At 48.8% G+C, this 71729-nt stretch overlaps 2 protein-coding genes across 2 annotated transcripts; one reads left to right on the top strand and one right to left on the bottom strand.

The window, feature by feature from the left end:
* The first annotated feature begins 21177 nt into the window (after positions 1 to 21177).
* On the top strand, positions 21178 to 23924 carry LOC103646313 (BTB/POZ domain-containing protein At1g67900). The gene is made up of 4 exons (XM_008671041.2): positions 21178 to 21641; positions 21740 to 21809; positions 21934 to 23109; positions 23204 to 23924. Exons 1-4 carry the CDS (start codon positions 21583 to 21585, stop codon positions 23747 to 23749), a joined length of 1851 nt encoding a protein of 616 aa, XP_008669263.1. The 5' UTR covers positions 21178 to 21582; the 3' UTR covers positions 23750 to 23924.
* A 12834-nt stretch (positions 23925 to 36758) lies between these two features.
* LOC100280364 (uncharacterized) lies at positions 36759 to 42636 on the bottom strand. Its single transcript, NM_001153290.1, has 8 exons — positions 42519 to 42636; positions 40895 to 41033; positions 38786 to 38972; positions 38184 to 38680; positions 38034 to 38042; positions 37613 to 37807; positions 37167 to 37394; positions 36759 to 37051 (listed from the first exon to the last, which is right to left on the bottom strand). The coding sequence occupies exons 1-8, from the start codon at positions 42524 to 42526 to the stop codon at positions 36998 to 37000; spliced, it is 1317 nt and encodes a 438-aa protein (NP_001146762.1). The 5' UTR covers positions 42527 to 42636; the 3' UTR covers positions 36759 to 36997.
* Between the last annotated feature and the right edge of the window lie 29093 nt (positions 42637 to 71729).

Raw genomic sequence — 71729 nt, 5'->3', positions numbered from 1 at the left:
TGGGGTCGGGCGGAGCGGAGTTCGCCGTGGCGCCTTTGTCGAGGCCTGACTGCCTGTCAGACTTACTCTGTCGAGTGGCGCTGCAGTCGGAGTGGCGCAGGCGGCGCTGTCCTTCTGTCAGACTGGCCAGTGGAGCGGTGGAGTGACGGCGGTCACCTCGGCTCTGCCGGAGGCGCGTGTCAGGATAGAGGTGTCAGGCCTCCTGTGCGTTAAATGCCCCTGCAATTTGGTCAGTCGGTGTGGTGATTTAGTCAAGGTTGCTTCTGAGCGAAGCCAAGGCCTTGGGCGAGCCGGTGATGTGTCCGCCATAAAAAGGGGGCCTCGGGCGAGACGGAAGTCTCTCGAGGTCGGCTGCCTTCGGCCGAGGCTAGGCTCGGGTGAAGCGTGATCGAGTCACTCGTGTGGACTGATCCCTGACTTAATCATGCCCATCAGGCCTTTGCAGCTTTATGCTGATGGGGGTTACCAGCTGAGAATTAGGCGTCTTGAGGGTATCCCTAATTATGGTCCCCGACAAGCCTCAACATCAGTAGTGGGTAGTTGCGGCTGTGGGGGGATCCTATGGTGTAATGTACATCTGTGTAATGCACAATGCACGCCTTTCTTTTTGAGTCCAGTCTGTGAACTCCACTGCGACGGATGTTCAGACTGTGGGGGAGTGTTAGTGTATATGGTTAGGCCCATGTGCCAGGCCCATGTAAGACTATATTGCTACCCTCTAGGGTTAGCCCATCTATCCAATTAACAGTTTCCAATATAAAGCACTAGCAAGTACTACCCAAAAAGTTCAGTGGTAAACAAGGTATAAAGATAGACAAACTAGGGTAACCTATTGGGTCCCATCAAAATTAACCTATGCAAATCATTATGATTAATCAGAACATGGCTGGGTAAAAAGAAGTGATCAAGGGCACAACTTGCCTGGGACTTGAGATTCCAGGTACCAACTTGCTCATCAGGTGACTTGTGACCTCACGCTAGTCGTAGCAATACAAACAAACAGTATATAGACAAAATTAACATTACACCAAACATAAGAACAAACTGCATAATAATAATCTACGCGTCGTAACGAGATCACAGGCTCGAGAACTACTAAAATCAGAGTTACGGTTATAAAGTTATGAATTTTCGAAATTATTTGGTACTTAGAATAGATTAATCCTAATGAACAATTTCAATTCAAGTTTCATGGCTAAACAGTGTTATTAGTTGATAGACAATATTAATACAAAATTATTGCAACTGGAATGGGTTAAAAAGGAGTAAAAATGGAATTTATATGAATTAAATAAGTTTCAAGATTTATTTTTATACTAAAATTCCATTTTTCCTTATTTAATCTCGAATTTATTTTAGGTTCTGGACTGCGCAAACATTAACAGAGAACCCGAGGTCTAACTCATAAATTGTCTTAAGACTCAGTTTGTATCCGAATCGGACGGCGGGTTAATTTGTAAAAATTACGGGGTCTCTTTAGCAAATAGGCCAGGGCGAAGGGGTATCGGGCTATTTGGGCCGTTCGATCATCAATCTGCGCCCCAGATTAGATCGGCGCGGCTGTGAAACGGTACGCGACGAGAACCGTTGGATGCAAATACGACGGGGAGGATTTTATTATTCTGGATTTGATTCTATCCGTCCGATCTAGATCAACGGATCAGGCTGAATGCTACGGAAGGGTATGCAATCATCTAATCTCAGCCCTTGAATTCTAGATCTCTGGCCCACGGTTCTTCTTCTCTCCCCCAAATCCACGCGACGGCTGAGCACTGCTCACCCACGGCGGAGCATCGCCGACGGACGCGCAATTCGACGCCCGGACGCCCCTAACCTGAAATTGGCCGGTGCTAAACCTAGATGGGGTGATGGCGAGCACGGAAGGGAGATTCTTACCCGCGATTGAAGGAGTAGCGAGCTCGTCCACAGTTCGGGGCGGGTTTGCGACATGAACCGAGCTCCGGTGAGGGATTCCTAGTTCCCAGATAGTCACCAATCTAGCCAAGGAAGCCCGAGGATACCCTGCGCACGAGCCGCGCTCCCTGGCGAACCCGCCCGACCACCCAGGGATGGCCGAACGACGGTGCTCGCGTGGAGTGAACGCGGCGGTCCCAGGCCCAACGGTGGCGGCGGATTAACTTCGGTGACGAATTCTGGTGTCCCCGACGACCCTGGTTCCGGCTAATCTTTTGTACATGATCTTCGTGGCTTCGCGATGCACCCAGACTTGCGCCGAGGCCCCGCCAACAATCCGCTCCCGACTAATTCCAAGGCGGACGCTCTTCGATCCCCATCACTCCGTACGGTGGCTCTTCTGTGTAGTTCTCAGCGATGTCCGACCCTCGGCGTTGGTGCTACGTGCACGGGTACCAGGAAGGCGGCGCAAAGGTATTCATGGCCGGGACTTCGGGTTCAAGGGGTCCGCGGCAACCAGATATATAGGGGCAGGCGCTGCTGTTGTCGAGTCCGAGCATAGCGGCTAAATCCAGGGGAGATGCCAGAGGAATTTGTTGGGATTCTAGCCGATGCTTGCGAACAGAGAGAAGAAGATGAAGTCTGACCAGGGGGAAAACGGCAGATCCAATCGCCTAGGCCTACGATGCGGAGTCCATTCAGGGGTGCGCGCGAGCTGGATTGAATAAGGGGAATCCGACCAGTGGGACCCACGCGACGCTCGACCCAAAGAATACGCCTGGTGCACAGAGGATGCCCGGTGGGACCCATCGGTCAGGCGGCCGGGTTGAGGTGCGCGCTGCGGAGAGAAAGAGAAAAAAATAGGTGGGCCGAGGAAGGAGGTTGCCTGGGCCGGAAGCGGGTTAAGTGGCGCCCAAGTTTCCCTTTTTCTTCTCCATTTTCTGTTTTCTTCTCTTATTTCACATCCAAGTTTGATTATGAACTTCAAACATATATTATATGCATTAATGGGAAATCTCAGCATGACTATGCAAGTAGTATATTTTTATTTATTTTAATTCTTTTGTCCCTGAAACAAAACATACTATTCAATAAAGTGTGATTTGTTCAATGTACTTCACCATAATGTTTAGCTTGAGAAAATAGTTTCTTTACATAGCCAAGGTTTATATTAACAATAACCTAAATGTATATCCTTCGCATAGTTATTTTTAAGAGGGTATAACTTCTTCTATGAAAGCTAGATTAAGTTAGGTTTACCCCTTATTTATTTAGTGGTTATTTGACTGAATTGACATTATTAATTGATTATGAATAGGAAAGGTCCTAGTAAATTCTCCAAAGGTTTTCAAAAATTCTAGTAATACCATCATAAATTTATCTAGTTCTTTATTTTATTATTTTATATTATATTTTTTTACCAATTTTGGGTCTTACAGAAAGAGACCCGGTCTTTGTGACCACCTCAACGAGGATTAGGTTCTTTGGAACCAAACCTCAGTAAAACAAATCACCGTGTTCATTCGCTTGATTTCCATTTGATTTGTTTTTCCCTCTCTCCCAGACTTGATTTAAGTACTAACGCTAACCCCGGCTTGTAGTGTGTGTTTAAAGTTGTAAATTTTAGATTACGCCTATTCACCCCCCCCCCCCCTCTAGGCGACTTTCAGCCTTCCCAGCCTTGGACCCGCCGAGGCACAACACCACCACAAACTCCATAGCATATGCCGACTACAGCCGCGCTACAAGCCTTGGTTGTCCAATATCTCAGACCTAGACTCCTCGTCGCCAAGATAACCTAAGCGTGGCAGGCGCCACCGTGTCCTCCTCAGCGGCACTCATGAAGAAAGGATAGGAGCAAGACCGACTCACCCCGTACCCATGTCGAAAAGCATTGGTTGGCTTGCGGCTGCAACCGTGGATGGGGCAGTAGGTTGGGGAGGAAGAACAGGGCGAAGGCCGAGAAGACGAACGGGACGTCCGACGATAGCGGAAACGATGGTGTGCGCATACTGTGAAACGTCCTCGTGGACGTGCAATAGCCACTGCGCGAGTCGGTGTCAGGGCTGGTGTTGGATGAATACGGGGAGGAGGCGCCTACTCCCATGCCCTCTGCCGAGAATGGGGTGGCGCGGAGGCAGAGGCATGAGGGGAGAGAGAAAAGAAGTAGGAGGACGAATGAGGTGGCGACAATTGAGGCGAGTACCATCATTATTGTACAAATGTATAGATGACCAAATCAACCGTGTATGACGGGTCGGCCTGAGGCACCCATTTAATAGTGTCTGGGCTGGCCCGGCACGAGCGTTTGTGTCGTGCTTGGGCTGTAGCTTCGGTCCGTAGTGCTGGCCCGGCCCGACACAATTATATATTTTTTTATTTTACAAAAAACGTATATAAATGTCGGCGTTTCGAGACAGGGGGGTCCCTAAGCCGACGAGTGAGTGTGCTGCGTGCCCCAGCCCAGATGGGTCGAGCGCGTGGGCGAGCGCGGAGGGGGGACAGGCGAGGCGGCCGGAGCCGAGCGTGAGAGAGGTGGAAGTCCCGCGGCCTTCGTGTTCGTCCCACGCCCAGGTCAGGTGCGCTTGCAGTAGGGGGGTTACAAGCGTCCACGCGGGTGAGGGAAGCGAGCGGCCCCAAGGGGGCGCCTGTCCCGTCCTCGGTCCCGCGCGGCCAACCTTCTCTGAGAAGGCCCTGGTCCTTCCTTTTATAGTCGTAAGGAGAGGACCCAGGTGTACAATGGGGATGTAGCAGAGTGCTACGTGTCTAGCGGAGGGAGAGCTAGTGCCCTAGGTACATGCCGATGTGGCAGCCGGAGAGATCTGGGCATCCTGCTGGCGTGATGTTGTGGCTATCGGTGGTGCGGCGGAGCCTGATGGAGGGACAGCTGTTGGAGCGGTCGAGTCCCTGCTGACGTTGTCCTGCTGCCGTAAGAGAGCTGGGGGCCGCCGTCGTCATAGAGCTCGTGGAGCGCCATCATTGCCCCTCTGGCGGAGCTGGCCGGACGAGACGCCGGTCTTGTTCTCCGTGACCCGAGTCGATTCGGGGTAGGGCGATGATGACGTTTCCTGTTGACGTGGCGGTCTGTGCTCTAGGCAGGGCGACGTGGGGTTTCCTCCGAAGCCGAGGTTGAGTCTTGCCTTCAGTTGTCGTGGCCGAGCCCGAGCCAGGGGGTCGGGCGAGGCGGAAGTCGTCCGGCCGAGGCCAGGGCGGAGTCCGAGCCCTGGGGTCGGGCGAGGCGGAGTTTCGTCGTCTTCCGGGTCTTAGCCTGAGTCCGAGCCCTGGGGTCGGGCGGAGCGGAGTTCGCCGTCTTCCGGGTCTTAGCCCGAGTCCGAGCCCTGGGGTCGGGCGGAGCGGAGTTCACCGTCTTCCGGGTCTTAGCCCGAGTCCGAGCCCTAGGGTCGGGCGGAGCGGAGTTCGCCGTCTTCCGGGTCTTAGCCCGAGTCCGAGCCCTGGGGTCGGGCGGAGCGGAGTTCGCCGTCTTCCGGGTCTTAGCCCGAGTCCGAGCCCTGGGGTCGGGCGGAGCGGAGTTCGCCGTCTTCCGGGTCTTAGCCCGAGTCCGAGCCCTGGGGTCGGGCGGAGCGGAGTTCGCCGTCTTCCGGGTCTTAGCCCGAGTCCGAGCCCTGGGGTCGGGCGGAGCGGAGTTCGCCGTCTTCCGGGTCTTAGCCCGAGTCCGAGCCCTGGGGTCGGGCGGAGCGGAGTTCGCCGTCTTCCGGGTCTTAGCCCGAGTCCGAGCCCTGGGGTCGGGCGGAGCGGAGTTCGCCGTCTTCCGGGTCCTAGCCCGAGTCCGAGCCCTGGGGTCGGGCGGAGCGGAGTTCGCCGTGGCGCCTTTGGCAAGGCCTAATTGCCTGTCAGACTCACTCTGTCGAGTGGCACTGCAGTCGGAGTGGCGCAGGCGGCGCTGTCCTTCTGTCAGACTGGCCAGTGGAGCGGTGGAGTGACGGCGGTCACCTCGGCTCTGCCGGGGGCGCGTGTCAGGATAGAGGTGTCAGGCCACCTTTGCGTTAAATGCCCCTGCAATTTGGTCAGTCGGTGTGGTGATTTAGTCAAGGTTGCTTCTGAGCGAAGCCAAGGCCTTGGGCAAGCCGGTGATGTGTCCGCCATAAAAAGGGGGGCCTCGGGCGAGACGGAAGTCTCTCGAGGTCGGCTGCCTTCGGCCGAGGCTAGGCTCGGGTGAAGCGCGATCGAGTCACTCGTGTGGACTTATCCCTGACTTAATCGTGCCCATCAGGCCTTTGCAGCTTTATGCTGATGGGGGTTACCAGCTGAGAATTAGGCGTCTTGAGGGTACCCCTAATTATGGTCCCCGACAGTAGCCCCCGAGCCTCGAAGGGAGTGTTAGCACTCGCTTGGAGGCTTTTGTCGCACTTTTTTGCAAGGGGACCAGCCTTTCTCGGTTGCATTTCGTTCCGGTGGGTGCGCGCGAGCGCACCCGCCGGGTGTAGCCCCCGAGGCCTCGGAGGAGTGGTTACACTCCTTCGAGGTCTTAATACTTCGCTTAACGCTTCGGCTGGTCTGGTCGTTCCCTCATGCGAACTGGCCGTAGCCCGGGTGCACGGTCGGGGCCCAAGCTCTCGGGCTGGTATGTTGACGCTGTCAACGATTTGGCCGGAGCCGGTTTTTGCGAGAGCAGCCCCCGAGCCTCTGCACAGGGCGAGAGGACGATCAGGGACAGACTCGGCTTTTTACATACGCCCCTACGTCGCCTTTCCGCAAGGAGGAGGGGGGGAGTGCGCCATGTTACCCTCGATGGGCACCGAACATGGTGTCTCCGGTGAGCTGCAAGCGGGTAATCCGAGTGGACGTCCGTGCCCCGTTCGTTGGGGGTCGGCTAGGGGCCCAGAGGCACGCCCAAAAGTACCTGCGGGTGACTTGCCGGACCCGGTCCCCTGGCGACGGGGTCCGAGGGCTCGATGCCTCCCTCCGATGGGATTCCGTTACAAGATCGTTCCCGCTGGTCTCGGATATGTCCTAGGGTACCTCGGGAGCGCAGCCCGAGCCTCGGTTATGTATCGAACGTACCCCTGGTCATCCCTCGCTCGGTGTCTGAGGCGACTGTGAACCCTTCGGGGGCCAGCCTTCGAACCCCTGATCAGTAATGGGCGCGGAGCCCGAGTAGCCTGAGGCGGCCGTGGAGCCCTTCGGAGGGCCGGCCTTCGAACCCCTGACCAGTAGTGGGTGTCGGGCCCACGCGATCTGAGGCGGCTGTTGAACCCTCGGGGGGCCAGCCTTCGAACCCCTGATCAGTAATGGGGGGCGCGGAGCCCGGTTCCTTCGCGGAGAAGGATCCCTCTCGGGGTATCCCCCTTCCCCGGTCCCTGTTGCAAGAGATAGAGAAAGAGGAAAACGGAAAAGGATACGAAATCAGACGACGTGGCGTACCTTTTCTGACGCGGTTATTAAGGCGAAGGTGAAGCGTCGCGCGCTCCTTCTGCCAGAAGCGCCGCGTGTCCCGCCGCGGAGTTAATGCGACGGGGCGAGTGGTTGGCGGGGCGGCCGCTACGCGTGTGCGAGCCGTTTCGAGGAACGGCTGTGCCGCTTCGCGTTTTTCGAATCCTGTATCCGGCCCAGGCGGCGTGCTGGAAACGGTTTCGCCCTGGCCTTCATATACTCGAGAGGGGGCCCGGTGACGGTTCTTCACTCTGCTCCCTTCTTTTCCCTTCAGGTTTTCGCCACCCGGGAAACTTTAGCCGGAGGAGAGGGAAACCGCCTTCCCTGCCCCCCGCGCCGCCATCTTCTCCATCTTTGGTGATGGCGGACCGAGTGACCATAATCCCCCCGCGCGATCCGTGGCCCTTCTCCACGGTGACGGCGAGCGATCTGGAGGAGCTGGTCGGCGAAGGTCTGCTCCGCCCCCTCACCGACAAGCAGCGGCCAGAGTGGATTCCTCCCGTGGGCGGAGCCGCTCCGTCCCCACCGCCGGGGTATGTTGTGAGCTTCGTCTCCTTCCATGAGCGGGGATTTGGTGCGCCGGCGGGCCGCTTTATGCGGGCCATCTTGTTCCACTACGGGGTGGAGTTGCACAACCTCTCCCCCAACTCCATCTCGCAGGCCGCTATTTTCGTAGCGCTATGCGAAGGGTACTTGGGGATTGCTCCCCATTGGGATTTGTGGACTTACTTCTTCTTCGCCGAGCCTTTCGCCTTGTCGACGGGGGAGAGGAGGATCCGCGCAGCGGTGCGGGCCGGCGGCTGCATTCTCTTGTTGAGGCAGTCGCGGGCGTTGCAGTACATTCCTGCCATCCTCGCGTCTTCGAACAAGGGGTGGCAGCGCCGGTGGTTCTACCTCCGGAACGACGGTGAGTTGCTCCCACCGTTTTCCCAGCGAGTAGTTACAGCTGCCACCGACGCCTGGCGCCACGGGACCCCGCACGAGAGGCAAAAAAATCTCGAGCCCCTTCTCCAGGCCCTGAAGGAGTTGCGGGAGGGGGGACTTACTGCTGCGGGAGTGATCGCCGCCATTCACCGTCGGAGGGTGCTCCCATTGGCGGAGCGGCGGCTGTCGCTCTGGGAGATGACCCCGGGAGCCGACTGGGAGGGCTCACGGATGTCCCCGGATCCTCTTTCTTCCGACGCCCTCCAATGGCGGGTGTCGGCCGCGATGGGGAAGCCGGACCCCCACGCATACTCCCAGCTTCGGATGCGCCCCGATCAGGGGTGCGTGACTTTGGTGAGCGTCCGCTCCTCCTTTCTTCGTATGTCTGGTTGCTCCAGGTCCTTATGATCGGGTTCCTTTCTCCCCTCCTTTTAGGATGTGGGGTGTCACAAACCCTCCCTGCCACGGGTTCCGGAGGACGCGGTGGACCGTGCAGCGCGGCGGGTTGCCGCGGAGGAGAAGAAGAAAAAGAAGGACGCGGAGAAGGCCCGGGCCCGCGAGCGGAGGCGGGCTCGGGACGCCTTAGAGAAGCGCCGCCGCCAGCAGGAGAGGGACGGACTCCCGAGGGAGCCGTCGCCGGAGACGCCCGACGACGATGACGACGACGATGATGATGATGATGATGATGTGGCCGCCCGTCTTGGCCTCAGCCTCGGCCTGGGGTGTGGCCCAGAGCCGTCGGTCCAGCCCCCGAGCGAACCGACTCCGTCAGCCCCCGAAGCCGGGGCGTCGGGCTCCCGACCCGAGGCGCGGGGGCGAACCGAGAGGCCACCTAACCCCTCCGCCGGAGGAGCTGAAGTAGTTCCGGGGGTCCAGACCAAGGCGTCTGTTCCCCAGAGGCCGCCGCTTGTGCTGGGGGTGGCCGGGAGTGACCCTCAGGTCGTCGCTGCCGTGCCCGAGGAACCTGTTTCCCAGGCGCCCCAAGCGCCGGCGAAGCGGACCTCGGTGGCCGTTTCGAGAGCTGGGATCCAAGAAGGCTCTCCCCAGGCGCGGTGGATCATGGCCCGGAGTGGGTGAGTACCTCGAAATGTCTTCGTCTTGGCCTTCCATTCGTATGTTTTGGTTGTGATCCCCTTCCTTTTCTATCCAGCAAGCGAAGTCACGGCCAGACCGACCTGGCACCCCGGAAGGCCCTCAAGACGGCGCCGAGCTGTGCGGCCAGCGCCACTCAGCCGACCCTCTCGCGGGGCACCCCGACATCGGGGGTTCGAGCGTCGCTAATCTCGGAGGAGCGGGCTCCCGAGGCCGGCTCTTCAGCCGGAGCGGCGATCGTGGTTGAGGAGGCGGCTGACGCCCACACGGCTCTGAGCTCGCCTGTCGGGCCGGTCATGCCGGCGCCCGCCACCGTCGAGGCTGCCGCCGTCCTTGTCGAAGGGTGCCCAGCCGCCGCCAGTGCCGGGATGACTGATGCGTCGGTGCCCAAGACCTCAGAAGAGGTGGGCGCGGTCGCGCAACCTGTCCCGCCGGGCGACAGCCTCATCGCCGTGCGGCGGAGCCCCGAGGCCCGGCGCCCGTTGCTCCGATTCCGGACCCGCGAGGCCTCGGACCCTGTCTTCGCTCTTGATGATGAGCAGGAGGACCAGTCCTGGGGTGAGCTCCGCGAGTGCGCAGAGACGACGATGGGGTCGCTCCGGGCGTCGCTGGAGGTCTTCTGCAGAGACGTCCCCAAAATCCTCCAGGTAGCGGTTTCGGGCGTCCCTTTCTTCCTTCTGTATGATACTCGCTGTGACACCCTGTTTCCTTTTCCCAGGATCTGACGGACCGGAGCGCCGCTAAGTCGTCATTCATCCGCCGTGAGGTTGATGTCTGGGGCTCACTGCGATCCCTGAGGTCTTCGCTTGCCGGGGCTACCACGCGCCTTTCTCAGCAAGATGCCAAGGTGGCGGATCTCCAGCTGTTATGCGCCGACCTGAGAGCCGAGGCGGCAGCGGCGCGTGCGGAGGCGCAACAGCAGCGATCGGAGCTCGTCCGGGTCGTCGAGGAATGGAACCGGCTTCAAGACCGGGCTGCCGAGGCCGAAAGCCGAGCCGAGACCCTTGCGGCCGACTTAGCTGCAACCCAAGTCGCGGCCTCGGAGCATCGTGCCCGAGCCGGGAGTACGTCTCGGTCCTCCCTAGTTCTTTTTCTTGTCCGTTTCCCTTGCTTGTACTTGAGGTATCTCTCCTGGCTATTTGCAGAGCTTGAGTCCGCCCTTGATGAGTCCGCCAAGGCGCTTGCTGAGGCGCTTGCCGGAGCCGCTGAGCAGAGGGAGGCGGACCTCGCGGTCATGTCCGAGGCCGTCTCGGACTTTTACCGTGCCCTCGGCTCTGATGACGTCCCTTCAGGAAGCTCCCCTCAGAGTCGCCTTCGGGCCTTGAGTGGTCACGCCCGTGGCAGAGTCCGCGAAGCGCTACACCACGGCGTCAGGCGGGCCTTCGCCGTGCTCGCCTCTCACTACGTTGTGGATCTGGAGCGGGTTAGTGAGGGGTACTGCCTTCCTGACGAAGACGATGCTGCTTTGGCGGAGGTGCAGCGGCTTGACGCGGTTGCCGCTGGCCCAAGCGCGGTGCTGGCGACCACCTTTGAGGCGGAGGTCCTTCCTCCTGCGACGTCACCGGAGGCCGAGATGGATCTCACCGATGGCGGGGGTGTAGTTGAAGGCGCGGCTCCTTCCCAAGGCGGCACCTGATTCTCGTTTGAACAGTTTCTTGTTGAACGTGTGTCTTACCACGGCCGCTGAGGCCTGAACACTTTTGTCTTTCTTGCATGGAGTCGTACTCTCCTCTCTTTCCGTCTGCGTGTTCGTCCTAGCTCGTCGATAATAGAGTGGCTTCTCGAGTTGGGCCATTCTCCGCGGCAGGTGATGAGTGAGGTATCCCTAACCCGGAGGTACGGGAGTTCCTCGGCTCAATCGGCCTTGCCATTTTCATGAACCCGCGTTCGCTCCTCGAGACCCGGCTTCTAACATAGCCAGGAGAACGTAGCTGGGAGGACGCAAGAGGCTCCCCCTCTTTTTTTTTGATTAAAAAGATCTCGACGCCGAGGGGTTCGATCTCGACGCAGAGGGGTTCCCCCTTTTTAGCCCCCGAGGGAGGGTCGGGCCCCGCTATGGCGAGGCCGACCCTTCCTTGATGATCAAGGCGCAGAGGCTGCCTGACGAGTCGGGCCCCGGCCCAAATATCCAGCGAGTGTTCGGCGGCATCCCTCGGTATGTCGGGCGTGTCCGAGGGACTCCACGCAAAGACGTCGGCGTTTTGCGCGGAGGAAGTCGACGAGCACTGCTTCCTATTTGGGGTCGAGCCCGGGACCGATTCGGATCTGCTCGGTGGTGTCGCCACTGGGGCCGAGGGGGACGGCCTTGACCGTCTCCGCTGGCTCGAAGCTGCCGGCATGGCGCTTCACGTCTGGGACCTCCTTGGAGAGGTTCTCCGGGTCGGCGATGAGGGCCTCGGACTCGGCGAGGGCCTCGGCGTACTCCACGCACTCCACGTCGCATTCGAACGCGTGTTTGTACGTGGGGCCGACGGTGATGACCCCGTTGGGGCCCGGCATCTTGAGCTTCAGGTAGGTGTAGTTGGGGACGGCCACGAACTTCGCGTAGCATGGCCTCCCTAACACGGCGTGGTAGGTTCCTCGGAACCCGACCACTTCGAACGTCAGGGTCTCCCTTCGGAAGTTGGAGGGTGTCCCGAAGCAGACTGGGAGGTCGAGTCGCCCGAGGGGCTGGACGCGCTTCCCAGGGATGATCCCGTGGAAGGGCGCAGCGCCTGCTCGGACGGTGGACGGATCGACGCGCAGGAGCTTGAGGGTCTCGGCGTAGATGATGTTGAGGCAGCTGCCCCCGTCCATCAGGACCTTGGTGAGCCTGACATCGCCGACAACGGGGTCGACGACGAGCGGGTATTTCCCCGGGCTCGGCACATGGTCGGGGTGGTCGGCTCGGTCGAAAGTGATGGGCTTGTCGGACCAGTCTAGGTAGACTGGCGCCGCCACCTTCACCGAGCAGACCTCCCGGCGCTCTTGCTTGCGGTGCCGAGCCGAGGCATTCGCCGCATGCCCTCCGTAGATCATGAAGCAGTCGCGGACCTCGGGGAATTCTCCTGCTTGGTGATCTTCGGTCTTGTCGTCGTCGCGGGCCCTGCCACCCTCGGCGGGTGGCCCGGCCCTGTGGAAATGACGCCGAAGCATAACACACTCCTCGAGGGTGTGCTTGACGGGCCCCCGATGGTAGGGGCACGGCTCCTTGAGCATCTTGTCGAAGAGGTTTGCACCTCCGGGGGGCTTCCGAGGGTTCTTATACTCGGCGGCGGCGACAAGGTCCGCGTCTGCGGCGTCGCGTTTCGATTGCGACTTCTTCTTGCCTTTCTTCTTGGCGCCGCGCGGAGCAGACGTCTCGGGAGCTTCTTCCGACGGGCGGCCCTGGGGCTGCTTGTCCTTTCGGAAGATAGCCTCGACCGCCTCCTGGCCGGAGGCGAACTTGGTGGCGATGTCCATCAGCTCGCTCGCCCTGGTGGGGGTTTTGCGACCCAGCTTGCTCACCAGGTCGCGGCAAGTGGTGCCGGCGAGGAACGCGCCGATGACATCCGAGTCGGTGATGTTGGGCAGCTCGGTGCGCTGCTTCGAGAATCGCCGGATGTAGTCCCGGAGCGACTCCCCCGGCTGTTGCCGGCAGCTTCGAAGGTCCCAGGAATTCCCGGGGCGCACGTATGTGCCCTGGAAATTGCCAGCGAAGGCTTGGACCAAGTCGTCCCAGTTGGAAATCTGCCCCGGAGGCAGGTGCTCCAACCAGGCACGAGCAGTGTCGGAGAGGAACAGGGGAAGGTTGCGGATGATGAGGTTGTCGTCGTCCGTTCCACCCAGTTGGCAGGCAAGGCGGTAGTCCGCGAGCCACAGCTCCGGTCTCGTTTCCCCCGAGTATTTTACGATAGTAGTCGGGGGTCGGAACCGGGTCGGGAATGGCGCCCGTCGGATGGCCCGACTGAAAGCCTGCGGACCGGGTGGTTCGGGCGAAGGACTCCGATCCTCCCCGCTGTCGTAACGTCCCCCACGCCTGGGGTGATAGCCTCGGCGCACCCTTTCGTCGAGGTGAGCCCGACGGTCGCGTCGATGGTGCTCGTTGCCGAGGTGGCCCGGGGCCGCAGGCGCGGTGTTGCGCGTGCGCCCGGTGTAGACCGAGGCTTCCCGCATGAATCGGGAAGTCGCGGCATGAGGTTCCGAGGGATATCCTTGCCTTCGGGATGCAGTGCTCTCGGCCCGCCGGGCCGCGGCGCCTTCCAGGAGATTCTTGAGTTCTCCCTGGATCCGCCGACCCTCGGTGGTTGACGGCTCCGGCATCGCGCGGATGAGCATTGCTGCGGTTGCCAGGTTCTGACCGACCCCGCCGGATGCGGGCGGCGGCCTGATCCTGACGTCGTTGGCGACGCGGTGCTGGAGACCTTGGGGTAGATGACGTATTTCTCCGGCCAGGGGTTGGCCCACCCATGCCTGTCCGACGTCCCGACGGATCGGCTCAAGCGCTCCCGTTCCCTCGTTGAGCCTGGCCTGCGCCTCGCGGACTTGCTCGAGTTGTGGGTCGTAGCCCCCCGCCGGAGCGGGGACCACAGCTAGCTCCCGTGGGATGTCGGCGCGAGGCACCGGCCTAGGGAGATCACCATCCTCCGGCATGCCAAGATGGTTGCCTTCGGTGGGATTCCCTAGCTCGATGTGGAAACATTCGCGGCTTGGGCCGCAGCTCTCGTCGCCAAGGCTGCGGCTTGCATCGGAACAGTCGGACAGACAGTAGTCACATGCGGCCATGAAGTCCCGCACGGCACTGGGGTTGCCAAGTCCGGAGAAATCCCAACCGATGCTGGGATCGTCATCTTCCTCGGACCCAGAGGGCCCGTAGGTCGAGACGTCCGTCAGTCGGTCCCAAGGCGATCGCATACAGAACCTCAGTGGGGTTGCACTCGCCTCAATGAGAGCGCCCGCCAAATCGAGGTCGTTTGGTGGGTGGAGGCCGAGTCGAAATGACGCAAGATGGGAGTTAGTCGTTACCTTTTGGTCGACGAGGAGCGACGTAGTCACATCGGGGACTGGTTGCGCCGTCATCTCTGGTTCGAGGGCGACGTCCTGCAGGCTTTCCGCGAGCGCGCCGGCGTCGTCTTCTTGCTCGAGGTCGTCGTGCCGCGGGGGGACGGCGCTTGCCTCCGTCTTGAACGCGAGGTCGATGTCCGGCGTGCCTTCCGTCGGGGCGTCGGGGGCGTCGATTCGCTCGACGGCCGGCGAAGCGCGGCCTCCCGTCTGGCCTTGACGGCCCCGCCTCCTCCTCCGTTGGCGGGGGAGAGAACGGAGCGAGCCCGAATGTTGCTTTTCCACCACGCGGGGTAGACGTCGTCGATTCCGCCGCCGGCGGGCGGGTTGTCGGCCGCCATTGTCGTGGTCGCACGGCGGTGGAAGAAGTATCATGTCGTAGCTGCCGTCGAAGGACATGAACTCGAGAGCCCCGAAACGAAGCACCGTCCCGGGCCGGAGAGGTTGCTGGAGACTGCCCATCTGGAGCTTGACGGGGAGCTATTCGTCAGCACGCAGCAGGCCCCTACCTGGCGCGCCAACTGTCGGCGTTTCGAGACAGGGGGGTCCCTAAGCCGACGAGTGAGTGTGCTGCGTGCCCCAGCCCAGATGGGTCGAGCGCGTGGGCGAGCGCGGAGGGGGGAGAGGCGAGGCGGCCGGAGCCGAGCGTGAGAGAGGTGGAAGTCCCGCGGCCTTCGTGTTCGTCCCGCGCCCAGGTCAGGTGCGCTTGCAGTAGGGGGGTTACAAGCGTCCACGCGGGTGAGGGAAGCGAGCGGCCCCAAGAGGGCGCCTGTCCCGTCCTCGGTCCCGCGCGGCCAACCTTCTCTGAGAAGGCCCTGGTCCTTCCTTTTATAGTCGTAAGGAGAGGACCCAGGTGTACAATGGGGATGTAGCAGAGTGCTACGTGTCTAGCGGAGGGAGAGCTAGTGCCCTAGGTACATGCCGATGTGGCAGCCGGAGAGATCTGGGCATCCTGCTGGCGTGATGTCGTGGCTATCGGTGGTGCGGCGGAGCCTGATGGAGGGACAGCTGTTGGAGCGGTCGAGTCCCTGCTGACGTTGTCCTGCTGCCGTAAGAGAGCTGGGGGCCGCCGTCGTCATAGAGCTCGTGGAGCGCCATCATTGCCCCTCTGGCGGAGCTGGCCGGACGAGACGCCGGTCTTGTTCTCCGTGACCCGAGTCGATTCGGGGTAGGGCGATGATGACGTTTCCTGTTGACGTGGCGGTCTGTGCTCTAGGCAGGGCGACGTGGGGTTTCCTCCGAAGCCGAGGTTGAGTCTTGCCTTCAGTTGCCATGGCCGAGCCCGAGCCAGGGGGTCGGGCGAGGCGGAAGTCGTCCGGCTGAGGCCAGGGCGGAGTCCGAGCCCTGGGGTCGGGCGAGGCGGAGTTTCGTCGTCTTCCGGGTCTTAGCCTGAGTCCGAGCCCTGGGGTCGGGCGGAGCGGAGTTCGCCGTCTTCCGGGTCTTAGCCCGAGTCCGAGCCCTGGGGTCGGGCGGAGCGGAGTTCGCCGTCTTCCGGGTCTTAGCCCGAGTCCGAGCCCTGGGGTCGGGCGGAGCGGAGTTCGCCGTCTTCCGGGTCTTAGCCCGAGTCCGAGCCCTGGGGTCGGGCGGAGCGGAGTTCGCCGTCTTCCGGGTCTTAGCCCGAGTCCGAGCCCTGGGGTCGGGCGGAGCGGAGTTCGCCGTCTTCCGGGTCTTAGCCCGAGTCCGAGCCCTGGGGTCGGGCGGAGCGGAGTTCGCCGTCTTCCGGGTCTTAGCCCGAGTCCGAGCCCTGGGGTCGGGCGGAGCGGAGTTCGCCGTCTTCCGGGTCTTAGCCCGAGTCCGAGCCCTGGGGTCGGGCGGAGCGGAGTTCGCCGTCTTCCGGGTCTTAGCCCGAGTCCGAGCCCTGGGGTCGGGCGGAGCGGAGTTCGCCGTCTTCCGGGTCCTAGCCCGAGTCCGAGCCCTGGGGTCGGGCGGAGCGGAGTTCGCCGTGGCGCCTTTGGCAAGGCCTAATTGCCTGTCAGACTCACTCTGTCGAGTGGCACTGCAGTCGGAGTGGCGCAGGCGGCGCTGTCCTTCTGTCAGACTGGCCAGTGGAGCGGTGGAGTGACGGCGGTCACCTCGGCTCTGCCGGGGGCGCGTGTCAGGATAGAGGTGTCAGGCCACCTTTGCGTTAAATGCCCCTGCAATTTGGTCAGTCGGTGTGGTGATTTAGTCAAGGTTGCTTCTGAGCGAAGCCAAGGCCTTGGGCAAGCCGGTGATGTGTCTGCCATAAAAAGGGGGGCCTCGGGCGAGACGGAAGTCTCTCGAGGTCGGCTGCCTTCGGCCGAGGCTAGGCTCGGGTGAAGCGCGATCGAGTCACTCGTGTGGACTGATCCCTGACTTAATCGTGCCCATCAGGCCTTTGCAGCTTTATGCTGATGGGGGTTACCAGCTGAGAATTAGGCGTCTTGAGGGTACCCCTAATTATGGTCCCCGACAATAAATATGAACAATTTATATTTAATATTAAAAACACCTGATCATGGTGTTCTACTGGTTAGACAGCTTCACCCAGTGTCTCCTGCCCTTCTTCCATCAGACCGTGTGTTTTGGGACATAGAGGTTGGTTGCGCGGAGCAGACGGGTGTGCAACGAGTTAATTTGAAATAGATGTGAGGGGTTATTTGTAAAAAAATGATGCGAAACGACCGTTGAAACTGGTTCTTTAATATAGTATAGACTAGTACCAGGAGGCTAGTAACCACATCTATTTCATTAGATGGAACATAGTCTTTTACAATAATTATTACAATACCGAAAGCAAAGCTTAGAGGAGTTAAGGAAAAGTGGAGTGAGAACCAGCCCTAGCCACAAGCAGACTGGGTGCAGACGTAGCCCTCTTGTTATCGAACAAAGTAGTAATGAAGTCTTCAGCCACAGAAAACATGTAAAGCAACATGTGAATACTTTCGTATTTTACAAGCCCATTCTATCCCATAAAAGAGAGACCAATAATGTACATGCTCGTATTTAGTGGAGTTATAAGTCACTCTTTTTTATGAGAGAAGAGGCATTGTTCTGGTATTTCCTAGAATAGAGGAGAGGAGCATATTCCTTTACTCAACCGCCACTGAGCTTTCCTCTCCCGTGGCATAATTTTTCTTTCCAAAACATGCAAACATTTTCACATCCCTTTAAAAAAACAAAATACTAATTGTCATACCATACCAAACTCGTCCATACCAGTGGACATGGACTATTCGAATAGATTTTGACTCTACGCAGAGCTATACACTTTACCCACTAGTCCGACTTTGCGACCTCATGGCCAATGGGATCCGATTCCGAAGCTCTTTCCTCCCTTGCAGGATTTTACCTTAATGGTCGTCTCGTATTCTTTATGGAGGACGGCATGGGCAGCATGTGGCCTAGACACCATTATTCAAGCTACGCCGACCCCTAGCCTTCATAGCCTAGGTCTCGGTACGACCTGTCTCGTTCTGCTCTACAAGTGGCCTGCACACTCAGGCCTACCCCTTATAGCTCATGAGTGTGTCGCAGGCTGGGGCGCACGGGCCATAAATGTGCTGCAGTCCGAGGGGTTTGTAGGATCATGAGTGCGCTGCAGTCCGAGGGGCTCGTAGGTCATGAGTGAGAGGCGGCTCGACACCTCTGCCACGGCTCGACGCTAGGCATAATTAATGCTACCGGTCACTTACGTCGGGTCAGTCTCGGGCGAGTGAAGGATCCACTCGAGTGGTTTACCTTCGGTTCGCTCAGCCCCTATCCAACTCCACCATGCCCGAACCCGAGCTCGGTGCCTCGGTGTTTGTCTGGGAGCGCGTGCTTCCAGGACAGACGTTTCCTTTCTCCTCCTACTGACTGATGGGCCTCGGTTGCTAGAGGCCTCTTCCTAGTGCCCTCGCTGACCAATGGGCCCCTGGGACACATGGGATCTTGTCCCCGACACTAATCTCTTCTCTACTCCTTCCTTTAAACCATGAGTTTCGTGCGTCATGTGTTACACGCGAATTTTCTTCGGCACGTCTTTCCTAACAACTGGTTAAGAGAAGTCAATCGGATAAGATAAGTATTACCTCTTACATGTGTAACCAACCATGCAATCACTCATACAACCACCACGAGCGCTTCCTCCTCCTTGCTGTTTGTTCTCCCTCGCGCCTTTCCTAACAACCAGATAAACCAACCAAGCCACGAGCGCTTCCTCCTCCTTGTTGTTTCTGTCGTTGTGGACGTCGTATATCAAGCCCTAACTTTTCTCTCTTTCACCGTCTCCGCCTCCCTCACCTATATTTTTTGCACCACCATGGTGGCCTTCAACTCACCGGTCGACGCCATCATGCCCCACTTATGGCGCCGCCTTTACCTTCCCCCGTCGACAAAGTGCCTCGAGCCGCTGCCGCGACTCTCCGCCGCCATGCGCCTATGCAAGCAGTGGGACAAGAATAGTCGAAGGAGATGAGGCGGCGTTCCAGAAGTTTACATTCGTATAGCTTGTTGGTAAGAATTTATGAAATATTAAAGTCGATAATAATGTAAGTATTAATTATTTTTATGTAATCATTGTGTGCTAATATTTTATCGAATATTTATGTATGGTCGCTACGCACGAGCATTGTACATTTGTACTAGTCTCACTACAATAGCCTGTTTGTTTGGAAAGCTTATTTTGAACAAGGCATTAATTCAAAATAAGTTAGATTAATCTTAAACGACAGTCAATATCTTAGCCACCCTCCTCACGGAATGGGCTCCAGGAACGCGGTGGCTTCCCTCGCCAAGCAGGCGACTTGCCGTGAGCAGAAGAGGCGACCACAGTGACGATCATTAGAACCGTCGCGCCCGCCACCAGCTTCCTCCTAGCAGCTTCCATCTCGTCTCGTCTGAGCCTCTCTCTGATCAGATACTTGTAGATGCATGAGGCACAAAGCTCGGCAAGGAGATATATAGATTTTACAATTTGAAAGTAACGTGGTCACGCGTGCGATGCAGAAGAGGTTTGAGGTCGCTTTCGAGATGTGACATGACCAGCTAGGGTAGCTCTTCCAGATCGAGTTATAGTCTGCAATTACAATGAATTGAAAGGATCATATGCTGACATCAGACCATATGAAACGTTATTTATAACACTTGCAATTCACTGATAAAATCGTTAGGATCGTTATTAGATGAGTCATCATGAGTAAAAGTTTTTTTAAAAAAAAAAGTAGCACAACATCTTTTCAAATTATGACCATTTAAAGACTTTGATATTTCTGAGTTTAATAAGGGAGCACTAGTCAGTTGCACGTGCATCGCTATGATTTCTATATATAATATATATATTTTTTATAACACAAACCAAACGAGCTGTAATTGTTAGAGGCTACTGCCATTGTTCGTAGAGACGGTTGGAACCGTGGAATCAAGAAAACTGATGGTCTAGAAAAAAACAGGTACTTTAATACAATAGAGATAGAGATGGAGGGCTTGTGTGGTTCCTTACTTCCTTTAGTCTAAAGTTTATTCCAGTGACTAAATAGTCTCTACCCTGTTTGGTTATAAGGAAAGTATCCGCAATATATTAAATGATTCATAAGAAGACAAAAATGTCACTCTCGCTACCATTCTTCAATCATTAGTGTAACTGAAATAAATGAAAGTCAAAAGATAAAATTAATATGGTTTAGTTCCTTTTAGTCATCTTTTAAGGGACTACTAAAGCAGTTTAGTCACTGTTTTAGTTTTACCGTTTGACAATTTAGATACAAAATGAGACTAAAATGGAGGAACTATTCTTTAGTCCCTCGAACTAAACGGAGCTCGAGATAATCCCTCGAACGGTGAACTAGTGGTTTTCAATGGCATTTGCGATGAAGAGCATGGAAGACCTAATTGGTGAGCACAGCATGATTTTCAATGCCTACTGTTATTCGTCTCCTCCGGGTGCAAATCTGCAGACCAGACTGGTCCAGCGCTTGGGCAGTTGGGCGTTAGGAGATTCTTTGGTACCTGACCAGGCCAGCAAGCAGCAGTTCATTGCCAGTGTAGTACGGCTGAAGGTACCTCCCGAAATTGGACACCAACATTTCTTTTGTCATGGCCTCATGGGGGGCGCGAGCTTTAGAGCTTCCACAAGTAGAACGGTGGCTCAAATTGCACTGGGAGCGCTTGATCCAATGCACATGAGACAAAGTTTTGTTTTTTTAAAGACACATGAGTTTGGCCGTGTGGGTGATTTTAATGGGAAAAAAAGAATGAACTACATCAGCGATTCTTGAACTTGATATCAGGGGTGGATCTAAAGTGAGGGACCTTACACCTATGAGACTCCATTGAATATAGACGTGGAGGATAGAGAAGAAGGGATGAAGACGAAGAAGGGAGAAAAATGAGCCCCATTCTATAGGATAAAGATGTGGAGGGTAGAGAAGAAGGGAGGAGGAAGAAGAGAGAGAAATAAGCTTATGTTGCATCAATCACTAGTCACTAGAAAATCAGCCCCTTTATCGTTTCTGGATCCGCCAATATTTGACATGTTGTATTATTTAGGTCCCCGAACGCTCAAAATAAAAATAACAGATGCTGAAACTTGGTTGGCTCATCCAAAACCGGGTTTTCTCAAATTAGATGCCAACAGGGTGTGCCATGTTAGAGTGCATTAATGGAAGTTGGAGGATCCAAGAGAGACGTGTCTAGTTCGGGGACCCAAATGGCTCCAATGTGGCAATGCCACATCAACATCTAGTTTAAACAAAGCCGGTTTTAGATGGGCTGACCAAATTCCAATATCTATTTTGTATGGTTTTGAGGATTCAATCACACAAATGACATAACGTGCCAAGTTCAAGAATCACCGATATATTTTACTTGATAAAAAAATATTTTCTTTTAAACTTCTATACAGGAAGCAGGAGATTGGAGACCTGGAGCTAATCAAGTATTCCCTTTGTTCCATCATATTAGTCGCTTTGGCTTCCTACCCGCTACAACTGGACATAAGTTAGGTCTAGATACATAAAACATGTTATGAATCTATAACCTTAACACACTGTCAAAACGATGAGTATAATGGGACAGAGGGAGGGAGGGAGGGAGTAGTAGACCACCTTTTGTTGCTAGTATAATGGTGCATGTACTTCAACGGAAGGAAGGTCTCAACTTTGCCCTCCCTTTGTGGACCACAGTCGATTTCCTTATGGTGTCCACAATCAAGTGATCAAACAAACGCTGGCACAAACGAATCGGCCGAGCAAACTGCACAAACGAGTACTGAACTCTCCGCTCTCGTCTCGGTCCTTGTCCGTGATGAAGCTCATGAGGCTCGGCACGCGGCCGGACTCCTTCTTCACTTCCGGGCCCGTCAGGTACTGGCTCTGGCAACCTCCGGATCCCTTGCGTCCGTCCCAAGCTCCCAGTGGATGGTTGCTTTCCTTGTCTGAAACCGTCGACGATGTGATTCCAGGTCCGTCTACACGGAGGTGGCCACCGACCTGCAAATCCAGGTGGATCACTGCTTGTTTCGACTCCACAAGGTGCACGAGGCTTACCTCCATTCTTTTGCTTTAATCGACGACGAGACGTTCGATTCCCAACGAGTTTGCTCAACCGTTTTTTCCCCCCGTTTGTTTGCCGTACGCCGCCGGTTGAGCTCGGCAGTTCCCTCTGCTCTCCAAATGCCTGCTGCTACAGGCTCTGTGCGCGGGCTCCGACGCCGCCGAGCTGCCGGGCTTCCCGGGCGGCGCAGAGGCGTTCGAGGCCTGCGCCAAGTTCTGCTACGGCGTGGCCATCACGGTCGGCGCGCACAACGTCGTGCCCCTGCGCTGCGCGGCGGCGCGCCTCGGCATGACGGAGGCCGCCGACCGCGGCAACCTCGCCGCCAAGCTCGACGCGTTCCTCGCCTCCTGCCTCCTCCGCCGGTGGAAGGACGCGCTCGCCGTGCTCCGCTCCGCCGCCGGCCGCCACGCCGCCGAGTGCGAGGAGCTCGGCGTCACGTCCCGGTGCGTCGAGGCCGTCGCGACGCTCGTCGTCTCGGACCCCGGCGGCGGCGACGCCGCCGCCGCGCCGTCCAGCTCCGCGTCGCCGTGGTGGGCGCGCGACGTCTCCGACCTCGGCGTAGACCTCTTCTGGCGCGTCATGGTGGCCGTCAAGGCGGCCGGCACCGTCAAGGGGAGAGCCGTCGGCGACGCGCTCAAGACCTACGCGCGCCGGTGGCTGCCGGCCGTTGCCAAGAGCGGGTACCTGGTGCTGGAGCAAACCGACATCAGCACAGCCGAGTGGAACAGCCGGCTTCTTGTCGAAAAGATGGTGAGCTTGCTCCCCGCCGAGAGGAACGCCGTCTCCTGCAGCTTCTTTCTCAAGCTTCTCAAGGCAGCCAGCGTCCTGGGCGCCTCTCCCGCGTCCAAGGCAGAGCTCACGAGGAGGGTGGCGCTGCAGCTGGAAGACGCCAGCGTGAGCGACCTCCTGATACCGTCGTCGTGCGCGGGCGAGACGCTGTACGACGTGGACGCCGTGACGGCCATCCTTGAAGAGCTGGCGCTGCGGCAAGCGGCGGCGGCGGGGGTCCCGGAGGCAAGCCCGCCGCACGCGCGCGGACACAGGCGGTCGCGGTCCGCCGAGAGCTCGGAGTACGAGGGAGCGCGTCGGTCCGCGTCCGCCCCGGCGTCGCACGGCGCGATGGTCAGGATCGGGAGGCTGGTCGATGGATTCCTGATGGAGGTCGCCAAGGATCCCAACCTGCCCCTGGACAAGCTGATCGCCATTGCCGAGGCCGTGCCGGACTGCGCCCGCCCGGAGCACGACCATCTGTACCGAGCCGTCGACACTTACCTCAGAGTACATACGTGGAAAACAGACTGCACCATTTCAGTTTCAGCCCGGTTGATTTTTGATGCTTCACTCACTGTTCTTGCTTCGATTTACGCGACAGGTGCACCCGGAGATAGACAAGGGTTCGAGGAAGAAGCTGTGCAGGGTTCTCAACTGCAGGAAGCTCTCCGAGACGGCGTCTATGCACGCCGCCCGGAACGAGCTGCTGCCGCTCCGGGTGGTCGTGCAGGTGCTCTTCTTCGAGAACGCACGCGCGGCGGCGCTGTCCGTCCGCGGGGCTAACGGCCGCGCCGCCGCCGGTGGCGTCAAGGCGCTGCTTGCCAAGACAAGGAGGGAGGAGACAGACGGCGAGGAGAAAAGGCTCCGGGGCCTCGCCGTCGCCGGCGCGCCTGGCGACGACGGCAACGACTGGAGCGTGGAGGGGCTGAAGCGCGCGGCGTCGAGGGTGTCGACCCTGAGGATGAGGCTGGAGGAGGACGCGGACGACGAGGCGTTCGTGCACAGGGCGCGCGCGGGGGCGGGGCTGGTCCGGAGCGCGTCCGCCCGCGTCAGGGCGCTCTGCGCGATCCCGGCCGGGAAGCCCAGGCGGATGCTGAGCAGGCTGTGGCCGTCGAGCTCCAGCAGCGCCGTCACTGAGAGGCGTTGAATTGAAAGACCTGCACGAGAGCAATGCGGAATGCGGTGGCAGATTGATCGATCCAGGCACACCATTCTGGTCGCGAAGGCTGTGCATGTGTAAAAAAAAAGGAAAAGAGAACGCTGTGTTGGCAGTGTTGCCATGTTTACGTTTGATTCCAAAATTCACTGAAAGGAGTTTGGATATATATAGAGAGAGAGAGTAGTAAAATCAACCAAAAAGTTGTAAAATCTTTCGAAAGTTCACGCTCGGCGGCATCAGTAGAGCTGCAAAACATCCTTGGACGGCGGCGACGGGTGGTCAAGCGGTTCTCTCCGTGGAAGACGTGAGCCGGAAGGAGGGGCTTTACTGTGCCAGCAATAAGGGCCAACCAACCATTGGCAAATGATGACTCGTTCCTCCGGAGGGCAAATACCAAACGATTCTTCCACTTTGCACCTACCTTAATCCCTCTCCTGGAGGCGCCGGCATCATTGTTCGTGCCGGCGTATGATTGCAGGTGTCGACTTTATTTTGCAGAAAGGAGAATGTAACAGAAGAACAGAAAACCATGTGCAAACAGATGGCTTTATGCCAGCAGCTTCTCGCAAAGTTGCAAGCGGGTGTGCGCTTATGTGGCAAGGAGCGCCATGATCTCTGCCCCAGGAAAAGGGAGGAGGAAGAAGAAGACCTGATCTGCGTGGGCAGACTTTTCCCCAGCTTCTTGCCCGTTGCTCATCACTAGCATAGCATCTAGCAGCGTAGCGTCAACTCAAGCATTCGATATGATTCTGCAAATCGTTTTTGTGCCCCCCAAGGATTGGTCATGTCTTAGCACAGGACGTTAGTGGACTGCCGGTCACTGGATGGGAGAGTATCGGAGTGTGTGATCTGGTCAGGCACTTTCTATGAAGAGACCCCTGCCTGGTATCCCATCTGCTGGTGGTGGTGGCACCAGGAGCAGGGTGGTTTCAGTTGAAAGAAACCAAGAAATGCCTCGTCCTCGTGGCTTCAAATCGAACGAACTTCCACTGATAATGATATATATAACCTAGATCGGCATGACAGATGGATTAGCCACGAGTGCTTCTTGCCCCGTTTGATATCTCGTGTTTCTCGCATAACTGAATATTTACGTGCTACTAGCACTATAGGCCGTCGGTGTGAGGCGAGGTCCCTGCACGCACAGGCCACAGGGCGCGCACGAGCTCCGCGTTGCAGGCTAGGACGGCGGCCAGGGCGAGCCCCAGCAGCGCGGCACCGACGGCGGGCGGCGCGCTCTGGACCACCCAGCACGCCATGCTCGTGGGGACCGCCATGGCGACGGACCACTGCAGCACCTGCCCGGCCGCCCTGGCCGCCCACCTCGCGCGGCGGCGGCGCCCGGCGCCCTCCGGGAGGGCGCACAGCGCCAGCAGCGACGTGAACAGGCAGAAGCTGGCCAGCTGCGACGCGAAGACGGCCAGGAGCACGTACTCCTCGCGCGCCGCCAGCTGCGCCGCGAAGGCCGCGCCTGCCACCAGGACCACCAGCGCCAGCGTGCGCGCCGCCGTTGGCGAGGCGCGGGGGAGCGCCTCGCAGCCGCAGGCGTCTCCCGACGGCGCATTCTCCTTGGCCGCCGTGGAAGGCGGCAGCAGCAACGGCTGCTGCTTCTCCACGTCGGCGACCGGATCCCGCGTCTTTGCCTCCGCTGGTTTCATTGCGCGTGGAGCTGCAGCACTTACAGAGCCGTGCAAGTGCAAGAGCGACAGATTTATATATATATACTGGATACGCCGGCGCCGGCGGCAGCTATACCATGAAAGCAGCAAATGCACAAGCAGTCAAGCAGATAAGCGCGCGCCTCCACGGCAGAAACAAGAAGGCGGACACGTCCGAGGCTCCCATGCGAGAGCGATCTTTGCAAGGCCAGGGACGAACACACCTGAGTATCTTAAGTAGTGACTGGAGATCAATCAAAGAGGTAATGACATTTTAGTGGGTACATAAGTCAGAACGGAACAAAAGGAACAGCGTGCACGATGTGGCCTAAGATTTTGGTTTTCGACCAGCAGCCAAGAAAAATAGTAGATGTGGACGGACACCCAGGGGCGCCTTCCCCAAAATTCTATCCAAGTCGAAGGATATAGGCCATGTCTAATAAGCACACTTTGTTGCGAAATCGCGCCATGAGTGCTGGGCTACGACACGATCAGGTGTTTTGGTGGGCCATCCGTTACTCTGCATCTGCATGTCTGATGTCCCCACCCATAGCTGGAGTAGGGTTTACAATGATGGATGCAGCTGATTCTTTGAACACAGGGAAACAAAAAGGCGTCTAATCAGTTTGTCCAGTCCACCGTAGGTTACCTCAGTTCATATGGAGCCATTCGTTTAGCGATGGCTGGCTTTAGATGAGAAGCACTTGACGGCAAGGTCAAGTAAACACACGACTTCAGCCTTCAGCTTTGCGCTTCTGAGTGGAGGACATACATAGGATACTGAGAACTGACTATTGACTATCATAATAAAAGGTATATACCCAATGCCCATGACCGCGTATGTACATAGACTATGCCAATAATTCGTCCAAACAGGAAACAATGAAATAGGCCAGAACTAACCCCCCCAGACAGCAGCCAACCAAACACCAGCCAGCCCACAGAAACCAGAGGTATCACCGTGTCCGTGTCAGAGCCGTAGAAACCTTTCATTCCGGTTCCTCACTTTATATTTATACTTTAGAAAACATTAACGGGCTAGGACCACACAAAGTGCAGACAATATGATGCTTTCAATGGCCGTCAAATGGAAGGGTGTGCATACAATATGATGCTCAGTGTGAAAGGGTCCTTTTACTCCGCTCACCACTTCTTTGGACAAGCCAGGACCTTATTCACCTTGCTGAACTCATCAGCAGCAAGCCACAGTTGTTACTTTTAATATAATCAAATTAATACTCTATTTGTACTAAATTGTAAGTTGTTTTAGATTTCTTAAGGTTGAATATATACCTAAAATGCAATCATGATCTATAAGAACGTTAATGAGCCTTTAGGTTAAAAGCCCATTAGCAAGAATCTATATATACGAAGAGGATGACTTGCTAGAGAATCATCTTAGTTGCCGTCGTCGTCTCTCAATAAGGTTGCGGGTGCCCAAGACATTGTCACCGTTTTTCTCGCTACAAGCGCGGTGCTAACACTAGTTGCTGGTGATGACGGTGCTCCACCGTCTATGTGACTCCCGGCTCCACTGTTCAGGATCAGAAGATGCCAGCAATTGTTGGAACAAATGATAGCGGCAGCGGGGAAACGATCGCTGGTGAGAAAAGAGGCACCAAAAAGTGCGCGGGCGAGAAATGGTAAAACAGATCTTCGGTTAATTGCCCCATTTAAAGGGCACATTGTTGTTTTATGTGCCCTAAACTTTTCAAATGAAGTAGTATTTCAATTTTTAGGACACTATTTTAGGACGGATTGTTAGAGATGCTATAACGATCCATGATCTTCTACTCATATACTATCTTGATTAAACGTGTTAGATAGCATATACATTTTTTGATATATAGATTCATAAGTTCTACTCTATACCTAGATGAAATTGTATATCCTAGATACATATCAAAAGATATGCGCCTAATAAACCAAAACGGCTTACAATTCATAATAGAGGGAGTAGAAGATTATGACTGTAGGGAACATAGAAACAAAAAAAATAAACAAGATGACTTGTAATCTAACCAGATTGAAAGGAGACTCCACTTACTATTGTTCAAAGCCTTCAAAACATCAAGTATGCCTTTTTAATCCATCCTTAATGTTTACGGGTATTCATCACAGATTGACTGAAAGCACTGTTGACAAAGGCCTGCAACTTTGTTAAGGGCCACTGGTGCATAAAATGCTAGTGTCACCTGGCCCTTATTGCCAATGCTGCTAATCATGGAACTGGCAACTTGTATTCACTGCTTTGTCAGGAAATGCTATGGCGTTGTAAAATGCTATAATACAATCCAGCACATGTTGAACAAACAAGTCTTTGGTCCACTGCGAACATTGAGCTTATGATGTGCTTCCTAGCAAGCTCAAGCTTTTGCAGCATCTGCTGCAGCCATTCGTTCATCTTCAGTGGTAAGTCCCTCAATCAGGGAGATATATGTGCTGTCATCTGGGGTGATACCCTTCGCCACCATCTCTTTCATCAGGTTCTCGGCGTCATCTCCCTGTCTAATCTTGCACAGCCCCTGTATAAGCGCATTATATGTCATAAGTGTTGGATTGAACCCCTTATCCATCATCTCATCCCGGACTCTCAAAGCGTCCTTTATGTCACCCTTCATGCTATAGCCACTGATCAGCGTGTTATAGCTGACAAGGTCCGGTTGAATACCCCTCTTTGTCATCTCGTCAATGAGCGTGCGAGCTTCATCAAGTCGCCCAAGCAAGCAAAACCCCCTCATCAGCGTATTGTATGTCATATCATCTGGGGGGATTCTCTTCTTCTCCATCTCTGCCATGATCTCATATGCTCTTTCCATATCACCACCTGTGCAGTGGCTATTGATCAGAGCATTGTACATGACAACGTCAGGCCTGATGCCCTTCTTCACAGCCACGTTAAACAACCTATCCGTCTCCTGAACTTGCCCTTTCCTGGAAAAAACATATATCAATGACGTGTAGGTCACTGCAGTTGCACGCACCCCTTTCTGAGACATCTCCTCAAACACCTCCAGTGCTTTCTTCTCATTGCCCTCTTTGCAATACCCATTGATTAGTATGTTATACGTGAACACGTCTGGGGAAAAACCATTCTTCTGCATCTCCTCAAGCACAGCATAAGCATCTGATGCACGTGCATCCATGAACAACGCATGCATAAGCAAATTGTATGTAGCAACTGTCATGGCAATCCCTCGCTGTACCATATCCTCCCGGTATTGCAGAGCCACATCCAGTTTGCCCACGTCACAGTAGCCACCGATCAATGCGTTGTACATCACCGCAGATGGTGCCACCTCTCCCTTGGTCAGCATTTCGTCGAACACCTTCACGGCGTCCTCCATTCGGCCGATCTTGCACCACCCGGAGATCAGTGTGGCATAGGTGTACTTGTCAGGAGCAATCCCTCCGCGCTCCCGCATCTCGCGCATGACCTCCAGCGCGGCCTGGACACGGCCGCGCGCGCAGAACCCGGCTATGACGGTGTTGTAGGTGACGGCGTTTGGGCGGGGCATCTGGCGGAGCAGCTCGAGCGCGCGCACGGGCTTACCCGTGGCGCAGAGGTGGCGGAGCATGATGTTGAAGGTGGTGGTGCAGAGCGGTAGGCGGAGGCGGTAGATGTCGGCGAAGAGGGCGAAGGCGGGGGCGGAGGGGAGGGAGGAGAGCAGCGGGTGGAGCGAGGCGACGGGGATGGGGACGGAGAGCGACTTGAGCTGCGCGTAGAGGCGGAGTGAGGTGGCGTGGGGGCGCGCGGCGGCGGAGGCGGTGAGGAGGAGGTGCGGCAGCGACGGGGACGCGGAGAGGTGCGGGAGCACGGAAAGCGGGCACAGAGCACGGTCTGCGGAAAGCGCCGACTTGAAGAGCGCGAGCGCAGCGGCCGGCGTCGGAGACGCGCGGGCGGCCGCCGCCACGGCGGCGGGGGAGGTGGGCGGCGCCATGCAGGTGGAGTAGAGGGCCTCTAGCAACGGAGTAACGGGCGCGCCGTGTCCCGTGTCCCAACTTGTGTTCAGTCGGATCGTCTCGAGTAGAAAGGAGGTCGTCAAATATAACTCATCTTTGAGAGAGAGAAAAGATACGGGGCTTTTCTGCTTGTTCGATAAAATTAGGACTCTTAAAATACGCAGAACAATCATAACCTCATAACTAAATGGAGGACTGTACGTCTGTACTGTAGACTGGGCCAACTCACCTGGCCGGTATCATCTCAAATTGTGTTTATGATTTAAACTTTAAAGATAGAGGCGGCCGTGGCCATGTCGGCGCAGAGCGAGAGGAAGGACGTCGCCTCGGGTACGTTAGGGTGCGTTTGGTTGCAATGACAGAACGGGATGGGATGGGACGGGACGATCCCTCAAATTAGGTTGTTTGGTTCTAGGTCAAGGATTGGGACAGTACTATCCTGTGTTGTCCCCTGTTGTCCCTCAAAATTAGAGGGACGAGAGAGGACGTCAGGGGACGATCCCGTCCTAGCTGTCTCACAACCAAACAAAATTAGAGTTTCAGCAGAGCTCCACGGCTGCAGAACTCTGACGAGACCTGTTGAATAATTAGACAAATTTCAGATTAAATTCCGAATATAAATCATGACTAAATTAGAAGAACTGAAGTAAAAAGCCAAATCAAATTATGCGTACTGATTAGACATACTGATATATGGCACGCGCCGGAATCAACAGGGTCGACAACGTCGAAGCAGCGAAATCAGCAGGGTCGACGAGGTCAGAAGATCACGAGCAGTCGCGTGAAGATGCTTCCCAAAAACCTTATTCGCCCTCTCCCGGTGTAGGATCTAGAAGACGAAGGGTTCCGGAGACCTGCTCTCCTGATCGCAGATGCACGTATGCGGTCGGGATGAAGGGAACTGAAAAGACGGTTCAGCTATGAAGAGAGGCGAAAGCGAAACTGGGATGAATTGGATGCTGGCTGCCAGACGCCTTTTATAGGGCCGAGTCCGCAACCAGATAGCTACCTTCGATCTTATCCGCCCGCGAAAATCTCGCGTTCAGTTTAGATTTTATAGCGATCGGTTAGGATAATAAACTTAACAGTCAAGTAACCAAAAATTCAAACGGCAAAGGGAAGCCGTGCCCCCGCAAGGCGAGGGGTCGGATTTCGGTGGACCATTCACGCGCATGTCGTGCGCCCGCGCCCTTCGCCCCGCCCAGGCGAGGCGAGCGAGAGCGCGCGCGCGTGTGGCTCTCCACACTCTCTCCTCCCATCCATGGCTTGGTGAGTGAGTGTGGCTTCCATATTTAAGCTAGCTCTACTCCACTAGAACTAGCAATATGGTGCTATTGGTTCCACCTATTCCCTAGCCATCCACTTATATGGGCTTTTGAGATTTTCCTGGGATTTATTTGATTTTCTTAATTTGGGCCTAGCCCATAAATCCTAACAATCCCCCACCAGATCTCAAATGCCCATCTGCAGTTTTCGCCACTGTTCACTACTGTTTAATATACTAGTTTTTCAGCAGAGACTGTTAAGTTGAACTTCCGCCTAGAACTCCAAGCTACACCAACTCACAACTTGGACAATGGACTATGCCTTAAATTGCAAGTTTTGCGTGAATGAGTTTCACTTGAAGTCATGACCAGTACTTGGCTACCAGTAGTCCCTTTCTCGGGTGGAGCATATACGTCGTACTCCAAGGTCTCTTCATGAGTTTACTAGAGATCACCCAAATCTCATAGACTGCGACGTTAGACAGTCTAACTCATATAGGTGTGTTCTTTCAAGAATGTTCTGCAGGACAACATCTTCGCTAATACAAGCCAACAGAACACATTAAGGCACAGAGCCAACCTGCCTTACAACATTTGAGAGTATTGCATCTTTACTTAGAGAGGGTCAAAGGTTACTCTCCTCAGTTCATCAATGGCTTGTTCTTCCCAGGACCTAATTCACGGGATCTTCGATCACATAGACTGGGTTTCCACCATGGCAACTTTATTCGAGTCTCATACCCATCTCTCTTGATGTGATTTCTATCACATTACGTGGTAGTCCCTTGGTAAAAGGATCTGACAGATTTTTATCTTTTGAAATATAAGTCACACTTATAACTCCGAAGTTTCTCAACTTTTTGACAGACTTCAATCGTCTTTTGACATGTCTTGATGACTTTCCATTATCCTTAGAACTCGTCACTTTAGCAATCACTGTCTGATTGTCACGCAACCATTCTGCCTCAACGGTTGCTGTGTCAAGTGCAGCTAGCTCGGCTTCCATGGTTGACCTCGTCAAGATGGTCTGCTTGCATGACCTCCATGATACCGCACCTCCATCAATAGTAAAGTCATAACCACTGGTGGCATAAAGCTCGTCTACATCAGATATCCAGTTCGAATCACTATATCCTTCAAGTACTGCATGCTGACCAGAATAGTGAATTCCATAGCTCATTGTACCTTGCAGGTAGCGCATTACCCGCTCAAGTGCATGCCAATGATTAGTCCTGGGGTTTGACATGAACCTACTTAATTTGCTCACAGCAAAAGAAATATCGGGCCTTGTTGCACCAGCAAGATACATGAGTGAACGGTCTGAGAGTATCTCAATTGGTCTAAACCAATTCTCTTATTCTTTCGTAGTGTCACACTGGGATCATAAGGTGTTGGAGAAGGTTTGCGCTCAGAGAAGCCAAATCGCTTCAAAACCTTTTCAACATAGTGAGATTGCGAGAGAGTAATCTCACCATCTTCCTTAATCAACTTGATGTTTAGAATCACATCAGCTTCCCCCAGATCTTTCATATCAAAACTCTTTGATAGAAAAGACTTGACTTCATTGATCACATCAATGTTTGTGCCAAATATCAATATATCATCAACATATAAGCACAATATAACTCCTTCGCCCCCACCACAGCGATAATATACACACCTGTCTGCCTCATTAATGGCAAAGCCTGCAGACGTTAGAGTCGTGTCAAACTTCTCATGCCACTGCTTTGGTGCTTGCTTCAGACCATACAAAGATTTCAATAACTTGCACACCTTGCTTTCTTGACCCTTTACTACAAATCCATCAGGCTGTTCCATATAGATTTTCTCGTCCAGCTCTCCATTAAGAAAAGTTGTCTTTACATCCATCTGATGAACAAGGAGACCATACGAGTCAGCCAAGGAAAGTAGTACTCGAATAGTAGTCATTCTAGCAACAGGTGAGTAAGTATCAAAGAAGTCTTCTCCTTCTTTCTGAGTATAGCCTTTAGCCACAAGCCTAGCCTTGTACTTCTCAATTGTACCATCAGGCTTGAGCTTCTTCTTAAACACCCACTTACAACCCACAGGTTTGCATCCATAGGGTCGATCAGTGACTTCCCACGTACCATTTGAAAGAATGGAGTCCATCTCATTATAAACTGCTTCTTTCCAATCATCTGCATCTGGAGATGCAAATGCTTCTGCAATGGTAGTAGGAGTATCGTCCACAAGGTACACAATGAAATCATCACCAAAGGATTTTTCAACCCTTTGTCTCTTGCTCCTTTTAGGAGCATCATTGTCATCCTCCTCTAGGACAGTTTCATGTGGCTGTTCAAAACTCTCAATAGGTGTACTATGTTCAGAAGTTATCTAAGAAGAGTATCTAGAATTGCTATGAATGTCTTTCATTGGAAATATATGTTCAAAGAAAGTAGCATCACGTGATTCCATAATAGTATCAACATACACATCAGGAACTTCAGATTTAACTACTAAAAATCTATATGCTATGCTACACGAAGCATATCCAAGAAAGACACAATCCACTATCCTTGGACCAAGCTTGCACTTTTTATTAATTGGTACATTGACTTTCGTCATGCACCCCCAAGTGTGCAAGTATGAAAGTGATGGTTTTCTCCCAACTAGGGATGGCAACGGGTTTAAAACCCGCGGGGTATAGAGATTACAAACCCGTACCCGCGAGATTAATGTTAAACCCGTACCGGCACCCGCTACCTGCGACGGGTAGCGTATGTTACCCAAACCCGCTACCCGCGGGTTTATGGCACCCGCGGGCACTATACCCACAAGTTGTCATATCATATACATACATATATACATACATATATATATACATACATATATATACATATATATACATACATACACATACATATATATACATACATATATACATATATATATATATATATATATATACATATACATACATATATATACATATACATACATATACGTACATACATATATACATATATATATATATACACGCGCGCGCGGGTATGCGGGTTTGCGGGCACAGGTACAACATTTTCATACCCACGAGAAAAAACCCGTCGGGTTGAGAATCAAACCCGTACCCGTACCCACGAGTACAAACTCAGACCCAAACCCGCACCCTATAGGGTTTTTACCTGCGGGCACGCGGGTAAAATGTGCCCGTTGCCATCCCTACTCCCAACCCACTTCTCATAAGGGGTTTTCTCTTCTTTGCCCATAGGAATTCTATTCAGAACATGACATGAAGTCAGGACTGTCTCCCCCCACCATGCCTTAGATAAACCACAAGTGTCTAACATGGCATTCACCAGATCAGTCAACGTACGGTTTTTCCTTTCAGCAATCCCGTTTGATTTGGGTGAATATAGGGAGGCGTCCTCTCATGAATAATGCCATGTTCTAAATCATCAAAGACTTTGGGAAAGAATTCACCACCACGATCTGATCTAAGACGTTTGATCTTTCTCTCTAGTTGGTTTTCAACTTCAGCCTTATAGATTTTAAAGTAGTCTAAAGCCTCATCTTTAGTTTTTAGCAAGTATACATAGCAAAATCTAGATGCATCATCAATCAATGTCATAAAGTATCTCTTACCACCTTTTGTCAACACACCATTCATCTCACAAAGATCAGAATGTATGAGTTCTAGAGGTGCCAGGTGTCTCTCCTCAGCAGCCTTATGAGGCTGTCGAGGTTGCTTCGACTGCACACAACTATGGCACTTAGAACCTTTGACTATGGTGATATTCGAAATTAAACTCATGGTTGCAAGCCGAGACATAGAGCCAAAATTAATATGACACAAACGAGAATGCCAAATACTCACAAGATCATCAACATTAGCGCAAATATGGTTCACAGACTTATTATTGAAATCTAACAGAGAAAAGCGGAATAAGCCTCCGCAATCATAGCCTTTACCAATAAATTGTCTAGACTTGGACACAACTAATTTATTAGACTCCAAAACTATCTTGAACCCATCTCTACATAGAAGGGTTCCGCTAACGAGATTCTTGTGTATAGAAGGGACATGATGCACGTTTTTCAGCTGCACGATCTTTCCCGAAGTAAACTTCAGATCCACCGTGCCAGTGCTATAAACAGAAGCATGTGACCCATTCCCCATTAGGACGGAAGAATCCCGGGCGCCCTGATAAGAAGAGAACAAGTTAATGTCAGAACACACATGAACATTAGCACCGGTATCAAGCCACCAACTAGGTGATTGAAATACTGAGAAGATGAAAGGTAAATTACCATACCCTTTGTCTTCCTCATTGCTAGCGACCACTGTGTTGACATTGCCCTTTTTGCCACGGCGATCCGCTCAATCAGGACAATCCTTGGCAAAATGACCCGCCTCGCCACATGCGAAACATGTCAATTCAGCCTTGTTCTTCTTCTTCTTGAAGTTGGTAGTTTTGTTGGGCTTGTTAGATTTTGGCTTTCCTTTGCCCTTGTTGTGGTTCCTTTGAACCATGTTGGCGCTGGAGTGGCCCTCGCCTCCTTTAGATCCTGTGTCCTTAGCCCGAGCTTTCTCCTCAATATCCAGAGACGCTATCAGATTTTCAACTGATATCTCCTGTCTCTTATGTTTCAGAGATGTGGCGAAGTTTCTCCATGTAGAAGGCAACTTTGCAATAATGCACCCAGCCACAAATCAGTTAGGAAGGACTATCTTAAGGTGGTCGAGCGCCTTGGCTATACACTGTATTTCATGAGCTTGCTCTACAATAGAGCGATTATCAACCATCTTATAATCATGAAAGCTCTCCATGATATACAGGTCACTGTCAGCATCTGATGCACCATACTTAGTAGTAAGTGCATCCCACAACTCTTTTCCGTCTGTGTACTGAATATTCGCATCAACCAGACGGTCAACAAGGGCGCTAAGAACGGCTCCCGTAAAGATATTATTGGCATGGTCGTACTCTTTCTCCTGTTCAGGAGTCAGTGGACCCTCAGGTCTGCCTTTACTAACATGGAAGACATTCATAACAGTAAGCAGAGCGTGGCCTTGACTTGCCATCTCTTAAAGTGCATACCATTAAACTTTTCTGGCTTCAGCGCGTCGGCAAAAGCAGCCACAGAAAAACTAGGAAATTGTCTACAATAAGGTTTTTGGATTGTTGAATAATTAAACAAATTCCAGATTAAATTCGGAATATAAATCATGACCAAATCAGAAGAACTGAAGTAAAAAGCCAAATCAGATGATGCGTACTGATTAGACATACTGATAGATGGCGCGCGCCGGAATCAGCAGGGTCGACGACGTCGAAGCAGCGAAATCAGCAGGGTCAACGAGGTCAGAAGATCACGAGCAGTCGCGTGAAGACACTTCCCAAAAACCTTATTCGCCCTCTCCCGGTGCAGGATCTAGAAGACGAAGGGTTCCGGAGACCTGCTCTCCTGATCGCAGATGCACGTCTGCGGTCGGGATAAAGGGAACTGAAAAGGCGGCTCAGCTATAAAGAGAGGCGAAAGCGAAACTGGGATGAATTGGATACTGGTTGCCAGACGCCTTTTATAGGACCGAGTCCGCGACCAGATAGCTACCTTCGATCTTATCCGCCCGCGAAAATCTCGCGTTCAGTTTAGATTTTATAGCGATCGGTTAGGATAATAAACTTAACAGCTAAGTAACCAAAAATTCAAACGGCAAAAGTAAGCCGCGCCCCCGCAAGGCGAGGGGCTGGATTTCGGTGGACTATTCACGCGCATGTCGTGCGCCCACTCAGGCCAGGCCAGCGAGCGCGCGCGTGTAGCGAGCGCGCGTGTGTGCCTCTCCACACTCTCTCCTCTCATCCATGATTTGGTGAGTGGGTGTGTCTTCCATATTTAAGCTAGCTCTACTCCACTAGAACTAGCAATATGGTGTTATTGGTTCCACCCATTACCTAGCTATCTACTTATATATGCTTTTGAGATTTTCCTATGATTTATTTGATTTTCTTAATTTGGGCCTAGCCTATAAATCCTAACAGACCCTACCATGCGGCGATTGGATGGTGAGCAGTGGCGGCGTGTTGTGAGGAGGAAGAAGACACGGAGAAAATAATCAAATATACTGAACAGCCAAAACTCTGGAGTGTTCTATAGATAGATTTCTTTTATAAGGCTGGCATCACAACGTCACTACACATACATTGCACAACAACATGGATAAGACAAACAGCTCGGTTCTATTTAGTGTACAAAACTTCCCATGAGATGCCGAAATGCAATCTTGCGCACGAAGCATCTCGCAAGGCGATGATTAACACACTGCAGTCATATACAGAACTGGCTCCTCCCAGCAGCGTCACTGCCGCCAGCTCCGAGCCTTCTTCGCGTCAGAGGAAGCCGTCCGGCCAGGCCCCAAGGCTATCCAGTGGTCCGAAGATGTCCTGCGGATGGCAACACAAACTCATGAGGCGTTTTAGTTTTAGCTCGACAAGACAAGCTTCGTGGTCATGCCATTTTACAGTAAGCGAACAAGCTAGATGCGCAAGATAGGCTTACATCTAAACTGATACCACCACCTGAAGGTGTTTCAGTGAATGGAAGAGTGTTATCCAGGTCAAGCAGCCCATGAAACAGGTCATCCACAGGCAGAGACGCGTCCAGGGCATCCGTAGGCTGCATGGGTTCAGCCGAGGTAGGAATAGCAGGTGATAATTCAGCAATGCATGCAGAGGAGCATTCGGCTGCTTCGATCTTCACCTTGGATGTGCCACATTCTTCTGCCCCCTGTCACAAATTCAGGAAAGCAAAATGAAAGAATGTTCGCCAGCCAAGCAAGATGTTAACAGTAATACAAAGCGAGCTATTTTGATCGTCAATCTGTACATGTTAAGAGTCGTTTTAAAATATATAGAACTATAAAATATGACCTATATTGATGGATGGAGGGAATACTTATCTGCAAGTTGAGAAACCAAACTATAAAATATGATCATTGGATTTACCTGATCCGACTGAATGGGGGTACACCGCCGGGTGTTGCATCGGCTGTTGTTCAGGCGACGGGGCTGTGGACGATCTGTCATTGGGGTCCTCACGGGTGCATCCGAGGTAGGAATAGCCGGTGATGATTCAGCAAAGCATGCAGAGCATTCGGCGGCTTCAGTCTTCATCTTTGATGTGCCACATTCTTCTTCCCCCTGTCATAAATTCAGAAAAGCGAAATGGAAGATTGTTCGCTAGTTAAGCAAAATGTTTGTAGTAATGTGAACCGAGCTTTTTTTATCGTCAATCTATATGAACAGAGCCGTTTTGGAATATACAGGACAGCTTTTGCATCCCTGTACTCTGCCAAAATATGCTCTATTCTGCTGAATGGAGGGATGGAATACTTGGCAACTATAAAAATATGATCACTGGATTTACCTGATCCTCCTGAGGGTTTGTTTGGATAATCTCGGATTGAAATGGATTGAGGTGGTATGTGGTGTATTGAAGTGTAATATGAACTAATTTTTTTTCAATCCCCTTCAATACACCTTAATACACTTCAATCCCTCTGTACCCAAACAAAGCCTGAGTGGGGGTATGCTGCCCGGTATTGCATGAGCTGTTGTTCAGCCGACGGCGCTGGGGAGGATCTGTCATTGGGGTCCTAGGATTGATTTTTGCAACAGATGCATCAGACTCGACTACAACATCTGTTTTAGACTTGCCGTTTTTCTTCAATGGCGATTGGTAGAATACTTTACAGACTACGAATTCCCCATTACTTTCATCTTCATTTACACCAAGATGGTACTGATGCATCACCCAGTTCTCTCTTTCTGGTCTGTCACCAACTTTCTTGGGAGCTTTATAAAGAACCAAGATCTTCTTCCAACCTTTTCTCACACCATTCTCGTCAAATACGGGTTTGGATGCTCCAGTCTTATGCCACCTGCTGTTCCCGTTAACAACACCATCACAAATGTCGCCGGTGGCAATAATCCGTCGACGCTTGCGGGTACCAGTGTCATATGCGTTTAGTACTCTATTAAAGAAATGGAGGTAGCTACCATCCATCTTTATACCTAACAGAAAAACAGAAATGTATGAGCTAACCAACTACCATAAGGCAGCTAGATAACTTATTAGTTCCAAGGTCATTGAAAGATTCTAAAGTAAGAATCATGTACCAGGGAAGTTTTTGGGATGTGTATAGCAAATTCCCTCCTCCTCTTTTATAGTAGGTATAAATTCATCAATAAGCGTATGTGACACTGAATTCGGCAGGCTGGATTTTTCTTGTAGATGCTGCAGAATTTCAAGGTCCGTGGGATCAAATTTGACACCAGCAGGAAGGGCTGGCCACACCAAAGAAACCTGCAAAGCATGGTATGAGGTTCGAAACAAAAAAGCGAAGACATCCAGAATTGAAACATGTCGGTCAATGTTAATTGGAGGCCAGCTTTTTACGGCAATTAAATAGGGTCCATGACAGTCATATGGCTAAGAAAGGCAGGCATGACAATGAGGCAATGGCCAATCAATGAATCAATTCTGTAAAAAGAATAGTGAGCTTTAGTTTCTATGAGGGCTGTGGCCACTAGAATTCGAACAGAACACCTTACTATCTTCATTGTTTCATATAAGGTTCCTTTCGCATCTCTGTCAATTCAAGACAGAAAAGAATACATTGTCACCTCATCAAGAATACACATACTTCCTCCATTGTAAAATAAGTGTTGTTCTTATTTTTCGAGTGCTCAAACGTTTTAAATTTTGATCAAATATAGTACATAAATCTAGTCAAAATTATAAATTAACCAACATAATAACACTTTTAAGACGGGGTAAGTATTAATTAGACTATTCACATCGCATGCTATCATTATCATTTAATATGCGCCACACAAGACAACTTGCTGATTTGACATATGAGTTACGAGGTGAAAATAGAGTGGTACTCCTTGTCTCCTTCTATCCTAATATATAAGACTATTCTCAATGGTGGTTCCATGCATATTTAATGGTGTGACACATTAGAATTTTTTATGACATAGCATAGCATTTAAGAGGATTGAGTTTCATAGGATAAAATTATTTTCATAGAGATGAAATTATGTCAACTTATTTTCAAGGTCCTGAAAACCATGTGAAACCTCAATTAAGAATGATTTGTTTCATGTTCATATATTTTACTAACTTTTATTGGCCTTGGAGTTACAACATTTAATTGATATGTTAGTCTATAAAATAGTAAAGTAAAATATTGCATTGTGAGGCATTGTTTCATTCATAATTTCATAGCACTTTTGATGATGAAGCAGTGTTGAAAAGAGTGCTACAAAATTCTCATTGAGAATAGCCTTGGGCCTAAAGACTTCTGGTTCAAAGACCAAAAAATGTATTAATTCTCTCTATCAACATTAATACTACTACATCGATATACTTTTATTTAAAGAGAGCACAACATATATTATGGGACTAAAATAAAAAATGGTTATGTCTTATATATTAGGACGGAGGGAGATACCGCTCGGTCTGCTCCAACATTGTATCCAACGTCTTGGTTTTCGGATAATATCGTACTGAGGCATGATACTATAGGTGTTTCATTTAGAGAGTTTGATAATATGTATACTATGTGGCAGTCTTAAATTTTGGAATATGACACCATACGCTGTGAATAGCCTAATGACAAAATAATGAAACTATGACATTTACGTCATTATGTTGTGCAACAAATCTACAAACAACTCATTAAGTTTATGAGGCGTTTGGATCCATTCATTTTGGAAGATTGGAATTTACTTCATAAAACAATCTACTTAGCTTGAAATTTAACATTCCACCATTTTCAAAGGTTCAGATATAAGCCTATATCAAATTCATGGGGTATAAGATGTGAAATGATTCTATGTATCAGTAGAATTTGTTTCTACTCTACAACATAGACGCTTTTCGACTCACTCCTTTATAGTAAAAATATAGCACATAAATATCTCCGACATCTTGCTAATAATAGTATACAGATATATATTTTACATAAAATCGAATTAGATTAATTGATATGTGCCTAAATTATTATTATTAGAATGAAATTCAATTCTAAGCATCCAAACATGACGTTTGAGAAAATGACGTACAAAGTTTTCCTACTTACGTTGGATCATAGTGCTTAACGGAAATGATGTCTGGAAGAACATTTTTCGAAATTCGATGTAGGTCAATCAAACGACAGATCAAAAAATACATAGAGCGGTCACAACTCATAACTAAGTAAGTAGTTAACCGGAACTTACATTGCTAATGTCAATGACGCAGTCGCAGTAGGTGCATTTGGTACGCGGTTTTGCAAAAAGCTCACCAAGTCGGAGGGTGAACGACTGGGTTGCGCTTCTTATTTTTTCAGCAAGACCCAACCCATTCATAATCCACGAACTGAAAAAGGTGCAGCATTCATTTCTGTTAGGGTTTAGATTTTATGGTAGTATCTTTCGCAGACATAAGATAAACTCAAGCGAGAACTTTCGAAGAAAAAAATAATTTAGTGAAACGACGACGTGTAGCAGAAACATGATCAAAAGAGCATTTGACCCATGGACCGGCCGTTGACGTGCATGCAATTTTGGAGCTGCTAACTTTCCCCAATCACTGCCACACTGTGTCCCATCCCACTATGATTCAATCCTGCTCCTCGTCTCCATTTGAATTTGGTTGTACTTTGCCAAGGGTGCTATGCCACAGCAAACATACCAGGAGGCTGAACAGAACAGAGCACTCTGGCTGACACTTGACCTTGCACGACCCTTAGATTACAGTCACCATAATACACTATTTGTTCCGACAGCAGTGACTGCCATTTCCGCACCACCTCTTGCTTGGGGCGATAAACAATCTACGCGTTGGGATCTGAAATCTCTTCTTTTTTGCGACCACATCAGGTTTCTTTGGTAGATGGTGTAAAATAGAAGACGTCAAACTGACTATACTGTTTGCAAAGTGAAGCGGGGGATTGTGATTGTAGATCTGCTAAATCATCCAAGCCCAGTGCCAGATAAGGTCAGCCGCGTCGCGACCAGGCAATGCCCAACTCCTAGGACTTGTCAGTCTTATGGGAAAAAATAATAAACTCCTTAGGCTTCCTTCTAGCGGAAGATTCCTCTTGCGCCTCAACATGCACCGGATGACCGGAGTGTATAAAGCAGTAGAACTTGGCATGATTCAGTACTCTGCATTTCCGCCTCCAGGAAATGCAATCTCCAAAGCTGCCTTGTACTAGAACACACAGATTCCAATTTCCAAATCCCCTCTCTTCCTCACAATGATCACAGATCGATGGAGCTCAGCCGGCGTCGGGTCAGCTGTGATGGACCCAATAGACTGCACAGGATCCATCTCCACACTCGGTAGGTCCGCAGCAAACAGAAGATTCCTCTGCTTCCTCAATCCTCACAGCGGATGCTTCCTCTTGCACCCCCGCAGGCTGCAAAGTGGCTTGCCTTCTGGCCGGACAGGCCGGTAAACCGCAGATGGACGCGGCCCCCCACCGTCTACATGGGCTCGGAACTCGTCTCCGGCCGACCTAGAGCACATTCCGACGTGGCTCAGAGATCATCCTCCCCTCCTGTCGCCGGCAAGCCCAGGGGCATCAGAGCGGCCTCATAAAAAACCAGAGCCGTCCGGCTCACGAAACCAACCCCACGCACGCACCGGAACCGCCGCCTCGTCGATCAATCGGCCCGAGAAACCGAGAGGGCCAGCCGCTCCAAATCCGCAGACCACTCCCGACCCCAACCCGGCTGCACACACGAGCGAACCGTACCCACCCCAACCCGGGTGCACACACGAGCGAACCCGACGGCACCGATGGTCCGACGGAGCGCAAAGCTAGTAATAAGGAAGAAGAAGAGATCGACGTCTTACGTATCCATGGCCGGGAGCGGCCCGGCGGGGCAGCGGAGCGGGAGCCGGCTGTTGCTGCTGCGGGTGGAGCGCCGCGCACCCCAGCAGTAGTAAGAGAGGGCAGAGAAACTTGTGAGAGAACTTGTGAAGCCTTGAGGCGTGCGTCTGCGTGTGAGCACCGGGTGGCCGCGGGCCGTGGCTTTTATACTAGGAACGGGCTGAGGCTGAGCGGAGTGGGACAAGTCAGAGACACGATCTGTCCAAAGAGGTAGTCGTCGGAATTTTAGATTAGGGAGAGTGGCATGATTACATTTAATAACACTGTATATATAACAAACATAAATATAAGTAAAGAGTTTATAGGAACACCCCACAGGCCCACACAAACTCATGAAAGTCGTACAAAGATGTTATATTAAACAGTGAATTCCCAAATTCGCTTGAAGTGGCTTACATGCCAACAAAAATACTTACATAGTAATAGTACTTTAGACACTAAGACCAACTCTAGCAGACCGTTTATCCGTATTTTACACCCCATCGGCTATGGGTTCCACCAAAAATAGATGCTCGGTTTCCAACAGCATCCCTATTCGGTCGTGGCTTCTAGCATCCGCATGCATCGAATCACGTGTCCTCACAACAAAGTTAATGTCTCGAATTAGTTGTGGGGAGGAGAGAGAAACCGTGTGAAAAGGGAGTGCATGGAGCTCCACCAATTTTGCATCTCATGATAGGGAGTCTGCTGGGAGGGTGAACAGTACTCGTGGGCGTGCAAAATAAGGATACGGGGCCGTTTACGGTGTTTGTTGGAGTTGGCTGCCTCCAACAAGAAACCCTAAAGGGTCCTCTACCCTAAATATAGAGTATCAAATGGTCCTCTACGCTCTCCAGTAGTGTCCTCTAAATGGTCCTCTAAATTTAGAGGACGCTACTGGATTCTCTATATATAGAGTTTCTCTAAACGGTCCTCTATCTATTTCAATACTTTAAATAATCGGTTTAGCAAAACTAAAATATGTACAATACATTTTAGAGTATCACAAATATGTATGTACAAAAAATAAAATAAAAAATATCTCTATGTTAGTGTAGTTCAAGGCTCACACAAACAATCCTTTAACAACGCCTTTGTTTAAGAAATTGTATGAATGCTACTAGATTCTAGGTACGACCATTACTCCTCTTTTTTCACTAGATATGATCTCTAACACATAAGCATGTTCGTGCAACCTGCTTCGTTATCACACCGAATTTAGGATATGACCGTTTTTTCTATTTCATGGGTTTTAAGGTTACAACCCCACCCCACCCATCCAACCCTTCTTTCACCGGATAGGACCCATACCACATACCAGGGAAGCTTGTCTGACGCAAACCCTTCCATTTTTATAACTTCACTAGATTTAAGGAGATTGACGCCCTCATCTCCACCCCCAATCATCCACCCATTTTTCACCAGATACAACCTCCACCACATAAATATGTCCACTGCAGATCGCTCCACTATCCCCACCGAATTTAAGGTATGACCATTTTTACTTTTAATGAGATTTCAGAAGGCTAGCACCCCCACCCATCCACCCCCATTTCACTAGATATGACCCATACCATATAAGCCTCCCATCGCAAACCCTCTGCTACCCTCCACCAAAATTTGTGTACTACTGTTTTTTTTCGTTTCACTAGTTTTTAAGAAGGTTCAAACCCTCACCCCCATTCACCCTTTTTACTAGATACCCCCACCACAGATACCTGCCCCAATGCATCCCGCTCCACAATTCCCACCGAATTTTAATTAGGTGCGATAATTTTTCATTTTCAATATATTTAAGGATGTTACAACCCTCACCCCACCTATCCACCCCATTTTTTCACTCGATACAACCCATACCACATAAGGGTTTCTCTATAGACACAACTAATCTGTCCATCGGGGTCAAACATTATAGGAGCATTATAGTTTTATAGTTAGGATTTATAGATTAAGGAGGGTGACATTATTACATTTAACACTGAAAATTTAACAAACATATATAAGTAAACAAATTATGGAGACACCACATAAACTCACAAATATATTACAAAGATGTTAAATTGAAAAGTTAATTCTAAAATTCACTTGAAGTAGCTTACATGCCAACAAAAACACTTACATAGTGGTAATACTCAAGACAATAACATTAGTGTTGTCCTGTCACACCCGGTTTTAGAAGGTAAAACGAATGCGAACCATGTACGTGCCAGAATCAGAAATTCACGTACGCATCGATTACATAATTGGACATCATCACGCAATGCTCAAATAATAGCGGAAATAAGTATAACTTTATTACATAATGATGTCCAAAACATCCACATAGTCATTAACTTAAACATAAATCAAAGTGTTGAATGAAACATAGTAAGATAAGGCCTTCATAGATTAATGACTATGTGGATTAGAATTCCTTGAAGTCCTGAAACTCTTGAAAATTCTCTGCATTCCCTTCGTCTTCTCATGAGCAATGGTTGCAATAGGGACAACCTAGTGTTTGGTGTTTAAACAAGGGTACACATCAACGTACTCTGCAAATGTCTCATTTGACTGAAGTGAACTAGTTGTATGTGGGGTTAAGCTCAAAGTTGTTGCTTTTAATTGGTCAGGTATTTATCATTAATAGAAACCAAGTTTTATCATAAAACCCAAGTTGATATTCTTAAAAGAGAGCACTTCCTCAAAGAGGAAAGTACCAAATATCATAATTATAGCCATCATCAATAAACCATCAACATAAATGAATCCAGAGTATCTCTAATCAAAGGTGATCCCAAGGCTGCTCTTAACCGTGAGCATGGTGAAGGATTACAGGGAGGCTACGCTAGCGCAAAACAAAATTTTCAACCCCATAAAACCAAGAACTACTGCGGTTATAGGTCATGGAATTACCACTAGACGCGCAGAGCAGCGGAAGACGTCTCGATGTAGACGAACGCGTCGAGCAGTGCCGTGCAGTCGTCGGCGTCCTTCACGTCCTCGCATGGTTCGTCCTAGTGCTCCAGATGCAACACCTCCGAGGTATCCACACGTATAGGGAGGAAGCGCCGCGTACCGAACTGCTAGGTTCACGACGGCGGCTTGGCGAGGGCGAGAGGCGAGCGACTACTCGTTTGCTGGTGGCGAATTAGGTTAAGCCTAACCGCGCCCCCGCCCCTCATTATATAGGCGTTATGGTGGGCTTCTGACACCGAGGCCCATCAGTAACCCTAAAGCCCAGTCTAATTTCGGATCTAATCCGAGTTAGGCTTCCTTCCCCTTAAGTGTGTGACCCTATAGGTTCACGTACAAATAGACATAGCCCGAGTACTCTTACTTGGCCCAATAATTGACAGCGGCCTCTAGCAAGACATGTCAACTCCTATGCGCACGTAAAGATCATATCAGACGAACCATTGCAACTGTTGGGGGCCTTCGGCTTCCGAGGGTCCTCAAAAACATGATTTAACAATGTTTTCCAAGCATGCGAGCAGGCATCTTCGGAATCAGGTTACAGGTATACAAGAGCATGGTCAAGACGAAGCTTGACTGGGATGGAAGGCGATCATGACGAAGGATGAGACAATCACGAAGCTATATGCAGAAAAGCTTCGGCATGACAGCAGAAAAAGGGAACCGACTTAAAGATGAAAAGCCAAATTAGACCTCGAAGAATTACTATAGAGTTATTGATAAATGTAAGGGGCATTAATGTAATTTTACACGGGCTACGTCCTGTGCCTATAAATAGATGAATAGTACTCCCATACTATTCACGCGGACTTGGCATTCACTTTTTGCATCACGTCTGTACCTTTACTTTCCTTCAAACCGAAGGTACATTTATAATTTGTTATTTTGGATATGGTAATGAAAATAAAAATAAGTTGATAATAATGTTTATATTATTTTTCGTATTTTATATATGAATTTTTTTTATCATTTATTGTGCTTACGAAGGTTTTTTCCTTCACAACCTTCGTCCGGAATTCATTATATCCGAAGGGACATAATGTCTTGAAGGACGAAGGACTATTATATTTAACACTTTTTATGTTGCCTTGTTCTTAAACCAAAGCATTTGAGAACAAGTCCCCAACATTGGCGCCCACCTCCGGTGAACTCACTTCCATTTCTTGAGCTTTGAACACCTTCGACAAGCATCACCTTCGTCATGCCGTCGAAAAAAGCTTCAGCGACAGGGGCTGCCACTCTGCAGCCACTGGACCCCAATCAGGACGTCCTTTCTCTTAGGGAGGCCCGAAGCTAGAAGAGGAAGGCCACCAGTCCAACGCCTTCGGAGGACGACTTGGACCAGGAAATCCAAAACCTGGAGATGCTCCATCAACAGGTGCAACGAAAGAAGGAGAAGATGGCTCGTCTAGCTGACCTTCAGAGGCAGATAGATGAAGCTTCGGAAGAGGTTTGTCATCTTGCTCAAGATGACCAGAACCGAAGGCCTCCGCGCAGAGAGCTTCATCAGGAGGGCTTCTACAATGAGGACGACTGATATGAAGATTTCCATCATAGAAATTTTGCTTTTGATGATGCTTCTCCTCTATCAACAGAATTACAGGCTACACCATGGCCCCAGTCTTACAAGCCACCCCAGCTCCCCATGTACGACGGTCATTCAGACCCGAAGCAATTCTTGATGAGCTATGAAGCAACCATATCTTCGTATGGTGGCAATACTGCAGTCATGGCAAAGTCTTTTGTCATGGTCGTCAAGAGTGTCGCTCAAACCTGGTACTCCTCTCTTTGGCCAGGGACAATCACCTCATGGCAGAAGCTGAAGGATATCTTGATAACCAGCTTCCAAGGGTTTCAGACGAAGCCAGTTACTGCTCAAGCTTTATTCCAGTGTACCCAGGACCACGAAGAATACCTTCAGGCGTATGTCCGAAGGTTTCTACGTCTGAGGGCACATGCGCCAACAGTGCCCAATGAAATTGTCATTGAGGCCATGATTAAGGGACTTCGGCCGGGACCTTTAGCGCAATACTTTGCCAGGAAGCCACCACAAACTTTGGAGAAGCTGCTCCAGAAGATGGACGAGTATATCCGAGCTGACAATGACTTCTGCCAAAGAAGGGAGGAAGCATTCAGGTTCTCTGAAATGACCAGGGGCTTCGGAGGAAGATTTCATCCGAGGCACGTCAGGTCAATTCATAACTCCACTCAGAGTGATGATAGAGGGAGCCAACAGCAAAGGCCACAATTCTCCTCGCAATCTTCGGGGCAGCAGCAAAGCTCTTTTCGGCTGCCAGCGCCAAGGGGCAGAGGCGCCAGGGGCTTCGGGGGAAGATTCGGGGATCAGCCAAGAAAAATCTACTGCCTATTCTATGGTGAAGACAAGGGCCATACCACCAGGATGTGCCATGTTACCATCCAGAAGCAAAAGGAGATAGCAGAAGCTGTAGCACAACAGAGTCAGCCGAAGCAGGTCATGCACACTACTTCGTATCATTCGCCTTACATTCCAGAATATGTAGGCAATCACCCTGTAGCTTCTGTTGCTTCGGCAAGCCAACCCCAAGCATCTTGGCAACAGCCTCCACCGCCACCACCAACACAAAGAGGTCAGCAGCCAGAAGGGAGCCAACACACTCACCTTCAGCGGGACTTCAGAGAGGAATTCGAAGCTCGCACAGTCAATAGCACTGTGCCAGAGTCGAAGCACATTTACTGACAAATATCCTACCTCGACAACAGTTTTCCGCATTTTCACATTCAGTATTACTTTCTTTTTAATAAGGAACAATTATGAGAAGTCTAAGTGTCTTTTATCGTTTTTTAATTCCTTGTAATAGTTTCGCTTTTTACCATAATGAAAATATATCTTCTCCATAGGCTTGAGTTGCCGAAGCATAAGAATTTATGGGGGCACGAAGGACCTTCGAATTATCAAAAATTTGTTCCAAAGGACGCAGTGTAATTTATTCGAAGCAGTAAAAAGTCGTTCCTAAGGGAGCGCAGTGTAAGTTTTCTGAATCTACAGCGAAAAATAAGCGCTGATTCCGCTGAAAGTAAAAGGCGAAGAAGCTCCTAAGGGAGGCTTACAGCGAAAAATAAACGCTGATTCCGCTGAAAGTAAAAAGCGAAGAAGCTCCTAAGGGAGGCTTACAGCGAAAAATAAATGCTGATTCCGCTGAAAGTAAAAGGCGAAGAAGCTCCTAAGGGAGGCTTACAGCGAAAAATAAACGCTGATTCCGCTGAAGTAAAAGGCGAAGAAGCTCCTAAGGGAGGCTTACAGTGAAAAACAGATGTCAACTTTCGGCAAATATCATTTTGCACAACATTACATCATTTGCATAGCATAACATCATACATCATAGTGCATCAACAACGCAAGAAGGGGGGTTTCGATATTGATATTCAAAGGCTGTTTTGAAGAGATAGTTACACCATTGAAAAGTTTTACCTTCGTCAAATTCTGAAATGGAAGGATTTAGTGATTGTTGATTCTGCAAGGATTGATTACTGATTTTTACGAAGCATGAAAAGAAGGGAAGGTGTTTTTTCGCCGAAGGCTCAAAAATGGTATGTATATGATGTTTCATGCATCGTCAAAAATAGAATTATAAACAGCTAATATGTTATATCCAAAGTTACACAATATTACACATGATTCTCAACAAGCATTACAATCTAAATGTTTTTACAGCAGCATTTAATCTTCCTTTAAGACTACTTCTGCAGCTTCGTTTAGAAGCTGATCAACAACTCTATCCATAATGGCTTTGGCCATTTGTCTAATTTCGTCATCCCCCTTCGTGTGGGGGCCTGGAGATAGCTCAGCAGATTCTGAGGGAAGAGAAGATATGGATATATTACTATTACAAACCATGAACAAGTTCGAAATCAAAAAATTACAACGAAGAGCCAGTTATCACTAATTAATACCTATTTGTCCTTCGGGCTCTGCGCTTTTCTCAGCAGCCTCTGCTACCTTTCTAGCGTCATGGATGCCTTTTTCGCTTTTTTGAATGATTTCTTGGGCCATTTCTCGGCCGCCATTGTCCCAGATGTCGGTGAAAAATTTCCCACCGACCAGGCTTGCTTCGGCCGAGGGGTCTTTTATATCTTCGAAAGACAAGGCAGTTTTGGATTGCGCTAAAGATTTCACATGTTCACAGCCTTTTCTTTCCAAAACATTAACAATCCCCCTGGCGCCCAAAAAAACACAAATGTCTCCGCGGCTATTCAAGATTTCCTCGAAGGCCTCAGCTTCGTGACTGATCCATTCAATTGGGCCTTCTGGATTACCCCTTGTGAAATTTTCTTCGCTAGAAAATGCGCCAACGCTGGCGAAGCTGGATTTTATTTTCTTAGCACATTCTATGGATTTGTCATAGCACCTTTTCTTGGATGCACGAAGCTCTTTAACATTTATTTCCAAATGATTTGCCCATTGATCACTAAGTTCTCGTTTTGTCTCTTCAAGTATGCGTTCTTCTTTAGCTCTGGCTAGTTGTTTCCGAAGATCTTCAATTTCGCGTTTTGGGCTTCAGCTTGAGCCTTAGAGGCAGCTTCGTCTTCCTTTATTTTATCCACCAATGTAAGCAGAATTTTATCCTTTTCCAAAGCTTCGTTCCTCAGCTTAATAACCTCTGTCCGTAGGTTGTTGAAAGCAATATTGTAGCTCTCGTCTTCGGCATTCTTTTGCGCTCTCAAAGCGTTGCTCAGTATTAAACCCTATATGAAAAAGAATTAGTATAAGAATAAAAGAATGAATCAAAAGTTATAAATTTCCAAATATACAATTCTCACACCTTCAGACTATTATATGCAAGGCTATCCGCAAGATCGTCCTTCGTCAAAGCGCAGAGTCCAGCTTCAAGCTTCGGAAACCCCATACTTCTAGCCATCTCCCGGCAGACAGATAATTCTTTGTTGTCTGGGAGACAGTATAAGAAGTCATCTTCGTCTGTGCCATTGAATATTAAGGCCCCTTTCGGATACTTCAGTTCTCGGGCATAGTGATTAGCTTCAAAAATCTCTTCTTCAGATAATTTCTTCCCCGAAGCATGTCGTACAATATAATCAAGTACTTTGGAAGATGCTTCGGGGGCAGCAGTGCCAGTTTCTTCAGCCAAAATTTGATCTGCCATTTCTGTTTTTTCGGCTTCCAAGGATTTCACCTTGGCGGGCTCTGAAGGCCCGGTTTCGATTTCAGGCTGTTGCTTTGAAGCTTCAGCGACAAAGGCTTCAGTGTGTGCTTCGGAAGTTTTAACAATCTTCTTTGGAGGTGTGCTTGAAGATTTGATTGTCTCTAAAACATCTAGTACATTAACCATCCTTTTTCTTTTAGGGGTCACTGCTGGACCCTTATGGCTTTTTGTCGTCTTAGTTTTTGCCGAAGGACTCAAGACTTCTGATGTCTTTATTTCTTCAGCTTTTGGTTCTTCTATTTTTTCAGTCGCTGGCGCTTCGGCCAGCACTTCAATATTTGGCAGCGGAGTTGGTTCTTTAGCTTCGGTGGCCGAAGAGGTCCCACCGGCAAATTCAGGCACTGTGGCCGGTTCGATATAACGCGACCGGTGTGTGAGAACCTTTACCCTTTTCCTCTTTGGTGCCGGCTCGCTAGGAGCGGCTGAAGCAGTTTCCTTCGCAGAAGATGTATTCTTTCTTTTTTGACCCCGCGCTGGGTAGCGATAATCAGGGTAGACAAATCCAATTGCATCGAATACTCGGTTGACCCTCTTCCTCTTTCGGCCTCCGAAGGCCGCCGATAATGCAGTATCTTCGGCCTTTGAGTATACACCAAGCAATTCATCACTGATGGCCTCAATACTTTTTAACCAGTCATCATCCGGCTCAACAAATTTATCTCCGTATTTAAATGTGTATTTCAGCCTGACTAGTCCACCTTCGTCAGTTTGTTTAATGGTTTCCTTCGGCATTTCCCATTTTTCCACAAGTGGCCATACTCTGAAGGCAATGTGTTCTTGAACCAAATCCCTTGTCCCAATAAAAGAGCAAACAACACCGAAGGCTCTCTGGCATTTTTCGGCTGCTTCATTCATTTCCACCTTCGGCCTCCGTAGTCCGAAGCGTTGCCAGATGGGACGCATAATGATACTTTTAATATCTTCCTGTAATTTCAAGTCATTCTTCACGTAAAACCATTCCGTCATCCAGTCGCCGGGCCACCTCTTTCGAAAGGTTGGCACGGGGCAGCTTGACCCAGACCGGGAGCCGAAGCTGTAGCAGCCGAAGTTGTTGTGATACTGTTCTTTACCCCAGGGTTTTGTCTCGTACAATAACTCATGTATGTTGCAGAAACTTTTCGCATTTGGTTCTAAACCTTGGCTCCTCACGGCCCAAACGAAGATGCCCATCCTTATGATTGATTCCGGAGTAAGTTGATGAAGGTAGATTTCAAATATCTTCAGTACTTCCACGACAAAACTGCTCAAAGGAAATCGCAGTCCAGCCTTCAAGAAGCTTCGAAAGATTACGACTTCATTCTCTTTGGGAGTAGGCGTAGTCTTCTCCCCGGCATCTGCCCTCACAATAGACATGTCTCGAAAATACCTTCCGTTCATGCTATCAAGATGACTCTGTTTGATGCTCGATTTTCCGAAGACTGTGTGACTTGGTCGCCACGGTCGATCTTCGGACTCTTCACCACCACTATCCGCATCAAAACTGTCACTGTCACCGGTATCTTCAAATAAACCCTCCAAAATTTCCTTAGTAATCTTCTCTGTATTAGTCTTTGACATTGATTGAAGAAAGCCCAGATGCATTTCCTAAGAAAGACTTAGCTTCGAATCACCAACGGCTTTTTTATCTTCAGACATCCTTGCAAATGCTGAGAAGGTGCTCTCGAAACCGAAGCTTAAAAATCTAAAAAGCCAAGCAAGTGTTGTTGCGCGCAGGCTAAAAGTTGGGTGAGTAAAAGCAGTTGGCAAGAGAGCGTGCCAAATAAAATCGTGATGAGCTCTTATTTATACACCTAGTGCATTGAAAACTGGAGGGTCCTGCTTGTCAAAGACTGTTGCTATTCTAGCAAAGAGAAGGTGTTTTTTTGGACCTTCGGCTTAAGGCCTTCGTCCATGTCGCAATATGAATTTATCATTCCAGCAAATTAATATTACGAGGGGCTACTATTGGGGGCCTTCGGCTTCCGAGGGTCCTCAAAAACATGATTTAACAATGTTTTCCAAGCATGCGAGCAGGCATCTTCGGAATCAGGTTACAGGTATACAAGAGCATGGTCAAGACGAAGCTTGACTGGGATGGAAGGCGATCATGACGAAGGATGAGACAATCACGAAGCTATATGCAGAAAAGCTTCGGCATGACAGCAGAAAAAGGGAACCGACTTAAAGATGAAAAGCCAAATTAGACCTCGAAGAATTACTATAGAGTTATTGATAAATGTAAGGGGCATTAATGTAATTTAACACGGGCTGCGTCCCGTGCCTATAAATAGATGAACAGTACTCCCGTACTGTTCACGCGGACTTGGCATTTGCTTTTTGCATCACGCCTGTACCTTTACTTTCCTTCAAACCGAAGGTACATTTATAATTTGTTATTTTGGATATGGTAATGCAAATAAAAATAAGTTGATAATAATGTTTATATTATTTTTCGTATTTTATATATGAATTCTTTTTTATCATTTATTGTGCTTACGAAGGTTTTTTCCTTCACAACCTTCGTCCGAAATTCATTATATCTGAAGGGACATAATGTCTTGAAGGACGAAGGACTATTATATTTAACACTTTTTATGTTGCCTTGTTCTTAAACCGAAGCATTTGAGAACAAGTCCCCAACAGCAACATTACGTACATGTTGTTCCCTTTATCTCACGATATTTGGTCTGGCTCTAAGCTGACCTCTCTTTCTCGATACTGTGAATTGGAATCCTTTCAATGGTTAACTTTTAACCCTAGCACGGCCATGCATTTCTTGATCCAATCACTCGAGGGGCCCAGAGATATCTCTCTCACAAAGAGAGGGACAAATTCCATCTTGACTGACCATGCCTCACAGCATGCTTCCTGACAAACCCAAAACTACCTTTATAACTACCCAGTTACGGAATAGCGTTTGATAGTCCCTAAGTAAGTCAATTCACATCTTGAGAACATGCGACAATCTCAGGTCTAAGGATACATTATTTATGTTGCAAAAAGAGAACTATATTACAATATCTCACGTTGGGTCGGTCCAGCCTCATGTCATACATGCACCCACATTATTAGTTTAACATCTCCATGTTCATGACTTGTGAAATGTAGTCATCAACTAATACATGTGCTAGTCATCGACTCTGACTAGGGACATCATTTAGAATAACCATATAAGTAAAGAATCTCACAAACAATTCACATAATTGCTAATCAATACAAGGTGCCTTCCATGGATATTCAATTAAGCAATATATATATCATGGATACAAAGAAATATGCTCATCTCTATGATTATCTCTAGGGCATATTTCTAACAGTCTCCCACTTGCACTAGAGTTAATCTAGAAGATATCTAATACCCATAGATCTCATGTGTGCCTCATGCTTACGTTGTGGAAGAGGTTTTGTCAAAGGATCAGCAACATTCAAATCCGTATGTATTTTGCATATCTTTATCTCACCCTGCCTAACGAATTCCCGGATGAGGTGAAACTTCCGCAGTACGTGTTTGTTTTTCTGGTGATTCCTTGGCTCCTTAGCTTGCACAATAGCCCCATTGTTGTCACAGTAGAGGTTCAATGGGCTAGATGCATTAGGAAACACACCAAGCTCGATGAGGAACTTTCTTATCCAAACACCTTCCTTCGCAGATTCGGAAGTTGCAATGTACTCGGCTTCTGTTGTAGAATCAGTCACAGTCTCCTGTTTGGAACTCTTCCAACTAACAGCACCACCATTTATTGTGAACACAAAACCTGATTGCGATTTTAACTCGTCTGGGTCAGTTTGGAAGCTAGCATCGGTGTAACCAGTTACAACGAGCTCCTCCTTACCCCCATATACCAGGAACATATCTTTAGTCCTTCTTAAGTACTTAAGAATGCCTTTTACCGCTGTCCAGTGACCCTCACCTAGATCAGCCTGGTACCTACTCGTAGCACTTATAGCGTATGAAACATCTGGGCGTGTACTTATCATGGCATACATGATTGATCCAATTTGCTGAGGCGTATGGTACTTTACTCATGCGCTCCCGCTCATTAGCCGTCGCAGGACATTGCATCTGGCTAAGGTGTATACCATGTGACATAGGTAAGAACCCTTTCTTGGACTGTTCCATGTTGAACCGTTTCAAAACCCTGTCAATGTACGTATCTTGACTTAATCCTGTAAGCCTCTTCGACCTATCTCTATAGATCCTTATGCCCAAAATATATGCTGCTTCCCCTAAGTCCTTCATAGAAAAACTCTTTTTCAGTGAAGCCTTGACGGACTCCAGCATAGGAATGTCATTCCCAATCAATAATATGTCATCCACATACAAGATCAGAAATACAACAGCGCTCCCACTTTCCTTCTTGTAAACACAAGCTTCTTCTTCATTCTGATGAAAACCAAGCCCTTTGACCACTTCATCAAAACGAATGTTCCAACTCTTAGATGCTTGCTTCAACCCATAAATGAATTTATGAAGTTTGCATATCTTTCCGGCATTGATCGGATCGACAAAACCCTCGGGATGTATCATATACACGTCCTCATCTAGGTTTCCATTAAGGAAAGCTGTTTTGACATCCATCTGCCAAATCTCATAATCGAAATATGCGACAATAGCTAGAATGATCCGAATAGATTTAAGCATCGCTACTGGCGAGAATGTCTCGTCATAGTCAACTCCTTGAACTTGTCGAAAACCCTTTGCAACAAGTCGAGCCTTATAGATGTGAACATTTCCATCCATGTCTTTCTTCTTCTTATAGATCCATTTGCATTCTATGGGTCTAACACCATCAGGCGGGTCAACCAAGTTCCAAACTTGATTTTCTCCCATGGAATCTATCTCGGATCTCATGGCGACTTGCCATTTCTCGGAATCTGGGTCCATCATCGCTTCTGCATATGTTGCAGGTTCGTCGTTGTCTAACAACAACACTTCCCCATTGCCCAACAATAGCACTTCTCCTCGTGCCTCGCGAAGCCTTGCTGACCTTCGTGGTTGTGGTGGTGATTCTCTTGCCATAGACGTCTCAACTAGTTCTGCTACATTAGCATCACTTGTTGAATCTTGTCCCACTGGCTCATCCTGAACTTCTTCAAGATACACCTTTTGTTTACTTTTCTCTCTTTTGAGAAACTCTTTCTCTAAGAACACACCGTTCCAGGCGACAAACACTTTGCCCTCTGACCGGTGGTAAAAGTAATATCCTAAAGTTTCCTTTGGATATCCCACGAACATGCACTTGTCCGATTTTGGAGTGAGTTTATCCGACTGAAGTCGCTTGACGTAAACCTCAAAACCCCAAATCTTCAAAAAAGACAAACTGGGAGTCTTCCCAGTCCACATCTCATATGGTGTCTTAACTACGGACTTAGATGGTACCCTATTTAGTGTGAAAGCTGCTGTTTCTAGAGCGTATCCCCAAAACGACAAAGGTAGGTCCGACTGGCTCATCATTGATCGAACCATATCCAATAAAGTCCGATTACGTCGCTCAGACACGCCATTCCTCTGAGGCGTTCCAGGCGGCATAAGCTGTGGAACAATTCCACAACTCCTTAGATGATTGCTAAACTCATGACTCAAATATTCACCTCCACGATCTGATCGCAGTGCTTTAATTTTCTTGCCACGCTGATTTTCTACTTCATTCCGAAACTCTTTGAACTTTTCTAAGGATTCAGACTTGTGTTTCATTAAGTAGACATACCCATATCTACTAAAATCATCAGTGAAGGTTATGAAGTATTGGAATCCTCCCCTAGTTGTCGTACTCATTGGTCCGCACACATCAGTATGTATGAGTTCCAATAAATCTAATGTCCTCTCCGGTAAACCCGTGAAGGGCGCCTTGGTCATCTTACCAAGTAAGCAAGCTTCACATGTCTCGTATGATTCAAAATCAAACGAAGTTAAAAGCCCATCAGAATGAAGCTTCTTCATGCGATTCTCACTTATATGACCCAAACGACAGTGCCACATGTAGGTAGGACTTAAATCATCAGGCCGAGGCCTTTTAGCACTAATATTACAGATAGGTGCATCATCAAGATTTAAAATGAATAACCCGTTCATAATGGATGCAAAAGCCACAAACATGCCATTCTTAGAGATCACACAACCATTGTTTTCACTCGCAAATGAATAACCATCCTTCATCAAACATGAAGGAGACATAATGTTTCGACTCATACTAGGAACTAGATAACAATTATTTAACTCCAAAATAAATCCTGATGGGAGGTGGAGTTGCATCGTCCCAACGCTCAACGCAGCAACTCTTGCATTATTGCCTACCCGGAAATCAACTTCTCCTCTTTTCACGCTTCTACTTCTTATCATTCCCTGCATCGAATTGCAAATATGGGCAACCGATCCAGTATCAAATACCCAAGAATTAATATAAGAATCAGCAAGAAAAATTTCTGTAATGTGAATAACAAGTGTACCTGCTGCGGCTGTACCCTTACCCCCGCGATCCTTAATAGAGGCCAAGTACTGCTTGCAATTCCTTTTCCAGTGACCAAGTTCTTTGCAATAAAAGCACTCTGCATCTGCAGCTGGTCCAGCCTTGGGCTTTTGATTTGGCTTGGATATTGTATCCTTTGCCTTGCCCTTCTTCTTTTTAGATTTACCCTTCTTCTTAAAGTTGGGTTTGTTTTGGACCGCTATCACATGGCCGCTGCTGCCAGCGCTTTTCTTTATGTCCCCCTCTGCTGTTTTCAGCATGCCACATAGTTCATTGAGGCCCCTCTCCGCCCCATGCATATGGTAGTTCGTGATGAAGTTTCCATAGCTGGGCGGAAGAGATGCCAAAATGAAGTCAGTGGCCAACTCTTGGCTTATTGGGAAGCCTAGCTTCTCCAACCTCTGACTGTAACCAACCATTTTGTTTACGTGTGGCCCAACTGCTGCGCCTTCTGCTAGCTTGCATTCCAGAAAGGCTTTGGACACATTGAACCTTTTAGTCCTAGCCTGAGTCTGGAACATATCCTTGAGCGCCACGATCATATCGTGCACCTCATGGTTTGTCTCAAACTGCATCTGTAGCTCAGGCTCCATGCAAGCAAGCATTAGGCAACTCACTTCAAGATTAGCATCCATTGCTTTCTTGTAAGCAGTTTTAGCTGCAACAGTTGCATTTTCACCAGGATCCTCTGGCAGTGGGGTGTCTAGAACGTCTTCCTTTTTTCAGCCCTGAGAACAATTCTCAGGTTACGGATCCAATCCGTATAGTTTGTTCCATTTAACTTATCCTTTTCAAGAATTGATCGCAAAGTAAATGTTGGTGTGCTAGGTGCCATTTATCTACAACAAAATAATGCAAAATACTAAGACAAAAATATCCATGACAGAGTAAATCATATTAAACATTTAATAGTCTACCCCCACTAAAATCAATATCCCTCGATTGATACTTAGTGATTCAGAACCCACAACTAACAAGTCTACTAGTGAGCTTTAGCATCACCGCTAGAAGACAAGGTAGATCGGTAAGCAACTCCTTGCTAATCATATCATATATATGACTTCTGTTGTTGGATGACATCTCTATGTCTCGGCTCTCAACCTTATGCCCCAAAGTCCTTAACCATTAAGCTGACTTTGTTTAAGTTAACCAACCCTTTCTGCAGTTCGTATCCGATACAAACCTATCTAGTTAAGGAAAACTGGTGGCACCCTAATTTCATAGACCCACCACCAATTGTACAAGACTTATGATAGTGCAAGGTTTGGAGAGGCATTTAAGCTTAAACATTTATGAGGGATCGTCCTACTTATATCATCGCACGCAAGGACATATATGCAATATGAACAAGTAGAACATTAAGAATGACATTCACACAACAGTGTGATTCGGTATGACTTGCTGTCACATGGTGATCCCCATCTCCAATAATCTGTCCATCACGATGATCTCCATCTCCATGATATACGTATGCCATCCTTTAGGTGATGAGTCCTTCAAGACCTATCTAACGTATGCTGGTAAACAAATTACATATACGCTTTGGATCATCACAAGTTGACACGCAGGTCATGAATAATTCATTAATATGCATCATATACACACAATAGCCATACCGATCACAAGATGTCCTGCAAAAACAGGTTAGACAAACACGTTTCTATATGTTCGCCACTACAGCAGATAGCCACGACGGTTGATCTGTTACGTCAATCACAGGATTCCATGCATCGTATGTATGGAAATTCCACTGAAAATCTCATGCGGTTGATCAAATCAACCCAAATCCGAGACTTTCGACCTGAAGAAGATTACACTCATGATGTCGATCTATTACGTCAATCTGCTGGTTGTGTACGCAGTTAGCCCCGATGGTGATTCCAGCCGGTAGGGGCAAGTCGCGCACATAACAGAGAAGGACGAACTAATCTCTTCAGTCATATCCAATGTAATCTACTTCAACCCTTTATAACCAATTGATCTAATCAAACCGTGCATCAAGTAGATCCATCTCATGAACCTAGATTCAGACCTAAAACTACGCAGAACCTGCTCTGATACCACTGAAGGATTACGGGGAGGCTACGCTAGCGCAAAACAAAATTTTCAACCCCATAAAACCAAGAACTACTGCGGTTATAGGTCATGGAATTACCACTAGACGTGCAGAGCAGCGGAAGACGTCTCATGTAGAGTATCAAATGGTCCTCTACCCTAAATATAGAGTATCAAATGGTCCTCTACGCTCTCCAGCAGTGTCCTCTAAACGGTCCTCTAAATTTAGAGGACACTGCTGGATTCTTTATATATAGAGTTTCTCTAAACGGTCCTCTATCTATTTCAATACTTTAAATAATCGGTTTAGCAAAACTAAAATATGTACAATACATTTTAGAGTATGACAAATATGAATGTACAAAAAATAAAATAAAAATATCTCTAATATAGGTATTTGAGTATAGAGGACGTGATTTAGAGGACATTGTTGGAGAGGAAGAAGATATAGAGGATAGAATCTTTTAGAGGAGACTGTAAATGACGGATATAGAGGATGGATATAGAGGACGTTGCTGGAGACAGCCTTAATGTTAGTGTAGTTCAAGGCTCACACAAACAATCCTGTAACAACACCTTTGTTTAAGAAATTGTATGAATGCTACTAGATTCTAGGTACGACCATTACTCCTCTTTTTTCACTAGATATGATCTCTAACACATAAGCATGTTCGTGCAACCTGCTTCGTTATCACACCGAATTTAGGATATGACCGTTTTTTCTATTTCATGGGTTTTAAGGTTACAACCCCACCCCACCCATCCAACCCTTCTTTCACCGGATAGGACCCATACCACATACCAGGGAAGCTTGTCTGATGTAGACCCTTCCATTTTTATAACTTCACTAGATTTAAGGAGATTGACGCCCTCATCTCCACCCCCAATCATCCACCCATTTTTCACCAGATACAACCTCCACCACATAAATATGTCCACTGCAGACCGTTCCACTATCCCCACCGAATTTAAGGTATGACCATTTTTACTTTTAATGAGATTTCAGAAGGTTAGCACCCCCACCCATCCACCCCCATTTCACTAGATATGACCCCTACCATATAAGCCTCCCATCGCAAACCCTCTGCTACCCTCCACCAAAATTTGTGTACTACCGTTTTTTTTGTTTCACTAGTTTTTAAGAAGGTTCAAACCCTCACCCCCATTCACCCTTTTTACTAGATACCCCCACCACAGATACCTGCCCAATGCATCCCGCTCCACTATTCCCACCGAATTTTAATTAGGTGCGATAATTTTTCATTTTCAATATATTTAAGGATGTTACAACCCTCACCCCACCTATCCACCCCATTTTTTCACTCGATACAACCCATACCACATAAGGGTTTCCCTATAGACACAACTAATCTGTCCATGGGGGTCAAACATTATAGGAGCATTATAGTTTTATAGTTAGGATTTATAGATTAAGGAGGGTGACATTATTACATTGAACACTGAAAACTTAACAAACATATATAAGTAAACAAATTATGGAGACACCACATAAACTCACAAATATATTACAAAGATGTTAAATTGAAAAGTTAATTCTAAAATTCACTTGAAGTAGCTTACATGCCAACAAAAACACTTACATAGTGGTAATACTCAAGACAATAACATTAGTGTTGTCCTGTCACACCCGGTTTTAGAAGGTAAAACGAATGCGAACCATGTATGTGCCAGGATCAGAAATTCACGTACGCATCGATTACATAATTGGACATCATCACGCAATGCTCAAATAATAGCGGAAATAAGTATAACTTTATTACATAATGATGTCCAAAACATCCACATAGTCATTAACTTAAACATAAATCAAAGTGTTGAATGAAACGTAGTAAGATAAGGCCTTCATAGATTAATGACTATGTGGATTAGAATTCCTTGAAGTCCTGAAACTCTTGAAAATTCTCTGCATTCCCTTCGTCTTCTCATGAGCAATGGTTGCAATAGGGACAACCTAGTGTTTGGTGTTTAAACAAGGGTACACATCAACGTACTCTGCAAATGTCTCATTTGGCTGAAGTGAACTAGTTGTATGTGGGGTTAAGCTCAAAGCTGTTGCTTTTAATTGGTCAGGTATTTATCATTAATAGAAACCAAGTTTTATCATAAAACCCAAGTTGATATTCTTAAAAGAGAGCACTTCCTCAAAGAGGAAAGTACCAAATATCATAATTATAGCCATCATCAATAAACCATCAACATAAATGAATCTAGAGTATCTCTAATCAAAGGTGATCCCAAGGCTGCTCTTAACCGTGAGCATGGTGAAGGATTACGGGGAGGCTACGCTAGTGAAAACAAAATTTTCAACCCCATAAAACCAAGAACTACTGCGGTTATAGGTCATGGAATTACCACTAGACGCGCAGAGCAGCGGAAGACGTCTCGATGTAGACGAACGCGTCGAGCAGTGTCGTGCAGTCGTCGGCGTCCTTCACGTCCTCGCACGGTTCGTCCTAGTGTTCCAGATGCAGCACCTCCGAGGTATCCACACGTACAGGGAGGAAGCGCCGCGTATCGAACTGCTAGGTTCGCGACGGCGGCTTGGCGAGGGCGAGAGGCGAGCGGCTACTCGTTTGCTGGTGGCGAATTAGGTTAAGCCTAACCGTGCCCCCGCCTCTCATTATATAGGCGTTATGGTGGGCTTCTGACACCGAGGCCCATCAGTAACCCTAAAGCCCAGTCTAATTTCGGATCTAATCCGAGTTAGGCTTCCTTCCCCTTAAGTGTGTGACCCTATAGGTTCACGTACAAATAGACATAGCCCGAGTACTCTTACTTGGCCCAATAATTGACAGCGGCCTCTAGCAAGACATGTCAACTCCTATGCGCACGTAAAGGTCATATCAGACGAACCATTGCAACATTGCGTACATGCTGTTCCCTTTGTCTCACGATATTTGGCCTGGCTCTAAGCTGACCTCTCTTTCTCGATACTGTGAATTGGAATCCTTTCAATGGTTAACTTTTAACCCTAGCACGGCCATGCATTTCTTGATCCAATCACTCGAGGGGCCCAGAGATATCTCTCTCACAAAGAGAGGGACAAATTCCATCTTGACTGACCATGCCTCACAACATGCTTCCTGACAAACCCAAAACTACCTTTATAACTACCCAGTTACGAAATAGCGTTTGATAGTCCCTAAGTAAGTCAATTCACATCTTGAGAACATGCGACAATCTCAGGTCTAAGGATACAGTATTTATGTTGCAAAAAGAGAACTATATTACAATATCTCACGTTGGGTCGGTCCAGCCTCATGTCATACATGCGCCCACATTATTAGTTTAACATCTCCATGTTCATGACTTGTGAAATGTAGTCATCAACTAATACATGTGCTAGTCATCGACTCTGACTAGGGACATCATTTAGAATAACCATATAAGTAAAGAATCTCACAAACAATTCACATAATTGCTAATCAATACAAGGTGCCTTCCATGGATATTCAATTAAGCAATATATATATATATATCATGGATACAAAGAAATATGCTCATCTCTATGATTATCTCTAGGGCATATTTCTAACACATGGTTGATATATTAGTTCTAACACTCTGCAAAGGTCGCACACTTTAACCATGAGCAGTGATTCCCTTTTCTGCCCGAGGAGCGCTACTCCCCATTGATCACTTCCTAAGTGGTCTGGCAAGGAATCACCACGTAGCCTTTACAAAGATTCTCCTGGTGTGTAGCTGCCCGTTAGGTTTCGCCAGTCGCACAAACACAGTACTCCACCCTAAGGTGAGTGACTAACAAAACCAAATCGAATGAACCTCGGCACCCACCCTTAGCAGAGCAAGCACTATGCCCTAGCACCCATTGACGACACAGCGACGAAGCAAACTTAACCCCTAAGTTTCTCCGATTAATCAGCTAAGGGCATCCTTTTCCATCCTCATGGTTGTACTGTTGTCCCGGGTGGTCTCTCAACAAACATGTCCTTACAGAGAGGCACTCGAGAAACCGCCCGAGCCCCCTAAAATGCCACAAGTTCATAATCATAATCATAATGAATCATAGTATCATAAAGTAATTCTCATCATGTTCGTTGATTAGGGTAAAGTACTAGCATGTAGCTGATTATAATAATCCTAACCCAAAAATAAAATCAAGGACATGATAAATAGAAAGCTAGTTAATTTTTAGGTTAATCATAGTATGTGGGACAGTGAGTAATAAAGTAAATGGGACATAATAGGTTAGAGAACACTTGCCTTCACCAAACACTTGCTGCTCAAGGGCTTCTTTTGCAACTTCCTCAGAATCCGCGGACGGAACGTTATCTAAGCGAGTGCGAACACACAATCAACATTCTTGAAATAGAAAGGAACTGTACACCATACAAGAGAAAAAATTATAAACACGTGCAATACAAAATAGCGCTCGCTTTTATGATCACATGAGAAAAAGAAATGTCGAGATCGAAGCTACAATTGAGAATTTATTGCATCTAAGTTGTAAAAATATGAAATAGAACATTTAATTCGATATACTCGTATTATTCAACATTTATTAAATGCAACTAGAGCTATCGTCTTGTTTAAATAATCGACTACGCTAACAGCTTTCTGTTATATAAGTAATCTAAATAACATTAGCGACTCTAAGCGATACGAATTGAGGTGCGATATGAAATACGAAACGCGCAAAATAGCACGACATCACGCGCACAGTACGCACACCACACGCGTCCGGCGAGCGGGCCGACACGACACACGAGAACTACTAAATAGTTAGCACGTTTAAACTAAACAATTATTAATAAACAATATTTCAGCTAAGGTTAACCATGTTTGTGTTTAATTATAAATACGCAAATCGAAACCCTAAATTATATTTAAATTGAAACGTCATTCTAGTAACCATGAGTCAAATGAACATTTAAATAAATAGAATGTGCAGCAGCAAGGAATAATACTTCTAACATGTAGACAATTTTAATACGAATCTAACGCAACTTGAACGGAGTGAATCGGATTTAAAACGCAAAAGTTATCGCAGTTTTAAATTGAAATAAATTTATGCGCACATTTCTAGAATTGTCAGGGTTTTTTTTCACAAAATGACCTTTTTTTCTTCCTCCTCCTCCTTCTCCTTCCTCTTAAGCATGGAAGAGAGAGAAGGGAAGGCGAGAGGGAGGCCGAGCCGTAGGGGGGAGAGTCGTCGCCGTCGAGGCGCCGGTTGCGCCGACCGCCACCGTTGCTGAGGAGGGGGAGGGGGCTGCGCGTGGGGAGAAAGACTCGGGGGGAGGGTGCCACCGTCGAGGAGGTTGAGGGAAGGGAGAAGGAGGCACTGTGCGAATGGGAAACGAAGAAACAAAGAAACCATAGGTGCAACAATGGTGGACGGCTCATCTCAGAAGACGACCTCGCCGGAGTCGAGGACAATTTCATCGATTGAGGGCGAACCATCGGTCGGATCAACGAATCGAAGGCACCGGGACGAAGCTCTCGATGAGACGAACGCAGCAGTACCCTCAGATTCCGCCGATGACGCATGTATCGAGAGTAATTACTCGCCAGAGTTGGAACCGTTCCGAACTTTGGCAATCAATTCGGGAGTTTCGGATCTAGACTGGGGATGGGTTTTCGAAATTCGGAAAGGGCTCGATGAGAGGATTCTAGCCAATATATATATTGCTAGGGTTTGAAGATATTTTATTTTTCGTAATTATCCTATTTTTAAAATTTAAAGTAATTTTAGAAAAAGGCTCAAATCGTTTTTTATATTCGAAAAATATCTCGAAGGCTCCAAAAACTTTAGGAAAATTGTTAGACACGATTTGGCACCCAATGAACTCAACATATTTAGAACTTTCAAAAAAGTTTTTAAGTACCTCAAATAAATATATTTTGAATTTAAAAAAATAGAAAAATATACAAAAAATATGAAAATTTATGGGAAAGTTCTACAAGACAAATTAACATGTTTAAAACACTTACTGCACTTAGAAACACTATGCAACAATCATGACACTTCTAGGGCTCACACCAACATAGAACGAAATAACTCACTATTGTTTTGATAAAGGGAAAAGAAAAGTGAAGAAAGAAAAGGATAACACCTGAACTTTGAGTACATAGCAAAGAAATTTTTATACCCCAAAATTCAAGATGTTACAGACCTATCCCCCTTAAAAGAATCTCGCTCCGAGATTCAAGGTTAGCTAGCAAAGAATTTAAGATACTTGGCTTTCAGATCATCTTCGTGTTCCCGGGTTGCTTCTTCTTCAGAGTGGTGACCCCATCTGACTTTGCACATTCTGATGGTATTCCTCCGAGTGACTCTGTCTATTGTCTCCAGAATCTACGTTAGTTTATCCTCATATGTTAGGTCTTCTTGGACTTCTAGTCCTTCCACTGGCAACTGCTCCTCTGGTACTCACAAGCACTTCTTCAGTTGAGACACATGAAAAACATCATGCACGGCTGATAGATCTTCTGGTAAGCTGAGCTGATAAGTCACTTCTCCACGCCATGTCAGAATATGGTACGACCCAATATATCGCGGTGCTAACTTGAAATTGACTCCGAACCTTCTGAATCCTCTGATAGGTGACACCTTCAGATACCGCCTGGTAATCTCCCAAGGTAAGGCGAGAGGGAGGATCGTGGCGTTCTGCGGTGCGAAGCTGGGGGGTCTCGTCCCCGTTTCCGGTGGACGAAGGCTTATCGGCTTGCGCGGTGTAGACGTTCGGCTATACATCAGGAGGAGATTCAAGCGACAAGGCAGCAATGGTCAAGAAGGTGTGAGGATTTCTATCATTGGATTGCTGGACGTTATGCAGCACAGGTGGTCTGTGTTCTTGATCCCGCTGCGGATGAGCGAAAGGTGCTCCTGGATTCGGTGCCCATGCCTCAGGTACGTTCTCGTAAACCTGTTGGCATGTTGAATCCTTGTGAAGTCCCATTACCGAAGTCTAGCTTGTCACCTGTCGTTACTCTCGGCCACGTGACGCTGTCGGCAAATAAGGTTGCTCCTCGACACGATTGCTCACCGGCGTAGAGAAAGGATGACAAGCCGACTGTTTCGAATTCATTTTCTCTTTCCAAGGAAAGAAATTTTCATAAGCCACTTATTTCGCCTGGGAGATCGTTTGGACATCCTAAGTCTATTTTTCATCAGGTGGGGCCTGTGTCGGGTGCTTCTGTGGGCCATCTACCACCGCTGGTGTTGGGCGAGCAGGCTTCGACCATTTCTATTTGGGCCAGCCATCACCCAGGCCTCCAATCTCTTCGTCAGAGATTATACAGCACCAGAAAACCTAGGTGTACTGTTCATTCGAACAGCTTCTACCAGCCGACGTTTCCTGTGCCCAGAACGTACACCGACGTTCTCAAGATGGGCGCTTTTTCTGGGGACAATCCTTCGTCCTCAAGTCGGCCCGGCGTTATGGCTAATGATGGTTCCGTTGCTGCTGGCTGGCGTGTGGTGGATCACCGGCGTCAGCAGGTACGTGGACGTCCCTCCGGTCCTGACAGTGGGTCTTTCCGCGGTCGGGGTAGCTAGGAGGTACGTGGTCGCGGTGCTTGGCAGGGACGTGGTGGACGTTTTCTTGCACCCTACGTCACTTGGTTTAGTGGACAGGGCAGTTATGAATAATAGCAGAGGCGTTCAGTCTGAGACGGCTAGAAAATGGGTTGCCATGGTAGCACCCAGTGTTTCAGACATGGGGAAGAAAATACGGGAAGATCTTTGTTGCAAAATTTGTGAAGATAATCATGTCCCTTAGGAGTTCCTAGTGTTTAATGGTCCAAAGCCGCAGGCAGCTCTATGCGGTTTTGCGGGCGGTGAGTCTGGTTTCTTCCAAATTACAACTTGGGGATCTAAGGGTGCAATTCCGAGGTCGATGGTGTTACGACATTCATTATGGTGAAGGAAGGTAATGTCTCTGCTGATCTCGTTAAGTCAGAGCTCTCAAGACTTATCCAAGTGAAGTGGAATTGGTCGATCCAGAAGCATGAAGACGGCTTTCTAGTACCGTTTCCGTGCAGTGTTGAGCTTCAGCGCATGATTTCTATGAAATATGTTCATACGTTGGGAGGAGAAGGTATCCTAGTGATTCAGGAGGTTAATCAAAAAATAGAGCCTATTTCTTATCTGCAGAAGGCTTGGGTGAATGTTTATGGGGTTCCTTTTGAAATCAGCTCCTTTCTTCCTTTATGGGCAATAGGCACTATTTCGGGTGCTACTGAGAAAGTTGATATGCGCTACACCAAGAAAATGGGGTTGGTTCGTATTTTGGTGGCAGTGACCAATGTGAATCATATTCCAGAGTCCGCAGAAATAGTAGTTGGTGAATGGTTATATGAGATTTTCTTCAAAGTTGATAAGGTTCTCATAGAGGGGAAGTGGATGGATAATGATAACATGGGTAATCGAGACAAAGATGATAAGGAGCAAGGAGAGGATGAAGATTACTCTAAGAAACATGAAAATGATTCTCTTCAGTTGGAGGAGCTAGCGGAAGATACTGTCATGGAAGATAACTCTTTGCATGGTGATTCTAAGAAGCCTCAAGATGGGGCCTGTGACATGGGGTTGGTGTCTCAGCTAGAGAATCAAATTGTTAATGGGTCAGTGACAGGAACGGGTATTGATCCAGAAGGTCTGTCTCTAGGCATGCCAACAGACTTGATGGCACTTACTTCTTCTTTGGATGATCAGTATGTTGTCACTCACACACCTGGTGCTCTTGATCAGTCACTAGGCTGTGGTAGCAGTGATGGGAAGTCCAATTCCTGGCTCATGCAGTATCCTCGTTGCTCTTCCCTTGCGAGCGTGTCACAGGGTGAGGTCGAGTGGACCTTGTCAGTGCCTGCCACCAGCCGTTTGTTCCTGAATGAGACAACATATCTTTCTGGAGTGGCAGCTGGTATGGATGTTGAGGATGTTTGTGCTCAACCAAAGGTTGTGATCGAATTGGATGATGATCATATTAAATCTACTGGTAACTTACTAATTCACCATAATTTTTTACCTGTTTCTCCTTCTTTGTTTAATATTCCCTATCAGGTATCTGATCACTCTGTTACTCTGTCCTTTGAATCAAATATTCAGGAGAGAGGCAGTTATCTGGGACATGTTAATTCCTTTGCAGGGGTCCCTCGTTCAATTCTCCAGGTATTATGTAAAGAATTTAATATTAAAGCCAACACGAAAAATGATGATGAGACAAGCTCTTTCCATAAGAGCTCAATCTGATAACAAAGTAATGGTAGCATTGCAGGACGCACTGGTGGCTAATTCTCTTACTAAGAGAGTGAAGACTAAAAAGCTTAATCATGGTGATCTCATAATAAGTGCGAAGAGGATTAATACCGACGAAGATATTTTGACCAAAGCGCAATGATTGGCAGCTGAAAGGGAATCAGGCTTACACCGTTTTCCTAATTGATTTTGGTGGTTGAATTGCCCAACACAAATAATTGGACTAACTAGTTTGCTCTAGTCTATAAGTTCTACAGGTGCCAAAGGTTCACAATAAGCCAATAAAAAAACCAAGAAAGGGTTCAAACAAAGAGAGCAAAAGACAACCTAAAGGCACCCTGGTCTGGCGCACCGGACTGTCCGGTGTGCCACCGGACAGTGTCCGGTGCACCAGGGCACTCGACGCTGAACTTGCCACCTTCGGGAAAATGGGAGGTCGCTCCGCTATAATTCACCGGACTGTCCGGTGAAGCACAGGACAGTGTCCGGTGTCACACCGGACTGTCCGGTGTGCCAGCGGAGCAATGACTACTTCACGCGCAACAGTCGACTGCAATCGCATTCAATGCGCTACAGTGCGTGCCAGAGTCAGAGCACGCGCAGTTGGCGCACCAGACAGTCTACAGGACCTGTCCGGTGCACCACCGGACAGCTCAGAGGCCCCACCTGTCAGAGCTCCAATGGTCGAACCCCAACGACTGGCTGACGTGGCTGGCGCACCAGACTGTCCGGTGGCGCACCGGACTGTCCGGTGCGCCATGCGATAGCAGACTTCCAACGACCATATTTTGGTGGTTGGGGCTATAAATACCCCAACCACCCCACATTCAATTGCATCCAAGTTTTCCACCTTCAACACATTACAAGAGCTATAGCATTCAATTCTAGACACTCCAAAGAGATCAAATCCTCTCCCAAGTCCAAAGACAACTCCAATCAATAGTGACTAGTGAGAGAGTGATATTTGTGTTCATTTGAGCTCTTGCGCTTGGATCACTTCTTTTCTTTCTCATTCTTCTTGTGATCAACTCAATTGTAACCAAGGCAAGAGACACCAATTGTGTGGTGGTCCTTGCGGGAACTTTGTGTTCCGTTTGATTGAGAAGAGAAGCTCACTCGGTCTAAGTGACCGTTTGAGAGAGGGAAAGGGTTGAAAGAGACCCGGTCTTTGTGACCACCTCAACGGGGAGTAGGTTTGCAAGAACCAAACCTCGGTAAAACAAATCATCGTGTCTCGCTCTTTATTTGCTCACAATTTGTTTTGCGCCCTGTCTCTCGGACTCGTTTATATTTCTAACGCTAACCCGGCTTGTAGTTGTGCTTAAGTTTACAAATTTCAGATTCGCCCTATTCACCCCCCCTCTAGGTGACTTTCAATTGGTATCAAAGACTGGTGCTTCATTAGAGCTTAACTGCTCGAAGTGATGTCGGGAGCATCCGCCAAGAGGGAATACGGGACCGGCGAGAAGCCCGCCACAAGCCATGGGAAGGCTCCGTCCGGGGAGTCCGCCAACAAGGTGAAGGGATCCCCTTCACACAACAAGTCGCGTCGGAGCGGTGACAAGAAGAAGAAGATGAGGAAGGTGGTCTACTACGAGACTGACTCCTCGTCGCCATCCACCTCCGGCTCCGACACGCCGTCCGTAACTTCTAAGCGCCATGAGCGCAAGAAGTTTAGTAAGATTCCCCTACGCTACCCTCGCATTCCAAAACGTACTCCATTACTTTCCGTCCCATTAGGCAAACCACCCATGTTTGATGGTGAAGATTATAATATGTGGAGTGATAAAATGAGGCATCATCTAACCTCACTCCACACTAGCATTTGGGATGTTGTTGAAATTGGAGTACAGGTACCATCACCGGGGGATGAAGACTATGATTCGGACGAGGTCGCCCAAATCCGACACTTCAACTCCCAAGCCACCACTATACTCCTCGCCTCTCTAAGTCGAGAGGAGTCTAACCAGGTGCAAGGGTTAAAAAGCGCCAAGGAGATTTGGGACGTGCTCAAGACCGCGCACGAAGGAGATGAGGTGACCAAAATCACCAAGCGGGAGACGATCGAGGGGGAGCTCGGTCGCTTCCGGCTTCGCCAAGGGGAGGAGCCACAAGACATGTACAACCGCTTGAAGACCTTGGTGAACCAAGTACGCAACCTCGGGAGCACCAAATGGGATGACCATGAGATGGTCAAGGTTATTCTAAGATCCCTCATTTTTCTTAATCCTACGCAAGTTCAATTAATTCGAGGAAATCCTAGATATACACTAATGTCTCCCGAGGAAGTAATAGGAAACTTTGTGAGCTTTGAGTTGATGATCAAAGGCTCAAAGAAAATCATCGAGCTAGATGGCCCCTCCACGTCCGAAGCACAACCGGTCGCATTCAAGGCAACAGAGGAGAAAAAGGAGGAGTCTACATCAAGTAGACAACCCATCGACGCCTCTAAGCTCGACAATGACGAGATGACACTCATCATCAAGAGCTTCCGCCAAATCCTCAAGCAAAGGAGGGGGAAGGATTACAAGCCCCGCTCCAAGAAAGTGTGCTACAAGTGTGGTAAGCCCGGTCATTTCATTGCTAAATTTCCATTATCTAGTGATAGTGACAGGGGGACGACAAGAAGGGCAAGAGGAGAGAAAAGAAAAGGTACTACAAGAAGAAGGGCGGCGATGCCCATGTGTGTCGCGAGTGGGACTCCGACGAGAGCTCCCCCGACTCCTCCTCCGACGAGGACGCCACCAACATCGCCATCACCAAGGGACTCCTCTTCCCCAACGTCGGCCACAAGTGCCTCATGGCAAAGGACGGCAAAAGGAAGAAGGTAAAATCAAGATCCTCCACTAAATATGCTTCCTCTAGTGATGAAGATAATTCTAGTGAAAATGAGGAGGATAACTTGCGCACCCTTTTTGCCAACCTAAACATGCAACAAAAAGAAAAATTAAATGAACTAATTAGTGCTATTCATGAGAAGGATGAACTCTTGGACTCCCAAGAGGACTTCCTAATTAAGGAGAATAAGAAGCATGTTAAGGTTAAAAATGCTTACGCTCTATAAGTAGAAAAATGTGAAAAATTATCTAGTGAGCTAAGCACTTGCCATGATACTATTGTCAACCTTAGAAATGAGAATGCTAGTCTAACAACTAAGGTTGATTCAAATGTATGTGATGTTTCAATTTCCAATCTTAAAGATGATAATGCTAATTTGTTTGCTAAGATTGAAAAGTTGAATGATTCACTTGCTAGCCTTAGGATTGAAAATGAAAGATTAATTGCTAAGGCTAAAGAATT

This window comes from Zea mays, chromosome 2 (genome assembly GCF_902167145.1).
Source record: "Zea mays cultivar B73 chromosome 2, Zm-B73-REFERENCE-NAM-5.0, whole genome shotgun sequence".
NCBI classification, from domain to species: Eukaryota; Viridiplantae; Streptophyta; class Magnoliopsida; order Poales; family Poaceae; genus Zea; species Zea mays.
Note: the sequence above shows the minus strand (reverse complement) of the source record. Positions and strands in the feature narration are given on the sequence as shown.

Excerpts from the sequence above, each read along its gene's own strand:
- LOC103646313 (XM_008671041.2), top strand. The coding sequence starts at position 21,583 with ATGAAGCTCATGAGGCTCGGCACGCGGCCGGACTCCTTCTTCACTTCC. Across the intron at positions 21,810-21,933 it reads GCTTGTTTCGACTCCACAAG|TTCCCTCTGCTCTCCAAATG; the intron begins GTGCACGAGGCT and ends TGAGCTCGGCAG. Across the intron at positions 23,110-23,203 it reads CCGTCGACACTTACCTCAGA|GTGCACCCGGAGATAGACAA; the intron begins GTACATACGTGG and ends TTTACGCGACAG.
- LOC100280364 (NM_001153290.1), bottom strand. Across the intron at positions 37,395-37,612 it reads CCCCCATTCAGTCGGATCAG|GGGGCAGAAGAATGTGGCAC; the intron begins GTAAATCCAATG and ends AATTTGTGACAG. Across the intron at positions 37,052-37,166 it reads GTGGTGGTATCAGTTTAGAT|GACATCTTCGGACCACTGGA; the intron begins GTAAGCCTATCT and ends TGCCATCCGCAG.